At 40.6% G+C, this 72,089-nt stretch overlaps 1 protein-coding gene across 1 annotated transcript; it reads left to right on the top strand.

Annotated features, from left to right (window-relative positions):
- The first annotated feature begins 35,491 nt into the window (after positions 1-35,491).
- LOC136119371 (aromatase-like) lies at positions 35,492-61,924 on the top strand. The gene is made up of 9 exons (XM_065872866.1): positions 35,492-35,863; positions 37,870-38,020; positions 43,796-43,950; positions 46,128-46,304; positions 49,258-49,372; positions 52,985-53,099; positions 53,536-53,698; positions 60,215-60,456; positions 61,676-61,924. Exons 1-9 carry the CDS (start codon positions 35,719-35,721, stop codon positions 61,922-61,924), a joined length of 1,512 nt encoding a protein of 503 aa, XP_065728938.1. The 5' UTR covers positions 35,492-35,718.
- The last annotated feature ends 10,165 nt before the right edge of the window (positions 61,925-72,089 follow it).

The raw sequence follows: 72,089 nt of genomic DNA, 5'->3' as shown, positions 1-72,089 counted from the left end.
GAATACTCCCAAATTCATCTATAAAGCCACCATCACCCTAATATGAAAACAAGAAAGAAAGAGAGAAAGAAAGAAAGAAAGAAAGAAAGAAAGGAAGGAAGGAAGGAAGGAAGGGAGAAAGGGAGAAAGAGAGAAAGGGAGAAAGGAAGGAAGGAAGAAAGGAATAAAGGAAGGAAGGGAGGAAGAAAGAAAGAAAGGAAGGGAGAAAGGAAGGGAGAAGGAAAGAAAGAAAATTACAGGCCAATATCTTTGATGAATACAGATGTAAAAATCCTCAACGAAATATTAGCAAACTGAATCCAACAATACATAAAAAGGATCACAGACCATGATCAAGTTGGATTCATTTTAGTGTTGCAATTATGGTTCAACATATAAAAATCAGTGTGACACATCACGTTAACAAAAGAAAAGGCAAAAACCACATGATCACCTCAATAGATGCAGAAAAAGCATTTGACAAAATTCAACACTCATTCATGATTAAAACTCTCACCAGTGTGGGAACAGAGGAAACATGCCTCAACATAATAAAAGCTATTTATGACAAACCCACAGCCAACATAACACTCAACAGTAAAAAGCTGAAAGCATTCCTACTAAAAGCTGAAAGCATTCCTACTAAATTCAGGAACTAGACAAGTACGCCCACTCTCACCAGTCCTATTTAACATAGTGTTACATGTCCCAGCCACAGCAATCAGACAAGAAAAAGAAATAAAATGTACACAAATTGGAAGGGAAAATGTAAAACTGTCACCATATGCAGATGACATGACACTGTACAGAGAGAACTAAAGTCTTCACACAAAAACAATTAGAACTAATGAATGAATTCAGCAAGGTAGTAGGATACAAGGTTATATACAGAAATCTGTTACATTTTTTTACACTTATGATGAAATGTCAGAAAGAGAGAGTAAAAAAGAAATCCTATTTAAAATCACACCCCCCCCCAAAATACTTAGGAATAAACTTAACCAAGGAGATGAATGACAAATAAGCTGAAACCAATAAAACATTGATAAAGGAAACTAAAGATGATTAAAAGAAATGGAAAGATATCCCTTGCTGTTGGATTGAAAGAATTAATACCGTTAAAATGGCCATACCATCCAAAGCAATCTACAGATTTAATGCGATCCCTATCAAAATATCTATGATATTTTTCACAGAATTAGAACAAATGATTCTCAAATTTATACAGAATCACCAAGGGCCAATAATTGCCAAAGCAATCCTGAGGAAAAAGAACAAAGCTGGAGGCATAACCCCTCCAGATTTCAGATTATATTACAAAGCTACAGTATTCAAAACAGTGTGCTATTTGCACAGAAACAGACATATAGAGATCAGTGGAACAGATAGAGAGCCCAGAAGTAAACCCATGCACCTAAGGTCAATTAATCTATGACAAAGGAGGCATGAATATACAAGGCAGAAAAAACAGTCTCTTCAACAAGTGGTGTTAGGAAAGATGGACAGCTACTTGTAAATCAATGAAATTAGAACATTCTCTCACACCTTATACAAAAATAAACTCAAAATGGCTTAAAGACCTAAATATAAGACATTAAAACTCTAAATATAAACCATAAAAGTCCTAGAAGAGAATAGAGGCAAAACATTCTCTGACATAAATTGTAGCAGTATTTTCTTAGACAAGTCTAATCAAACTAAAAAAGCCTCTGCACAGCAAAAGAAACCATGAACAAAATGAAAAGGCAACATATAGAATGGAAGAAAATATTTGCAAATGATGCAAATAAAAAAAGGGGTTAATATCCAAAACATACAAACAGCTTATACAACTCAGTATCAAAATAACAAACAACCCAATCAAAAAAATGGGCAGAAGACCCAAACAGACATTTTTCCAAAGAAGACATACAGATGGCCAACAGACACATGAAAAGATACTCAACATCAGTAATTATTAGATAAATGCAAAAATCAAAACCACAATGTGGTGTCACCTCACACTGCTCAGAATGGCCACCATCAAAAAGTCTACAAGGGCTTCCTTGGTAGCGCAGTGGTTGAGAGTCCGCCTGCCGATGCAGGGTACACAGGTTCGTGCCCCGGTTCGGGAAGATCCCACATGCCATGGAGTGGCTGGGCCCGTGAGCCATGGCCGCTGGGCCTGCATGTCTGGAGGCTGTGATCCACAATGGGAGAGGCTGCAACAGTGAGAGGCCTGCATACAGCGAAAAAAAAAAAGTCTACAAATAATAAATGCTCAAGAGGGTGTGGAGAAAAGGGAACCCTCCTGCACTGTTGCTGAGAATGTAAAGTGGTGCAGCCACTATGGAGGACACTACAAGGTTCCTTTAAAAACTAAAAATAGAGCTTCCATATGATCCAGCAATCCCACTCCTGGGTATACATCTGGAAAAACGAAAACTCTAATTCAAAAAGATATATGCACTCCATAGTTCATAGCAGCACTATTTATAATAGCCAAAACATTGCAACAAACAAGTGCCCATCAACAGATGATTGGCTTAAGAAAATATGGAATACACAATGGAATATTACTCAGCCATTAAAAAAGAATGAAATATTGACATTTATAGTAACATGAGTGGACCTAGAGAATATTATATTTAGTGAAGTAAGTCAGACAGAGAAAGACAAATACTATATGATATCACTTATATGTAGATTCTAAAAAATAATACAAATGAATGTATATACAAAACAGAAACAGACTCACAGACATAGAAAACAAATATAGGGTTACCAAAGGAGAGAGGGGGGAAGGAGGGACAAATTAGGAGTATGGGATTAACAGATACAAACTATTAGACATAAAATAGATAAGCAACAAGAATTTACTGTATAGCACGGGTAAATATATTCAATACCTTGTAATAACCTATAAAGGGATTTAATCTGAAAACATATATGTAACTGAAACACTTTGCTATACATCTGAAACTAACACAATATTATAAATCAACTATACTTAAATAAAAAATGACCATTAATGTTAGGCTTCTCAATTGAGACCCTCAAATGAATCGGAACCTCAAAGACCCTCAGAGAGTCAGGGCCTTCAAGAGCATATGGCTCAAGCCTTGTCTCCACCCCCAACTCTACTCAATGTAGAAACTGAGGCCTAAAGAAGCTTAACGGCTTCCCCATGATAGATAGATGGGTAGGGAAAGAGCATAAGGGACACTGGCTCCTTGTCCAGTGTTGTTTCTGCTACATGGAAAGGCTGAGAGACACCGAATGCAGAAATCTGTCCTGCCATTCTTACTGCAGGTGAGACCAATAATAAATGACAATGGCAGGAAACTTTTACAAACTGAAAATTAATAAAAAATTGTAACTTAGGACAATCATTGCTTACTCCTACCCTGGAGAGCACTAAGATTGAACTTTGGCTGCATCTTTTGTATAGATCAGCCCTTGCCCTGCTCCTCTTAGCCTCGTTTGCCTTCTTGGATGAATCATCTGTGACTTGGTCTACATGACCAGAGCTGGGACATTTCCAAGAGAATTGCTGGATGCAGGTACCTACAAACAGGATCATTTTAATCCTTTTGAGTCCAATGCTGCCCCAGCTTTTACATTCCCTTCATCACAACCTGTTAAGTCATTTTCAGTTTTCCAGTTGGCTACTCATGATATGCATTCTGATCGGCACTCTCTGAGACCTTTATGAGTATGTTCCCTGTCAGGCCACTTGGGTTAAAAGCATTTAACAACAGCAGGGGTAGAAACAGCTCTTATAAAACAACCTGCTTTTTACTCAGTCTCAGGAAGATGTACCCTCAATGCTGATACTTTCTCAAAGCTTCTAGCTGTTAACGATATGAATGCAGGTAATTTAAAAGTGGCCATAAAGGCAGTCAAAGAAGCTTCCCTCTGTTAATCACAAGAAAACAAAGGAAATAAAAAAAGAGTTAATCAACCCACCCCTTTCAAAAGACCTTGCAATTATAGACCATGGAAATAAAGGTAACTTAAGTTCATTAGGATGAAACAATTGCATGTTTTCTTGTTAGGAATTAATCATATCTCAGGGATTCAGGAGAAATTCTTTACATGATTTTTACTGTTTTCATGGACTTAAGGAATGTTATTGCTGGAGCAAAAAGATCTACCATCTACAAACCCTAAAGGCTTAGAGGTTAAGAATTCTGCCTAAGGCCACACAACTCATGGACACCAAGACAAGGAAGGAACTCAGTCTCCTGGTTCTCAGCCCAGTACATGCTCACTCAACCGTCATTTTCCTCTCCAGAAGGCTCAGGCTACACTCTGCACAGCATGTTGCACTGTTCGCTGGTGGTACTACCAGCCCAGGGATGGGGGTCTAAATTTCAGTTCAGCACTGCATCTACTTCCTGGAGTCATCTGCCTGTCCTCAGTTCCTAGCCTGACCCCAGTGCTCTGGTCCTAAAGCGTAAAGCAAGACAGTGTCTCAGAAAGGCTGTGCTAAGTGAGGCAGAAATGGCAAAGGACATTCTGCCCACTGACGAATGCAGCTGACTGCTTCAACACTTCACTCCAAAAACATCTGGATGTGGGCCAGACTTGGTCTACTTGGCCTATATTCTAGTTATTCTTTTCCCCATGAACTATGGTTCTATTAATTACAGGGGAAATTGGAGGAAATAAATTGGCACATGAAGTTTTCAAGTCTTCCTTGTGTTATTAAGGAACTGGAATCAAGCTAGTGGTACTAATACACTGATGAGATGCACAGATGTGGAGACACAAGCTTAAACCTCCCTTTTTTTCTTTTCCTTTAAAAATTCTTTTTACTCTGGTAAATACACTTAACACAAAATTTACCTTCTTAATTATCTTTAACTGTACAGTTCAGTGATATTAAATATTAATTACATTCACATTGTAGTGCAATCATCACTAATATCTCCTGAACTCTTTTCATCTAACAAACCTGAAATTCTATACTCAATTAACAATGACTTCCCATTTCCTCCACCACCCCCAGCCTCTGACAGCCATTACTTTACTTTCTTTTTTTCTTTTGTTTAAAATTTTATTTTTTTATACAGCAGGTTATTAGTTAACCATTTTATACATATTACTGTATATGTGTCAGTCCCAATCTCCCAATTCATCACACCACCACCACCTCCTGCCACTTTACCCACGTGGTGTCCATACGTTTGTTCTCTACATCTGTGTCTCTATTTCTGCCCTGCAAACCAGTTCATCTGTACCATTTTTCTAGGTTCCACATATATGCATTAATATACGATATTTTTCTGTTTCTGACTTACTTCACTGTATGACAGTCTCTAGATTCATCCACATCTCTACAAATGAGCCAATTTCATTCCTTTTTATGGCTAAGTACTACTCTATTGTATATATGTACCACATCTTCTTTATCCATTCGTCTGTCAATGGGCATTTAGATTGTTTCCATGACCTGGCTATTGTAAACAGTGCTGCAATGAACACTGGGGTGCATGTGTCTTTTTGAATTATGGTTTTCTCTGGGTATATGCCCAGTAGTGGGATTGCTGGGTCACATGGTAATTCTATTTTTAGTTTTTTAAGGAACTTCCACACTGTCCTCCATAGTAGCTGTATCAATTTACATTCCCACAACAATGCAAGAGGGTTCCCTTTTCTCCACACACTCTCCAGCATTTGTTGTTTGTAGATTTTCTGATGATGGCCATTCTGACTGGTGTCAGGTGATACCTCAATGTAGTTTTGATTTGCATTTCTGTAATAATTAGTGATGTTGAGCATCTTTCCGTGTGCTTCTTGGCCATCTGTATGTCTTCTTTGGAGAAATGTCTATTTAGGTCTTCTGCCCATTTTTTGATTGGGTACTTTACTTTCTGTCTCTGTGATTTTGGTACCTGTGAATCTAATACCTCATATTAGTGGAATCTTACAGTATTTGTCCTTTTATGACTGGCTTATTTCAGTTGGCATGATGTCTTCAATGTTCATCCATTTTGCAGCATGTGTCAGCATTTCCTTCTTTTTTAAGGTTCAATAAGATTTCATTGTAATATACCATATTTTGTTTATCCATTTATCTGTTGATGGGCCCCTGGGTTGCTTCCACCTTTTGGCTACTGTGAATATGCTGCTATAAACGTGGATGTAATAGAACAGGGAGATCAGCTCAGTGCTTTGTGACCACCTAGAGGGTCGATAGGGAGGGTGGAAGGGATATGCAAGAGGGAGGAGATATGGGGATATATGTATATGTATAGCTGATTCACTTTGTTATAAAGCAGAAACTAAGACACCATTATAAAGCAATTATACTCCAATAAAGATGTTTATTTTAAAAAGTGGGTGTATAAATATATCTTCACGTCCCTACTTACAATTTTTTTGGCTATATATACAGAAGAGAAATAGCTGGATTATATGGTAATTCTATTTTTAATTTTTGGAGGGACAGCCATACTGTTTTCCATAGTGGCTGCACTATTTTACATTCCCACCAGCAGTGCACCAGTTTCCAATTTCTACACGTCCTCATCAACAATTTTTAATTTCCATTTTTTGATAGTAGCCATTCTAATTAGTTGAGGTGGTCGAAACCTCACTTTTAATCCATAATCTTCTACTGGATTCCTTCTTCTGCCTCTGCTCAGAGACTTGGCCTTCTAGAGAAGGGACTCAAGTTGGGAATTCTCTCAGTGCTGGTATCTGGTCTACAGAGTTCAAGAAAAACCAACACAAACATCAGCTTTTCTTTCTTAGTAAGGGCTTTACCTGTCTGATTTAAATACTTGCCTCAGGGCAGATGTTGAAGGACCACGGTGGAGAAAGTAGCCTATGAAGATGGAGAGTGTGGGATGAAGAACCTAGAAAACACACTGAGTACGGGGAGGCTGGTGAGAGGACCAGGGTGGGTCATGGGATGGGAAAGAGGAAGGACCAGGAGGTGCTGGCTGAAGGTGGTTATCCCGGACCCTCAGAAGCAGAGTGTGCTGAGACCTGGTGCTGGCCAGACTTTTGCAGGACACAGACAAGCACAGGGAAGTTAAACCATAAACCACAGGACTGTCCGAGTATAAAACAGTAAATGGAATTATTTGGGAACCCAGTTATCCTCAGAAGCCTTGGACAGACTTTGAACATTTATATATTTTTCCAACTATTTGCTCCATATAATTTTCAAGTAATTCTCTTACTTTTGCTTGAACTGACATAGCTTGAGGGTGACCCTAAAATTATATTGTCAGTTAATGCTCTCCTAGAAGATTCCATTTGAATTATTTCCCTATACCTCAAGTTATTAGACAATATAATGAAAACATTTATTAATGTCTATCAAGACCAAGGGTTCTCACTAGCTACCTGGTCTTCCATCCTTCAGGAGGCTGATTACTTCCTCCCAGGGTGCTGGATGTCGCACCTAGATTATATCTCTATTGTGGTTAGTCTTTTAAAACTTGGCTGGTATCTGTGAATTTGGTGCTTTATGATGAAGAAATAGGTGCCCCTAATGCTGTGCTGAGGAAGGTTCCTGTCTGAGGCTCATCTACGGATGCTGGGGCCAGTGCTGCTCCATCCTATGCTGCAGCCTCAAATCCCTCACCACGGAGCAGTCGCATTTGTGTGAAATGTCTTTGCTGCATGTAATTTCAGTGATCCTGCCAGACAGAATGCTGAGCTGAGTAGGAGTGTGATTCAGTGTAGCCCAAGGGGCTATCACTTCTGGGAGGAAGAGACGGGAACGCCGGGCAACTGTGTCCAGGACACACAAGGGATGTGTGGAAACTTCCTCTTTGACAAAAATCAACCCCATCAGGGCATCAACAATTCTTTTCAAATGTTTCCCAGGTGACTAAGTGAACAAAGCCACAACCTTGCATGACTTTACAACTCCCCTGAAACATCGTCACCATGGAGTTGTAATTACAGTGCACTACACTACTTCCCCCTTATCCTGGGGAAACAATCCACCACCCCTAGTGGATGCCTGAAAACTCAAGACAGTGCTGAACCCTGTATGTGCAATGCTTTTTTCCTAGGTATACATACGTGTGGTAAAGATTAATTTATAAATTAGGCACAGTAAGAAATTAATAGTAACTAATAATAAAATAGAACAAATATGATAATATCCTGTAATAAGAGTTATGTGAATGTGGCCTTTTTCTCTCTCTCAAAATATCTTGTACTTATTTTATGACTTTTCCAATTTAATAAGCATTTACCACACATTGTGGCCGTAACTTTTTGTTTGCTTCTTTATTTTTGGCTGCGTTGCGTCTTTGTTGCTGCTCACAGGCTTTCTCTAGTTGCAGTGAGCGGGGGCTACTCTTCATTGTGGTGCACGGGCTTCTCATCGCGGTGGCTTCTCGTTGCGGAGCATGGGCTCTAGGCACACGGGCTTTAGTAGTTGTGGCACACGGGCTCAGTAGTTGTGGCGCACAGGCTTAGTTGCTCCACAGCATGTGGGATCTTCCCGGACCAGGGCTCGAACCCGTATCCCCTGCACTGGCAGGTGGATTCTTAACCACTGCCCCAACAGGGAAGCCAAGTGGCCAAAACTTTTGCAGTTTGAGATCAGACAGCAACACTAGCATGAATTTCTTTTTCCTTCTTCACAATTTCACAGACAGAAGATTCTTTCTTACCATAGATCTTAGAAACCTCAGCATACATTTTTTTTCTTTACTTAGTAATCTGAAAACTTTCATATGAAGGGAGCACTTTACATCTTTTCTTTGGTATATCCGATTTGCTAGCATTGCTACTCTTGCACTTGGGGACTTTATTGAGGGTGATTTTAAACCCTTTTAAAATAAGGGTGATTTTAACACAAGTATCATGATAACATGATAGTGGATGGAAACTGAGGCAGCTGTGAAGTGATCAATGGGCCAGGATATGCTGGACAAAGGGGTGATTCATGTGCTGGGAGGGATCAAGCCAGACAACCCGAGATCTCATCAAGCAATCAGAATGACACTCAAGTTAAAACTTATGAATTGTTTGCTTCTGGAATTGTCCATTTAATATTTTCAGACCCTGGTTGACAGCAGGTACCTGAACCTACAGAAAGCAAAACCTCTGATAAGGTTAAGACTGCTGTACCTTGTAATTTTATTGTAACAATCTTAAGCAGTGTTTAAATCCTTAGTGGTGTTCAGAGTCTTTGATTATTTTAGATGGGCCATCGAAAGCATTAACAGTTCAAAGTGTGCCATGAACACAGAAAGTTGGACAATTTTTCTGATATTGTAACTATGTTCTACTTTAAGTAGGAAAACAATACTTCTTGTGATGCTGAGAGCTGAATACCATTCCTCAGAGCTCCCTGGCTGTCAGCATAAACAAACATATTTATTGTGACTGTGTTTTGGTAAACGTGATGTTGACAAATAAAGTGCTAATAATTTTCTTCTTTTGTACCTTGTAGAAACTCCTTAAAAAGCCCAATCTCTATTGTAACTATGAACATTAGTTTTATCTCCATAGAATCCAGAAGTAAGAATTTACAAGCTGGAGTTCACGATGAGATAAACACAGATATGGGGAGTCAGCTTTTAAACATTTTACAGCAATGTGACACAGCCACATTATTTAAGTACATGACCAGAGGACTTGTCTCAGTGAAGAGACAGAGACTGATTTAAGCATTTTTCATTTCATTTTTGAATTTATTTTTGTTGTATTTTTCAAGTATCAGACCATCATGGGTTGAAATTAAGAAAAATAATTTGTCCTTCACCACAGGTGCCCTACCTTAGGCTCTATCTGGGGATGAATAAATGTGTACGCTGTATATGTGCTCAGTAAAAAACAATTTTTGGATGTTCCTGTTTTCCCAGATAATGGCAGTAGTAACTCTGTGAGCCAAAAGGTGTATGCTGGAACCATAAATTGGAAACTACCAAACTGTCTATCATTCATAGACTGGAAAATAAATTACATTTTCATATAGCAGTGAGATGAGCAAACTACAGCTACATTCAATATGAATCTCAAACAGCATGTTAAATGAAAGAAGCCAGACACAAAAGAATGCAGATGATGTGGTTGCCTTTACATAAGGATCAAAGACAAGTGGCACTACGGTGTTAGCAGTTAGGGTGGTGGTCACCCTTGGGGTCGTGACTGGCAGACAGCACAAGCTGGTTTCTGGGGTGCCAGTCAAGTTCTGTTTCTTGATCTGCTGCTTAAATGCATATGCATTCACTTTGTGAAAATTCACTGAGCTGTGCCTTTATCTACAAGTTTTATATTACATTTCAATAAAAAAAATAAAAACAAACAACAACACAAGCAGATCTTGGAATCTTGACACAGCAGGTTTCACGGAGAGCACTGAGACACATGGCACCCACCCCAGTGCCAAACAGGGGTAGAGTGACCAGGGAGTGAGGTGTGACCACCAACTCCATAGCTGACTTCCTAGGGTAATCAGCCAAGTCACTCATGTCAAGATGTGGTTGGATTAAAGAAACTAAGCAGGGATTTCTCTGGGGGCGCAGTGGTTAAGAATCCGCCTGCCAATGCAGGGGACACAAGTTCGATCCCTGTTCTGGGAAGATCCCACATGCTGTGGAGCAACTAAGCCCATGTGCCACAACTACTGAGCCCACACAACACAACTACTGAAGCCTGTGCGCCTAGAGCCTATGCTCCACAACAAGAGAAGTCACTGCAGTGAGTAGCCTGCGCACCGCAACGAAGACCCAACGCAGCCAAAAATAAATAAATAAATAAATAAATAATTTTTAAAAAGAAACTAAGCAGTGCCATGGCACCTTCATTTCCTGAGTGCAGGCTGAGTGTTGCAGCAGAACCAGCTGGCCTGGGTTTGAATTTCGGCTCCACCACATGACTGAACAGCATAACCCTGGGTCAGTGCCTTAAACACCCAGTGCCTCAGTTTCCACATCTCTAAAATAGGGGTAGTGATAAGTCTGACTACATTAAATTTGGATCCACATCCCACACAGAGTTAGCAAGTAAGGGTTTGGTTCTATCTATGTACCAGGCACTTTAATCCTTACATCCATTGTAAGAAGTGGACTCAGTGAAGGAGGGATTTCAATGAGGCCACATGCCTAGTAAATGCAGAATTGAGGTCTGAACCCCAGGCTTGCCTGGTTCCCAGCCCACAGTCTAAGGCTTCCTGACAAAGACGGAAAACTCTCTCTTAGAAACCAGGAAATGGAAAAGATGACCAAGAAAATCATTCAAGTGTGAGGAAACATGTAAGATTTTGGAATAAGTAAAGGAAATTATTGGATAGCCTTTCAATGGGATGTTAGAGCCTTCTCAAATTATTCGATTCTATGAGGGCTTCATGCCTTTTTTTGCCTTTAGTTACTTTACAACTCTGAAAATTATAAATAAAGGATAGCAATACAAAGAATTCTTGACTAAAGACATGAAAATAAATTCTGGACCCCCCAAGAAAATAATACAGCAAGTTTCAAGTCCATATACAAAGTTACTTCAACATTTCTTTACCCCATACAAACCTGTGGTCTTTTGAATTCTTCTTTGAACCAGTTACAATATCTTATAAGTGCCCTCATTCAATCAGTGAATTTGATAAAATCTTTCACGTGTGTTTGTTTTATGTTTGCATGAGAATCATGATTTTAATTTTTTTAATCCTCTAACACACAGAGGAGGACAGGTTCAGGTTTGTGCCCCAGCGTCTTCTGAGGAAGGTACACTGTTTGCCATAAATACAGTATTTTAATGGACACCCAAGTAGCCTATCTTTATTTATTTAATTTTTGTCCTTGCAGTGCAGCTTGTGGGATCTTAGCTCCCCAATCAGGGATTAAACCCAGGCCCTCAGCAGTGAAAGTGCCAAGTCCTGACCACTGGACCTCCAGGGAATTCCTATAAGTAGCCTATTTTTAGATTCGGCCATGAATGCTTCTATTTTATGAAAGTCTGTATTTTTTTAACTGACATAAGTTTCAGCCTAAAGCCACATCTCTTTGAAATATTTTCTAGATTTTTGTCCTTACAAATTAATACTTTGTCTCTCATGCTATAATTCCAGTCAAAGATGTCCACAGTCTGAGAAACATCTACACTGGACAAGTATATTATTAGACATATCAGTGTTCAGGTTGAGGTTTTCCTTTGGAAAATAACTTGTATATTGCAGCTGGAGGATGTTTCCTGAGCTATTATGCCACTAAAACCTCCTAATGAAGAACAAGAAATGAAATAGTTGGATAAGGGTGTGGGCACTATAATGTGGACCAAGGTGAAGGACCTAGAAATATGGATGGAGGCTGCCTTGAAATGACTGAAATTCTCTGTCCAGAGAGTCAGGAATGGGGAGGTGAAGAATTTATTGACCATGCATCCAGGAGTAGAGCGTAGGCTCAGCCCTCTTGGATGTTCCAATCCAGACGCTGACCATCCTAACAGAGATTCCTGAGTCCTTGGAATACACCGGGGCCTCTCTCAGCTCCCCATCATGGAAGGAGGGCCAGAGAGTGCAGGTCACAGTGCCACTCCCCACCTATGCTCAACTGAAGATGCATCCCTCTCTAGGAGAAACCAGCTGAGACATCTGCCTCTGCCTGAAAGTTCTGGGGTCTACCACCCCCGCCCTCATCCGAATTTAGATATTCCCTGGTCCTGGCTGTGTACGGCCCCTGAGATGTTCCATGGTGCTGTTTGAAACAAAGGAACAAGAAGTTTTTAGGGCTAAGGAACACATTGTGCTCACCAGGAGGCCCCAGCAGCTCCTAATGGAATCAGTATGGGCCATGACACAGACTCCTTCATTTTAATTCCTGATCTGCTACCAACTGTGATATCGTAAGCAAGTTGCTTCACCTCTCTCATGAGGCCCACATTTCTTCATCTATAAAGTGCAGATAATACCGTATACGGGTGTGGTGGCCATACTGAAAGTATGCACAAAGGAAAGTACTATGAAAACACCCAGTACAATTATTGGTCTGGCAATATGTTGATGCTAGCCTTGAACAGTCTAAAAATAACTTTCTAAAAATAAAAAAAGATGCTAGGAAAATTTTTTGAAAATTCATCTTTCCACTTGTATGATTTTCATAAAAACTCTGGAAGTGTTAACATGTAAACAATGCCAGATACTCATTTTCTTTATAAATATATCAGCTTTACAAAACAGAACAAACCCAAGTAAATTATATGCACATGATTAATTATAAACCTTTTGTCTCACTGATAAAAGCTCATCGAAATGTGAATTAGGAATGTAAGGAGCATCCTTGAACTTTCTGATCCATTTCTTCAAGCTTAATTTCAAAAATCTTAAGAACCATACATTCTCCCTCCCTGAACTAAATTCAAAGGAAGAGAGAGAATGGAGAATGAGCCAAACCCCAAGACCTGGGGATGTCTATGGTTAAAAAGTTGGGGAAGAATGCTCCAAGTCATTGCCATTCAAAAAAATAAAAATTAAAACTACTAGAATAGCTAAAATTAAAAGGACTGAAAATACTAAATGTTGACGAGGATGTGAAGCAACTGAAACTCTCGTAAACTGCTGGTGGGAGTTTAAAATGGTACAACTTTGGAAAGGTTATTTTCTTATATAGTTAAGGATGTACCTATTGCACATCTGCATCAAAGTGTTTGCTCAAAAGAAATGAAAATGTATATCCACAAAAAGACTTGCGTAAGAATATTCATAGCAGTTTATTCATATGGTCAAAAAAGAACACAACCCAAACTAATACCCCCAGGAAAACAGATAAATGAACTGTGGATAAGATACATACTACTCAGCAATAATCATGAACAAACTACTGACAGATGATGTATGAATTTCATAGACATTATGCTGAGTGAAATAAGCCAGTCATAAAAGAGTAGACAATGTATGAATTTATTTACATCAAGTTTTACAAAAGACAAAACTATCTATAGTGAAAAAAAATCAGAAAAGTGGTTTACTCCGGAGAGGCATGAGGGGACTTTCTGGGGTGATGGGATGTTCTATGCCTCAGTAGGAGGAGTATGTGTGTGTGTTCCTGTGCCAAAATATATCAGATTGTACACTTATGTGCATTTTACCCTATATAGATTTTACCTAAAAAATGACTGAAAACAAATGCTGAACTACAGTTAGTAGACTTCATTTCTCAGTTCATGGGTTAGTAACTCTGAAACTACTTTCTGTGTATCCTACTTTTGAACAGATGAGTAAATTTTTTAAGAGGACTCAGGGTCAGATTTCTTACTATCAGAGAAGAGTTACAAACATGGATAAAGGAAACATTAGCATGTTCCCTGAGGTTATAGATTGAAATTGGAGGTATCCGTATGAACTCAAGCTTTTTAACAGATAAATAGGTATATTAACAATTTTCTAGCTCAGCCCACTGAGAGCACTTAAAGCAATGACACCCCAATAGCAATGAACACATCTAGCACTTATGTCTTGTTTTCTAGCTACCATTCTTCACTAAAATGACCAGGGCTCCTTGGAGAAAAGCCTTGTATTCCAGAACTGGATCATGAAAAGCACAAGATGAGCCTGGGACAACTTTTTGTACCAGAAACTAAGGAGATGCTCAATGAGTACTTGGGAAAATGACCCAGGATTAGCTCAAAGGATCTTCTACAGGACAAATCTGCAACAACTTGAGCATCAGTAATAAAAGTGTGTTATATTCAAATGTATAAAATAAGAATCCATGAAAGCACACTGTTATGAACAGATACATACATATATACGTAGGGGAACAGAAAAGCTCTTCCTTATGGAAAAATGCTAATTCAGAAATACAGAAGGAATGGTAGAATTAAAAAATCATCAAAGGACACTAAAACTAGTTTGATAAGGGTGAAAACTTAATGAGAAACAGATATTTATCTAGTCTCAAAGTACTTCCTTACAAATTATTTACTTCTTACAAAGGGAAAAATGGTAACTTTATGGTGGAGAAATTTGGCAGACGCCACCTGTTCCAGTTACTAGGGCTACATAATAAATTATCCCCAAACTCACCACCATTAATCAGCCATTTATTATGCTCGTGGATTCTGGGGTTTAGGAATTTGGACAAGGTACATCAGGAATGGCTTGTCTCTGCTCCATGATGTTGGAGTTCTCAGCTGGAAAACGTGAAATCTAAAGGCTGGGATCATTCAAAGGCTCCTTTACTCACATACATCACGTACTTGATGTCTGTCACTGGGAGCTTCAGATCTTCTACGTGTGGCAAGTTGGGCTTCCTCACAGGATGGTGGCTGCCTGGATTCACTACTGTACAGTTACTACTTCTCACTTTGTTATTAATAAGTAGCTTATAGGGAGAGAGTTTGAAACTGTATAAATACTCTGTATCTCAGTCATGACTTTTCCACTCTTTAGCATCTACTGATGATTTTTGCCTGCAACAATTATAGTTGTAGTATTGTTGCAAACTCTGTTTTTTTAATAAATTTATTTTTGTCTGTGTTGGATCTTTGTTCCTGCGTGCGGGCTGTCTCTAGTTGCGGTGAACAGGGGCTACTCTTCATTGCAATATGCCGGCTTCTCATTGTGGTGTCTTCTCTTGTTGTGGAGCACAGGCTGTAGGCACATGGGATTCAGTAGTTGCAGCACACGGGCTCAGCAGTTGTGGCTCTCGGGCTCTAGAGTGCAGGCTCAGTAGTTGTGGCACATGGGCTTAGCTGCTCCATGGCATGTGGGATCTTCCCAGACCAGGACTCGAACCTGTGTCTCCTGCATTGGCAGGCAGATTATTAACCACTGCAACACCAGGAAAGCCTGCAAACTCTATTTTTAAATGCCAGTTTACTTCACAGACATCTACATTTCTTCAAGAAGTCCAAAATCCAAACAGAGTATAGGTTGAATCTTGGAAGCATAGAACTCATTTGTTTGGCTCACTAGACTTCATCTTTGATAAAGCCCCTAGTTTTTCTAGTTGGACAATCTCTGTTAATCAAAAGGCAACCAAAAAAGACATCTCATACATTTAATTGCATTTCTATTATTAAACACTGAAGTTGAGCATCTTTTCATATTTAAATCATTTATATTTCCTTTTTTAATAACTATTTGTTCTTATCATTTATCCATTTCATTTTTACTTGCAGGATTTTTTTTATATATGAAGAAGTAATTATGGAACAAAGAATTATATTATGGAAGATAGCTCTTTATCAGTTAAACAGGTTGCATTTTTCTCAGTTCTGTTTGTCCTTTCTCCTTTAATTTTGTTTGAGTATTCTTTCTTTTTGGGGAGGGGGGACCACAGCAGAGTTTTAATAGGTACCACTTTGGACATTTTTTTTCTTGAATTTTTGAATTTTATTTTATTTTTTTATACAGCAGGTCCTTATTAGTCATCAATTTTATACACATCAGTGTATACATGTCAATCCCAATCTCGCAATTCATCACACCACCCCCACTCCACCCCTCCGCCGCTTTCCGCACTTGGTGTCCATACGTTTGTTCTCTACATCTGTGTCTCAATTTCTGCCCTGCAAACCAGCTGATGTGTACCATTTTTCTAGGTTCCACATATATGCGTTAATATGCGATATTTGTTTTTCTCCTTCTGACTTACTTCACTCTGTATGACAGTATCTAGATCCATCCATGTCTCTACAAATAACCCAATTTTGTTCCTTTTTATGGCTGAGTAATATTCCATTGTATATATGTACCACATCTTCTTTCTCTATTCATCTGTCGATGGGCAATTAGGTTGCTTCCATAACCTGGCTCTTGTAAACAGTCCTGCAATTAACACTGGCGTGCATGTGCCTTATTAAATTATGGTTTTCTCTGGGTATATGCCTAGTAGTGGGATTGCTGGGTCATATGGTAATTCTATTTTTAGCTTTTTAAGGAACCTCCATACTGTTCTCCATAGTGGCTGTATCAATTTACATTCCCACCAACAAAGCAAGAGGGTTCCCTTTTCTCCACACCTTCTCCAGCATTTGTTGTTTGTAGATTTTCTGATGATGCCCATTCTAACTGGTGTGAGGCGATACCTCATTGTAGTTTTGATTTGCATTTCTCTAATAATTAGTGATCTTGAGCAGCTTTTCATGTGCTTCTTGGCCAGCAGTATGTCCTCTTTGAGAAATGTTTATTTAAGTCTTCTGCCCATTTTTGGATTGGATTGTTTATTTTTTTGATATTGAGCTGCATGAGCTGTTCATATATTTTGGAGATTAATCCTTTGTCCATTGATTCATTTGCAAATATTTTTTTCCATGTTGAGGGTTGTCTTTTCGTATTGTTTGTGGTTTCCTTTGCTTTGCAAAAGCTTTTAAGTTTCATTAGGTCCCATTTGTTTATTTCTGTTTTTATTTCCATTACTCTAGGAGGTGGATAAAAAAATATCTTGCTGTGATTTATGTCAAAGAGTGTTCTTCCTATGCTTTCCTCTAAGAGTTTTATAGTGTCTGGTCTTACATTTAGGTCTGTAATCCATTTTCAGTTTATTTTTGTGTATGGCGTTTGGGAGTGTTCTAATTTCATTCTTTTACATGTAGCTGTCCAGTTGTCCCAGCACCACTTATTGAAGAGACTGTCTTTTCTCCATTGTATATCCTTGCCTCCTTTGTTATAGATTAGTTGACCACAGGTGCATGGGTTTATCTCTGGGCTTTCTATCTTGTTCCACTGATCATTTTTCTGTTTTTCTGCCAGTACCGTTTTTATCATAAAATAAAATGTTTGTCTTGATTACTGTAGCTTTGCAGTATAGTCTGAAGTCAGGGAGTCTGATTCCTCCAGCTCTGTTTTTTTCTCTCGAGACTGTTTTGGCTATTCAGGGTCTTTTGTGTCTCCATACAAATTTTAAGATTTTTTGTTCTAGTTCCATAAAAGATGCCATTGGTAATTTAATAGGGATTGCACTGAATCTGTAGATTGCTTTGGGTAGTAGAGTCATTTTCACAATACTGATTCTTCCAATCTAAGAACATGGTATATCACTCCATCTGTTGGTATCATCTTTAATTTCTTTCAACATTGTCTTATAGTTTTCTGCATACAGGTCTTTTGTCTCCCTAGGTAGGTTGATTCCTAGGTATTTTATTCTTTTTGTTGCAATGGTAAATGGGCGTGTTTCCTTAATTTCTCTTTCAGATTTTTCAACATTAGTGTACAGAAATGCAAGAGATTTCTGTGCATTAATTTTGCATCCTGCAACTTTACGAAATTCATTGGTTAGCTCTAGAAGTTTTCTGGTGGCATCTTTAGGATTCTCTATGTATAGTATCATGTCATCTGAAAACAGTGACAGTTTTACTTCTCCTTTTCCAATTTGTATTCCTTTTATTTCTTTTTCTTCTCTGACTGCCATGGCTAGGACTTCCAAAACTATGCTGAATGATAGTGGCGAGAGTGGACATCCTTGTCTTTTTCCTGATCTGAGAGAAAATGCTTTCAGTTTTTCACCATTGAGAAAGATGTTTGCTGTGGGTTTGTCATATATGGCCTTTATTATGTTGAGGTGGGTTCCCTCTATGCCCACGTTCTGGAGAGTTTTTATCATAAATGGGTGTTGAATTTTGTCCAATGATTTTTCTGCATCTATTGAGATGATCATATGGTTTTTATTCTTCAATTTGTTAATATGGTGTATCACCTTGATTCATTTGCGTATACTGAAGAATCCTTGCATCTCTGGGATAAATCCCACTTGATCATGGTGTATGATCCTTTTAATGTGTTGTTGGATTCTGTTTGCTAGTATTTTGTTGAGGATTTTTGCATCTATATTCATCACTGACATTGGTCTGTAAGTTTCTTTTTTTGTAGTATCTTTGTCTGGTTTTGGTATCAGGGTGATGGTGGCCTCATAGAATGAGTTTGGGAGTGTTCCTTCCTCTGCAATTTTTTGGAAGAGTTTGAGAGGATGGGTGTTAGCTCTTCTCTAAATGTTCGATAGAATTCACCTGTGAAGCCATCTGGTCCTGGACTTTTGTTTGTTGGAATATTTTTAATTACAGTTTCAATTTCATTACTTGTGATTGGTCTGTTCATATTTTCTATTTCTTCCTGGTCCAATCTTGGAAGGCTATACCTTTATAAAAATTTGTCCATTTCTTCCAGGTTGTCCATTTTATTGGCATACAGTTGCTTGTAGCAGTCTCTTAGGATGCTTTCTATTTCTGCAGTGTCTGTTGTAACTTCTCCTTTTTCATTTCTAATTTTATTGATTTGAGTCCTCTCCTTCTTTTTCTTGATGAGTCTGGCTAATGGTTTATCAATTTTGCTTCTCTTCTCAAAGAACCACCTTTTAGTTTTATTGGTCTTTGATACTGTTTTCTTTGTTTCTATTTCATTTATTTCTGCTCTGATCTTTATGATTTCTTTCTTTCTGCTAACTTTGGGTTTTGTTTGTTCTTCTTTCTCTAGTTCCTTTAGATGTAAGGTTATATTGTTTGAGATTTTTCTTGTTTCTTGAGGTAGACTTGTATAGCTATAAACTTCCCTCTTAGATCTGCTTTTGTTGCATCCCGTAGGTTTTGGATCATCATGTTTTCATTGTCATTTGTCTCTAGGTATTTTTTGATTTCCTCTTTGACTTCTTCAGTGATGTCTTGATTATTTAGTAACATATTGTTTAGCCTCCATGTGTTTGTGTTTTTTACATTTTTTCCCCTGTAATTGATTTCTAATCTCATTGCGTTGTGGTCACAAAAGATGCTTGATATGATTTCAATTTTCTTAAATTTACTGAGGCCTGATTTGTGACCCAAGATGTGATCTACCCTGGAGAATGTTCCATGCGCACTTGAGAAGGAAGTGTAATCTGCTGTTTTTGGATGGAATGTCCTATAAATATCAATTAAATCTATCTGGCTTATTGTGTCATTTAAAGCTTGTGTTTCCTTAATAATTTTCTGTTTGGATGATCTTTCAACTGGTGTAAGTGAGGTGTTAAAGTCCCCCGCTCTTACTGTGTTACTGTCGATTTCCTCTTTTAGAACTGTAAGCAGTTGCCTTATGTATTGAGATGCTCTTATGTTGGGTGCATACATATTTATAATTGTCATACTTTTTCTTGGATTGTTTCCTAGATAATTATGTAGTGTCCTTCCTTGTCTCTTGTAACATTCTTTATTTTAAAGTGTATTTTATCTGATATGAGTATTGCTCCTGCAGCTTTATTTCATTTCCATTTGCATGGAATATCTTTTTCCATCCCCTCACTTTCAGTCTGACTGTGTCCCTAGGTCTGAAATGGGACTTTTTAGACAGCACATATATGCGGCTTGCTTTTCTATCCATTCAGCAACCCTGTTTGTTTCGGGTGGAGCATTTAATCCATTCACGTTTAAGGTAATTATTGATATGTATGTTCCTATGACTATTTTCTTAATTGTTTTGGGTTTGTTTTTGTAGGTCCTTTTCTTCTCTTGTGTTTCCCACTTAGAGAAGTTCCTTTAGCATTTTTTCTAGAGCTGGTTTGGTGGTGCTGAATTCTCTTAGCTTTTGCTTGTCTGGAAAGCTTTTGATTTCTCCATTGAATCTGAATGAGATCCTTTGTGGGTCGAGTAATCTTGGTTGTAGGTTCTTCCCTCTCATCATTTTAAGTATATCATGCCACTCCCTTCTGGCTTGTACAGTTTCTGCTGAGAAATCAGCTGTTAACCTTATGGGGGTTCCCTTGTAGCTTATTTGTCAATTTTCCCTTGCTGCTTTCAATAATTTTTCTTTGTCTTTAATTTTTGCCAGTTTGATTACTATATGACTCGGCGTGCTTCTCCTTGGGTGCATCCTGTATGGGACTCTCTGCACTTACTGGACTTCGGTGGCTATTTCCTTTCCCATGTTAGGGAAGTTTTCAACTATAGTCTCTTCAAATATTTTCTCGGGTCCTTTCTCTCTCTCTTCTCCTTCTGGGACCCCTATAATGCAAACGTTGTTGTGTTTAATGTTGTCCCAGAGGTCTCTTAGGCTGTCTTCATTTCTTTTCATTCTTTTTTCTTTATTCTGTTCCACAGCAGTGAATTCCACCATTCTGTTTTCCAAGTCACTTATTCATTCTTCTGCCTCAGTTATTCTGCTATTGCTTCCTTCTAGTGTAGTTTTCATTTGTTATTGTGTTGTTCATCTCTGTTTATTTGTTCTTTAATTCTCTAGATCTTTGTTAAACATTTCTTGCATCTTCTCGATCTTTGCCTCCATTCTTTCCCCAAGGTCCTGGATCATCTTCACTATCATTATTCTGAATTCTTTTTCTGGAAGGTTGCCCATCTCCACTTCATTTAGTTGTTTTTCTGGGGTTTTATTTTGTTCCTTCATCTGGTATATAGCCCTCTACCTTTTCATCTTTTCTATCTTTCTGTGAATGTGGTTTTTGTTCCACAGGCTGCAGGACTGTAGTTCTTCTTCCCTCTGCTCTCTTCCCTCTGAGTATTCTTCTTATGCACACTTTTTTGTTATATCTATGTAGTAGAATTTACCAATTTGTATGTGTGTGTGTGTGGTTTATTAAAAGATCCTTTCACATTCGGCTATTATGAGTCAAATCACTCATACTTTCACATACTATATTTATTATTTTATTCTTCTTGGAATTTCTTGGTCTATCTGGAATTTAATTTGGTGTTACAAGTGATTTAGAGATCCAACTTGTTTTTCATATAATGATCTAGTTGTCTGAACACTGTTAAATGAGTAAGTTATATTTTCCTTAACTGATGCAACTTTAATAATGTAATAAATTCCCAATATGTATATGCCTTCCTTTCTATTCTATATTAATGATCTAGTCATGTAATTTTACCATGTTGTTTTAATTATTATAGATTTATAACATAATATTTGGTATGACCAGTACCTTTTCATTTACAGTTTTCTACAATTTTTCTCTCCAAGAATATGTTTCTTTCTCATGTGACCTTAGATTCAATTTATATGCATAAAAAGGCCAATTTTGTCATGAAAGTAATTAAGTTTCGATTAATTTTGGGAGACTTTACATCTTTTGATATGGATATATCAGTATGAAAGTCTTCTCAAATATACAGAATCTCAAACATAGCAGACCTTTTTGATGCTCAAGGCTTCTTCTGTATCCTCCTTTTTGGTGTGCCTAATTTAGCGTTTTAAATGTGCTTTTGGTGTATATCCATTTATATGATTACATTTATTTAGGGAGGTATTTTACCTGTTTTGTCACTATTGCAAGTGAATTCTTTTCTTCCATCCTGTCTTCTAACTGATTGCTGCATCTTTATGGTTAAATGTTTATAAATAGTTAAAAGAGTTCATAAATTCCCTAATGATATAAATTCATAAATTTATATCACTTAATAGAAGGAAGAGAATTTAATTTCTTTCTATACAAATCACCAACACACTTAGTAGAAAATGAATCTAGGTCTACATACAAAAACAAAAGACCATTTTGTGTCCTCTTCTTTTTTTTTTTTTTTTTTTCTGCAGTACGCGGGCCTCTCACTGCTGTGGCCTCTCCCGTTGCAGAGCACAGGCTCTGGACGTGCAGGCTCAGCGGCCATGGCTCACGGGCCCAACCGCTCCACAGCATGTGGGATCTTCCCAGACCGGGGCATGAACCCATGTCCCCTGCATCAGGAGGCGGACTCTCAACCACTGCGCCACCAGGGAAGCCCTGTGTCCTCTTCTCATCCAATCTTAAAACATCTTCATGAGGGAGATGTTATGATAATCCTCATTTTACAAGAAATATGAGACCAGTGCAGTTTGATGGCTCACCACAGCTCCACAAAATCAATGATTCTGTTCAGGCAGCTTACACAACCTTCTAGGTCTTCAACTGGTTCAAGAAGTCACCCCTACCACAAGGCTTTCATCCTTGTGTTTTGTGTGAAAATCTATGTAGGAAGAAAGAGGAAAACAGTGCAGTTTCTTTCAAACCTCAGAAAAGGCAGAAATAAACTTCACAAAATCCTGGACCAGAAGCTGAGGCAGATGGACAGAACTCAGAAAGAGAGCCAGCTAGAACTCCTGGAGGGATGAGCTTCTCAGGAAGTCAGGCAGGACAGTGCCTGGTTAGAGAAAAAAACAGTCGCTACATTTGTTTGTATGTTTATTCTGAATGCTTTTTCCACTCCATATATATATATATATATATATCTTTGGCAAATTTTCAACTGTTTTATATAATGAAGTTTTGTGTGGTGTTTTACAAAGAGAAATCTATTTTTATGGAGCTAGAATATGGTGAGGCTGATTTTGTAGCTTATCAAAAAGCAGGTGCTCTGCAGGGAGGCAAGTGAGCCTCTGTGGACACTTAGTGAACATTTCTAAATGGGAAACAGCAAAGGAAGGTTCCAAGTGACAGCCACTGAGAGGCCAGGGCAGTCTGAGCAGGAAACCCATAGTCGTCATTTCTGAATAGAAGCACATGGTATTTGAAAGATCTTGAAAAATTGCTTGCAGTATTTAAGGTGAAGCAACACAAATAGAACAGGAGCTCTCACCTGATCTATGTGCCATGCGTCTCTTCTGCTCTGCAATATGATTTCCACATTTTCTCCTAACTAGAGTGCTGCTTTGTCGACCTATATATCCGTATTCAGTGTACGGACCCTGTGAGCTGACCATACTCTTTTCAAACCTGATTTACTTGATTCTTCCACCTTCAAACCTGCCTTCGCCTGTGACACGTGCCCTCCTTGTTCTCCAGCTACTACAGCCTGTCATCCAAGACTATCATTTTTGCTTTCAAAATAAATTAAACCTTTCTCCTCCAGCTAGATCCCTATCCTGGCTTTTATCCCTGAATTCTGGATTCTCTCACTTATTAAACACATTTTGACTGGGCACTACTGCTGATATATTCAGCCACAGCACTGGGCACAGGGTAGATAAATGAGGGCGGTAGCACCTGTGGACACGGGAAAGGGCGTACTGACAGAAGGTTTCAGGTGAAACTGTGCAGCTCAGGTCAAGAAGGATGAGGAGCTTCCCTGCTGGGCTTCCTGACATGAACTCTTTCTAGTTCAATCCACCATGCCTTCTCTTCAGCCTGACTGCTCTCCTTCATTCCTGACTCAAAGCTTTCAAGTTCCTTCCTTCATCCATTCAGCTCATGCACCGAGTCCATATGGCTCTGTGCTCAGAGATACATATGGGGTGAGATCCAGTCCCTGGCCTTAAGGAGCTCAGCAGAAGAAAGACCAGCAGACCCACAATTATGGAGAGAGCAGCCTGAAGCAGGAATAACTGGTGTTCTGGGGTCTCAGAGAGGGCATGAGAAACTCTGCTAGGCAATGGAAAGAGCTGGTCTGAAAGATGACCCTGAAGAAGTTTATCGGCTAGAGGTGGGCTAAGGTTAGGCAGAGAGCATCCCAGGCACAGGGAGCTGCAGGTGGAAAAACACAGAAGAATGAACAGAGGGCTCAGGGATAGTAGTCCCTCTGCATGGTGGGAAAGGAGGTATATGGTTAGTGTGGTAATGACCCAGATTCCAACCACACCACTGGATGTGATGGCCATATGTTCCCTCCGCCATGTGGATTTATCATCCCTGAGGATGCCTGAGGCCATAACAACTAATAATAAGTTTTCAAATGAATGAAATCCCATGCAGCCACTTCTGACTCTCATCTCACATGCCGCTGCACGGACATGGTTGGACTTGTACGGGGCTCAACAGTCACTGTGAGTCAGGCTCTGGGATCAGGGCTCATATTCACAAGTCACAGTGTGGAATGAAGGAGTATAAGTTGTAGAACTGAGGCACCTATTGCCCTAGCTGCAGGAGTGCTGGCATCTTATGGCTCAGATTAATTTTTCTCTAGGACTTGCTCTCATTTGAAGAGAGTGAACTCACCCAAAGCCATGACCCCTTCCCATAACTCACATCTAGTGATAACCCACATCCAGTGATAGATGCAAGGAACAAAGCCTGGGTCCCTTACCTTGATACAGAACAACTCTAAGGGACCACTCCAGCTCCAGGGCCTCCCATGGGACTGGCTGACCTTGTCACTCTGCATGGCAGCTCAGCTCCCTCTTCCTAATCCTGCTTCCTTCACTCCACCATAGGTGTTCATGCCAAGAGCACTCCCAACGCACACAAATCTCTGTCTCAGAGTCTACTCTCCAGAGAACCTGATCCACAACAGATACCCTAGGCAGCCTGGTTCCCATTCAAACAAGAGCAGATAGTATTAACATAGTTTCAGAAAGACTGTATCAATCTGAAGGAAGTTGGTCAGCCATGGAAACCAGGTAAGGTAGTTGCTGGCAGTGCTCACTCATGCACATGCTGGAAGAAGGGGCCTTGTCAGGGCCTCATAAGTTGTGTTCCACCTGGAAAAACATTTCTCTCCTGGGGAGCTGGATGTGTAGGGATACTGCATCTGGTGCCATTAGATGAACCCACATCCTATAACCAAATCCTCTTTCCCGTTTCTCATGCTCATCAAGAAGCAGTGTGATTCTCATCTGCCCTTCTGTGTACCTGCAGACAGAGAGTGCCTGGATGCATGGTCCATCTGGCAGTTACACTTTCTTATTTTCAATTATCACATTGATATTCAGGCTTGGAGTCCACCACTTGAAAATTCCATCAGCCTGAGTGGACTGACGGGTGCTGAGAGAGTGGGGAAGATATATGTGGAAGCCCACAAGGCAGAGCCTAAAACTTGGATGACAGTCAATCCACCATGGTAATGCCCTTCTGGGGATCTCTTGGTACACAGTCAACTTCTTCTTATGATATTTTAGCCTAGACTTTCAAATGTCCATAGACTTAACTCAGAGGGAACACAGAAACAGTTCTGCTTTCCCAGTGCAGCCCCTTCTCAGACCAAACTCACTAGGAAACAAACGTCTTTTCCTTCAGATATCAGGGGAGATGGCTGTTGGGAGGTTAAAGAGCTTTTTCACAAGCAAAGGAAAGGAATTGAGAGCTTCCCCTGGAGTGAGCAAGGACCAAGGCCCTCCTGTGAGGAGATACGGTTGGTATATTAAAGCAAGATTTCTGTAAGTAGAGATGATTTTGCTGGTAACTGCTTTCTGAGTTCACTTTAAACCTCAACAGTAAATTGATTGATGTTGGTGAATAAAAATTCACATTTTAAGGCAAGACTAGATAAATTTCAACATAAAGCTTTTTCTCTGCCCTTTGGCCCCTTTTCTCCTCTGCAGTGTTCACTGTACATCTGCATTATGCATTAACCAGACCTCCCCAATGGCAAAAATACCTGCTTAACCATAAAGATCACTTTTTCTTCTTCTGACATCAACCAGGTAACTCCTTAGAAGATAACATTCTTTCCTCAACGCTGTAAGGTGTCACAATGACCCACTACTCACTTTTTACCTGTGGATATCTTGGTAATTTTTATGTACAATGACATTATATCATTTCCCTTAAAGATAGCAGTTGATGATCACACTGGTCAGATGACCTGGGGAGACACTGGGTCATACCTAACAGAAGTTCTTAGCTTAAATACTTACTTGTGACTCTATTAATATTATTAGCTATATTACTTGTACTCTGCCTCTTTTAGAAGATGATTATTTCTTGCATTACCAAATGTGTGATTGAGCCTCAGATACTATTATTGATGATTAGATGACTTGAATCTATTGACCAGTCCTATAAGATCAATGATTTTAATAGTGTAACTCCAGATATGAGAAGAAGCAACAAGACAGAACCATTTCTTGGACCATAATGGACTAGTAAGACAGGCAGTCCAGAGGCTTTTGGCTACTGTTAACAGGGCCTAGTCCAGTAATAAGTGGCCTATCAATGAAATCCTCACCTGACATGGGCATAAACATTCCTAGCCCCTTGGGACAAATTGGTCATGAAATGCCTCCAAACCTTGGTTGAAATTAAAACCTAAATAAACGGAAGGGACTGTAGAAGAATGTTACCCACCATCCAGTTCTACAAGAATTAAATTATTAGCCACTGCCATCACTGACATGCAATGTACCCTGAAAGGAATTCAGGGTGAGGATCAGGGTGAGGCACCCTATGCTAAGGGAAAACTGACAGAACAAGACTTTAGATAGTTGGATATTTTCAACAGAAAATTTTTATGAACCCAGTTTCTTATATCTTCCCATAGTTAGAAAAGCACTGAAGCCATTAACTGTTTCTTCCTCATGAATAGTAGCAATCTTCTACTGAGATGACTGCTTCATTTCATGTACACCTTTGCCAAAATCCCAAGTACACTGACCTCTCCCTGTACCTCTTTTAAACAGTTCTCAGAGTTCTTGGAGCGACTGTCTACTGGGTTATTATCCTCAGGATTATTGGCTCGAATAAAATTTTCCATCTCTTTCTTAGATCGACTATCGATTAACTGTTTTCACTGACAAAACTCTAAGTAAATAAGGAGTCAAAATTGTGTCTGCCCAGCTGCTTGATGCCTAAAGAACATCCACTTAGCTTCCAGTCCCTGAGAGCAGGAGACCAGGCTAATACCTTCCAGATACTGTCTTTGAAAAATGGAATTCTGGATGGACATTTCCTGTCTCTCACAATCTGGTGTTTCTTTGTGGGGAGAGGGGTATTCTCCAAGTCTCTGCTTTTGAAAACTGACCTCAAAATGGAATTTAGGAAATCACTCTCATCTCTACACCACCTCTATCTCCTCCCTAATCTCTCTCCTCAACACCACATTACATCCTGCTCCTATATGGCGTGTGGGGTCCCCAGAGGTCTACTGGAGGAGAACATGTACCACCTCTCGTCATTTGGTCCGTTGAGGTGACTTTCTCCTGGACAGGTGTCTTGTGTCAGCTGGACCTGGTGACATGATGGTAGAGATGCCGGCAAGGCCTGTCTCAGAGTGGCAGTGCTGGTGGATAGCTCCTACTATCTCCCCAAGGCCCTCTCTTGCTACTTAGGCAAAGGAGGCTCAGGGAGTGTTGTGAGCAGAGCCCAGAACTGATTCCTAGACCAGGGCCCCTTCCACCAGGACATTTGCTGGGCTGTTTCACTCATGCACTAATCAATCACACATTTAGACAACTACTTAATCCACAAATGTTCACTAAGCCCCTACCATGGGAAAGCACAGAGCCTGGGTCACTAAAAGGAGCAGGAAGAAGTATGGGTGCTGGTGGGGGGAGCCATAGATGGGCACATGCAGAAGGACACGATGTAGACCCTGCAGTAGTAGCCCGTGCCTGCAGGAGGCTTTAGCTCCTGTGTGACAGAAGAGGATTCAAAAGGTCATATGAAGGGCCAGGGGAAACATCCCCACCTCACAACTTGGTAGAGGGCTCCAGGCCCTTGGAACAGAGGACAGGCATTGCCAGCCAGGACCAGCTTCACAATCTGTGGGACCCAGAGCAAAATGAAAATCTGAGGCCCTTTGCTCAAAAAAAAAAAAAAAAAAAAAAAGTATTAAGATCAAGACAGTAAGAGCAGAACATTAATCCAAGCATGGGGCTCTTCTAAGTACAGGACTCCATGTGACTTCACACGCCCATGGAGCTGGCCCTCATGCTACTCATATTTACCATTTCATTCACAAAGCCAAGGAATGTCAGACCACCCAGTACCTAATCCAGGCAACTCCTGAGCAAAAAAGGAAGCAGAGGCCCAGAGAAATGAAGTGACTTGTCCATGGTCTCACAGCTGGTTACTGGCAGCCAAGTCTCCTTGGAAAACAGCTACACCCTGCTTTGCCAATCAGAATTATATCCCATAGATTTGTCTACCTGCTTGTTTACTTCCTACTGTAATGCTGGCTAGGTATAGGATAAAAAGAAGAAAATATGCTCGTTTGTACATAAAATAAGGCCCCCCCAAACCTGAAGGCAGAACCCTTTATCTGCCCCAGATTCTCTAGCCACCACTGCTGGCTCCTCTTTCTGGGGAAGCAGCCCAGGTCCACCCAGGAAGTCTCTCCACTGTCCAGATGCTCAGGCATGGCGCATGGCACTCCACCACATGACTGGCATCTTTCGAGGGTCTCCTGACCATCCTTGATGAGGGTGAGGGGAGACAGAGCACAAATCACGACCTGTCACCGCTGAAAGGACCACGGAGATGAGCAGAATAACACTTCCATTCTGTAGATCAGAGACCTGAGGCCCAGAGAAGGGCTGTGGAGAGCTGGGAGAAGAACAAAGGTCTGCTGGTAGAGAGCTCCCCAAATGCCAGTCTTGGCTCAGAAACTGTGTGTGACCATATTGCTAGCTGTACTTCCTTCTCTACAACATTGCGAGGTAAGCAGAGAAGAAAGACAAGAAGGTGTGATGAAAGTGGCTTCTGAGCCAGACAGACCTGGACAGTTCTGCTGCTTTCCAGCTGTACAAGTTTTGCTATCATGGAAATACTAAGTCTCAGTTTCCCCATCTAAAAAATGAGCATAGAATGTACCCCACACATTGGATGCAATGAGATGGCCTAAGAGGCCCTGATCCTGCCATTATGGTATGTGCTCAACCAAGGTTGTGTCCTGCCCACCCTCCCTCTCTTCCTCTGCATCAGGAGTTCCAGCTGGGGCCACATTGGAAACCTTTCATGGGTGGTGTGAGGTGAAGCATCCCAGCATCTAGTTGCATCTCCTGAAAGATATGGACCTGAAGACCTTATGAGAAAAGACTTTAACCATGTATACAACTGGGGTTCTGACTCACTGGCAAACTAGGGTTCAGTGGGAAGCGACAGGGAGAAGCAGAGGGCTCCTCATTATGGATCAGCAAAGGCCTGGCATAACATCAGACACACCCAGAATGCCCAGAAATCTTTGAGGGAAGAGGGAACCTTGAAATAGCTGCTAAGACCCTGTGCACCAGCAGGGGAAGTTAATAAGTAGTAAAATCCATGAGTTCCCATTAAGGGGGGTCTCCTGGTTACTCAGGCTGCTGAGGCCTGCAACTGCCTCCACCCCACACAATGCCATGAAGAAGCCTACAGGGGCCCCTATGGGTGGGGGACTCCAAGGATTGCCCATTGGCCATTTCTATCACCAAAGCTGCTCCTTTCCAGCTCACTACTCATGCGCCCTCCTCCATGTAACTTTCATCCCCTCCTGCCTTCACTCCTGCTGACTCTCATCTTAAAAGCCCCTTTGTACCCAAAGAAGTCTTCTCCTGTCTCAGCGCCTCTCCTTGGGGAAGCTCTTCTCACCCCATCAGCAGGAACCTCGTACACATTTGTGGTCCTTCACACTGGCCTGGATCTCTCTCCCGTGGCAGCCTCTCCCTGGGGCTGGGACCCAGGCCTTTGTCCCCAGACACTGTGAACCTCCTGGGGCAAGAAACTTTAAATTGGTCACCTCTGTACACTCCTCAGTGCCTGACACAGTGCTGGTGAATGTCTTTGGTTCAATAAAATGGGATAATTGGGTCACTAATTATTCCACACATGTGCAAGTCTCTGCCCTCTACATTTCAGTCCCAGCATTTGAGAAAAACAGAAAAGCAGGGCAAGAGGCCCAGAAGCATCCCTCCCTGTGCTGAGAGCAGCATTGGGGGAGTAAGCAGAAGCCCACGGTACCCTTCCCCACCTCCTGCACCACACACACCAACCAGCATATGCACACTGCAGAGCCTTCACTGGTTTCTGGGCATTTCATTATCTTTGTCATGTTTCCCATGGCCTATGGGTCACAGAAAGGGGTCACACATGAGGTCACTGGGAGGGTTTACACCACAATCTCTCTGCAATTCACTGGGGAAATCCACCCTGGCAGACCCACCACCTACAGGTTTTCCACAGCCCTGGTCTCCCAAGTGCCAGCCCTCAAGGTTCCTTGCTTCCACATGTCCTCAGACACTTGGAGTTCCCCAAGGCTTCCATGTCCTGAGCAACCCCTCCTACCCAGAAACACCTGTCTCTGAACCTGTGTATCCAGCCTTGGCTCTCTCTGCAGTGCCATGGACTCTGATTACAGACACTCTCATCAGAGTTCCTGCAGGGGATGGGGGCACATTTAAAACCATGCACACGGGCTTCCCTGGTGGCGCAGTGGTTGGGAGTCCGCCTGCCGACGGAGGGAACACGGGTTTGTGCCCCAGTCTGGGAAGATCCCACGTGCCGCGGAGCGGCTGGGCCTGTGAGCTATGGCCGCTGAACCTGCGCGTCCAGAGCCTGTGCTCCGCAACGGGAGAGGCCACAGCAGTGAGAGGCCCCAGCAGTGAGAGGCCCGCGTACCGCAGAAAAACAAAACAAAAAAACATGCACACGAGGATGGAGGACTGAGTTCTGGAGCATAGGCACTTCTGCAGAGAAAAGAGGGGGTGAGGGCTTGGACTTAGTTGTACAGTTCTAGTTCTCTAAAGCGACGGGCAGGGGTTCTAAAGCCAATGTGGCAAATAGGAGGGGTGTTCATGGTTGGCAAAATACTCTGTGTGTGTGTGTGTGTGTGCACGCATATTTCATAATTTAAAATTTTTATAAAGAACAAAAGCACTTGAGGATTTAAGTACAACATACTTCAGAAACATATGACAGCAGTAGGACTCTCCTAGACCTTCTGTTCATTCTTAGGCATTGGAATAATTTTGGCCTCAGTCTGCTCCCCAAATCAGCTCCCCAAGGGACCTTCCTCCCCTCCTCTTCCCTAGCCAACCCTGGGCCCCTGCTCCTTCTTCCCTCCTGCCTGTGGCTGGCCTGCACCCCTTTCTTCCTGGGGCCCAATCATCTCTGCTTCCAAGACCAAGCCTGGCCCAACCAGCCCCCAAATTCTCCCCCATCCTGCACATTCTTACCTTCTTCCCAGTGGCCCTCAGGCTGCTTAGGGCTGCCAGCCACAGAGGCCACATTGAAATTAACAGAAGGAATGCCTACAGAATCCTCACACATTCCTTCAATCTCATAGGAAGGAGGGTGTGGCCAAGAAGATCCTGAACTCCTTTCCTCCCAGGGTCACACCAAAATTACAACTATTTACAGAGCAACTACCGATGAGAAAGGTCTGAAGACTAGCAGAAAGGATCTTCTACAACTAAAGATATAAAGAAGGAACCACAACGAGACAGGTAGGAGGGACGAGAGACATGGTTAAGATCCCTACACCCCGGGTGGGCAACTCACTAATGAGAGGATAATTATGACTACAGATGTCTTCCCCAATGAGTCAGGCATATGAACCCCACATTGGGCTCCCCAGCTGGATGTTCTACACCAAGAAGATGAGCACCCCCCAGAACTTCTGTGTTTTTGTAATGGCTAAAATCAAATTTATTTATTTTTTTCTTTAGTTTTTATTGAAATATAGTTGATTTATATGCATATACTTTCTTAGATTCTTTTCCATTAGCGGTTATTACATGATATTGAGTATAGTTCCCTGGGCTATACAGTAGGTCCTTGTTGGCTATCTATTTTATATATAGTAGTGTATATATTTTAATCCCAAACTCCCCTTTGGGATTGATCCCTCCCCCAACCTAGCCGCTTTGGTAACCATAAGCTTGTTTTCTATGTCTGTCAGTCTGTTCCTGTTTTGTAAATAAGTTCATTTGTATCTTTTTCTTAGAGTCCACATATGAAAGCAATATCATATGATATTTGTCTTTGATACTAACTTCACTTAGTATGTTAATTTCTAGGTCCGTCCATGTTGCTGCAAATGACATTATTTTTTTTTTTTTTTTTTTTTTACAGCTGAGTAAGATTCCATTGGTATATTCCATGTAGTATATTCCATATACCACATCTTCTTTATCCATTCATCTGTCAATGGACACTTAGGATGCTTCCATGTCTTGGTTATTGTAATAAATAGTGCTGCTGTGAACACTGGGGTACATGTATCTTTCCGAATTACAGTTTTCTCTGGACATATGCCCAGAAGTGGGATTGCTGGATCATATGTTAGCTCTATTTTTAGTTTTTTAAGGAACCTCCATACTGTTTTCCATAGTGGCTGCACCAATTTACACTCCCAACAGTGGTGTAGGAGGGTTCCTTTTTACCCACAACCTCTTTAGCATTTATTATTTGTAGACTTTTTCATGATGGCTATTCTGACCCATGTGAAGTGATACCTTACTATAGTTTTGATTTGCATTTCTCTAATAATTAGTGATATTGGGCATCTTTTCATGTCTGTTGGCCATCTGTGTGTCTTCTCTGGAGAAATGTCTATTTAGATCTTCTGCCCATTTTTTTGATTGGGTTGTTTGGTTTTTTTTATATTGAGCTGCATGAGCTGTTTGTATATTATGGAAATTAATCCCTTGTGGGTCACGTCGTTTGCAAATATTTTTTCCCATTCCTTAAGTGGGCTTTTTGCTTTGTTTATCGTTTCCTTTCCTGTGCAAAAGCTTTTAAGTTAAGTTAGGTTCCATTTGTTTATTTTTGTTTGTATTTTCATTACTCTAGGAGACAGATCCAAAACGATATTGCTGCGATTTATGTCAAAGAGTGTTCTGCCTATGTTTCCCTATAGGAGTTTTACAGTATCCGATCTTACATTTAGGTCTTTAATCCATTTTTAGTTTATTTTTGTATATGGTGTTAGAGAATGTTCTAATTTCATTCTTTCACATGTAGCTGTCCAGTTTTCCCAGCACCACTTTTGGAAGAGACTGTCTTTTCTCAATTGTATTTTCTTGCTTCCTTTGTTGTAGATTAATTGGCCACAAGTGCACTGTCAATGCACTTTATTTCTGGGCTCTCTATCCTGCAGAACATTTGGCTTTAAGGCCAGTAGGGCTACTTCTGGGAGAGCCAGAGGTCTGTGGAGAATAGAAAATCCAGTCCTAAAAGGTGCATATAAAATTTCACATGCTCTAAGTCCAAGGGCAGAAGAAGTAATCTGAAAGAAGCCTGGGTCAAACCCACTTGTTGATCTTAGAGAGCCTCCCAGAGAGGCAAGAGGCAACTGAAACTCAGCCTAAGAACTTAGATACTGGCAGCAGTCACTAATGAGAGCACATCCCACTAAGAGAACACTGGTGCTGGTAATCACCATTGTGGAATTCTCTGTCTAGATTATTAGTGCAGTGCAGTGACTTGCCCTTGTCCACTTGCGAGTCTGCCTCAGTCCCGGGAAGCCCCAGTCCAGGCAATTAGTTGGGCAGGGATACTGCCCCACTCACCAACAGGCCTGCTGCTGAAGGACACCCTGCGTACCCAGTAGCTCCAGGACTGGCCCTACCCACCAATAGGCCAGTAAAGCCCCAGGACCTCCACGACCCTGACACTAGCCATCAGACCCAGGCCCACACACCAGAAGGCCTACATTAGCCCTAAATCCAGCCTCACCAACCATAGGTAGGCCCCAGCACTGGTCCCAACCACCCTCAGGTTGACGCCCACTCCTGAAACCCAGGGCACTGCAGCCAGAGACCCTGGGACCCAGCTCTGCCCACCAGAGGGTCAGCACTAGCCCTGAGGCCCCTCCTCAGCCCTGCCACTGCCCACCAGCCAGCTAACATCTACAACAGAAACTCAGGACCTTGAAGCCAGACACAGAGCCACCCACCAGTGAGTCACCCCTAGGCCTGGGACTGTCCTCACCCATCACTGGGTGGACAATAGCCCTGGGAAAACCATGGCACTACAGCCAGTTGTGTCGGGGTCTGGTGCACTCACCAGTGGGCTATCACTAGCTCTGGGTCAGCCCGGAGCCCACGGCCACACAAGTCAGGAATTGGCTCTGCCCACCAGTGGGCGTACACCAGGCCCAGATACCCCTAAGCCATGGCCCCCCTCCCCCATCAACAGGCTGATCCAACTCTGGAAGCCCTGAACCTACTGCTGGCCACCCTGAGACGAAGCTTTGCCCACCACTAGACCAGCATTAGCCCAAGAACCCCCTTTCCCAGGGCTCTGTAGCCAATCATTTCATGACACAGCCCTGCCCACCTACAGGGGGTAGCCTATGCCCAAGGCAGGGCCTGGCAACCCACCTGACACAGGTGCAGCTACACCAACCACCACGCCTACAGTAGTCAGCCTGCCACAACAGACAGACCCACACAGTTCACACCGAGGGCACCACTAAAGCTTATTGCTTGGGTGACCAGAGGGGAGTGCACTGATGGGCCCCATAGGACATTTGCTCATAAGGCCACTTTTCCAAGATTGAAAACAAAACCAACCTACCAAATATACAGGAATAAAAATGGTGAATTAGGCAAAATGAGGCACCAGAGAAATACGTTCCAAATGAAGGAATAAGATAAAACCCCAAAAGAAGAACTAAGTGAAGTGGAGATAAGCAACCTACATGATAAAGAGTTTAAGGTTATGGTCATAGAGATGGTCAAAAAGTCAGAAGAAGAATGGATGAAGACAGTGAGAAGTTAGAAGTTTTCCTTCTTACTGGAAAACCTTACTCTTTGGGGGAAGTAATTTTGAACAGGAAGGGGGTGAGGGATTGCTTTTTAAAAAAAAAAAAAAAAATTGATTTGGCCTCCAGACGAAAAGATTGCCTAAACCAGGTGCTGATGAAGTCACAGAATGACTCCAACTCTGGAATGAGCTTCATTTTCATGTATTTTGGTAAGAAATTTGGCTCTCAGTTGAGAATTCAGTCACTCTACCTGTTCAAGGGCAAGATGATAAGGTTCTATCAGACCAAGTGTCTAAACAAAACTGAGACTCTACCAAGGTCAAAAATGCTGCACTTCAAGCCAAAAGATCTCTCTTGAGCTTGCTTGTTTTGACTTGTAACTACAAATCTGTCTTGTCTAAATGTCCAATCATATTATAAAACAAAGCACCCATCTCTACAGTACAGCATCCTCTGAAGCAACAGGAGTCCTAGATGTACCTTTGGGCATTCTCTAATTTTTCTGCCACTCTGATTTCCACAGGACTTTAAATTGCTTCCCCTGAGATCAAGCAACACAAGATGGTTTTGGAAGTGCTGAACTCAGTGCATTATAACATCACCAGCATGGTGACCGAAGTTGCGCCTGTTGCCAGCATTGCAATCCTGCTGCTCACTGGCTTTCTTCTCTTGGTTTGGAATAATAAAAACACATCCTCAATACCAGGTAACACAGTCATTTAGTTCTGTATCTAAGGAGAGTGTTTCCTTGGGCTTTTTGACCATGAGGGTAAAGGAAATTTGCAAAACAGCGAAGAGTAAACCTGAGGCGATGGCTGAAGCCCAAGGCATATTAGCAAATGAATTCAGGTGAACATTTTTCTACCAATTATCTGCATATGTTAAATGAAAGCATTAAAAAAATCTTAGATAATCCCTTCCAGTCTGCATTTTGTTTCGGTAAAATAGACTTGGCAAAAGTATCCTTTAAAGTAAATTTAAGATGGGGTGGAACAAGGTAATATTCCAGGTTTTGGATTTTTTTAATTTAAATTCATTCCAATTTTGGTATAAAGGTGAAAATGTCTCTGGAATGCTTTCTGTACTCCTTTCTGTCTCCCTCCCACTTTGCCTCATCCATGTCCTCTGCCCTCTCCCTTTCTTGAACCTATTCCTTCTCTTTATCTCATTCTTTATTTTTTTTTATTTTTGGGCATGGTGGTGATGTTGGTGCCACCACAAGGGGTAGATGGGACCTGGACAGTGGATGAAAAATGGGGATCACTATAGTTCCCTTGAAAATCTAAAAAAATCTTCCACAAGCTCTGTGGATCAATCAAAAGCAGAGTATAATATAATTATCCAGATAATCCCAGTAGAAACAACACCACTCTACACTATCAGATTAACTCAGAACTCCCAGAAATATCAGACGGCTTTGTAGTTTCTTGGAAAATTCCTCACGGCAGGCATGTGTCCCCAGTCCCATAAAAAATTCTGTAAGTCAATCATGTACATATAATGTTATTAGAACAATCCTAAGATTAAGACCCCTTGACCCCAAGACTCCCAAATTTGTTTTGGTTATATAGACATTAACAAAGACTTTCCACTAAGGGCAAAAAGAATACCCTGATAATCCTTTCCACATTAACCCAGCTACTTCAAAGTTAAGGAATAAACCTTGTTTGCCAGATTTGGGTTTAAACATCCAATTTAAATGATTCACCCCAAAACTTAGATTATCTAAATTATCAGCACTGTACTGTCTCAGACAGTTGTGTGAGTTTTGGCTCCAGGACTATTTCACTGACAGAATGGAATTAAAGGAGTAAGATACAGAAATGGTATAACTTTACAATAAAACTCGTAAAACCACTCCAAACAAGCTTCTGACGAACTTTTCACCACCACCACTAAAATCAAGCTACCAAGTTTGTTCTCTGATACAAGCAACAGCAACTCCCCTGGCTGCTCACCAGATTCACACTCCTCACAATTCTGTCATTGCCTACGTCAGCAAAGGTGTAAGGGCCATGGCTCTTCACTAAAACCACATCACTGGACTCAGACTCTGGTCTAGACACAGATCAGACACACTGCCTCATTCCTCAGTGCTTAGCTTTATTTCGGCTAATGAGATTTAGCTTAAGATTCTCTTCTTAAACCAAATCCTTTTTGAAGGAAATAAAAAAGAAATGCATGCTCTTTGTTGGGGCATTGTCTTTGCAGACCGTGTTTCTCACAGTTAAAAAGATGACACCCAAACCACAGACTAATCCAAACCCACCCATTCCATTGACTGGTGCTTTCAAACCCAAAGTTTTCAGACAAAACTAGGCAGCCAGACAGACCTGTCAGCTTGTCACTTGTCCTGATTTTCGTGCCTGTTACGAGAGGGACAGATTGACTTATATTTGAAACTCATTGACACCATTTAACACAGCAAGAATAGAGTAGACACCTATTTCAGTCCGTTCAGACTGAAATGCTTGAGACCAAATGGAACGGGAGTGGTGTAGACTCTGGACTACTTTTTACTCATGGAGCTGTGAAGAGCATCATGTTAACTTGTGTTGTTGTTTTAATCATTTTGTCTGTGTGATTCACCTATATACATCAGAAGATACAAAAGGACATCCAGATCAAAAGAACAAGAATAGCAGTTAATTTAAAGCAATTGCTCTTTTTGGTGTTGCAGAAATACTGACTGTGATCTGATGACTTTCCTAGGTCCTGGCTACTTTCTGGGAATTGGACCCCTCATTTCCTACTGCAGGTTCCTCTGGATGGGGAATGGCAGTGCCTGCAATTACTACAACAAGACGTATGGTGAATTCGTGAGAGTCTGGATATATGGAGAGGAAACCCTCATTATTAGCAAGTAAGTCTGTTAATAATCGGGGACATATTTAAAAATCAAGGCTGGAATTTTCATATTAAAAACTAAACAAACTTATTTCGATATCTTGATGTCTGTTGCTAAAGATGTGTTTTTACTACTTTTTAAATGAAGGATGATGCCTGCAGCTCAGGATCTAGGACAGTGCTTCTCACCCTGGCTGCATATTAAAGTAACCTAGGAGCTGTTCAAAACCCCACTGCCCAGGCCACAAACCCAACTTTTACAGTCTCCTGGGAAGGAGGGACCTGGGCATCCGTAGTGTTTAGAGGCCCCCAAATGATTGCAACGTGCTACAGAGCTTGAGGAGGAAAAAAGGTAAGAAGCTTCCAGAGTAGAGGGGCTTTCCCTGGGGAAACACCTAAGCAGGTTGGAGGGGTTCTGTCTAATTTTCTTACCCTTAAGTGTAGTTCAGGTACTGGGAGTGAAAGACTAGACATGGAGGGAAGAATGAAGCACATGAGAAAGGACCAGAGGACCAGGACAGAAATTGCTCTTAGACACTAGGTACTTAGATCACCAGATAAATTCCCAGGAATCCTGACCAGTTGCTGGAATAGGATCCTTGTTACAGTACAGGTAGCATCTGGCAACTGCTGTTTTAATTAGGAAAGTGACCTTAGCGACCCTGACAGGGTCAGGTGCTGATTCATGCTGAGAACATGACAAAACTCACTCTGCCCTTCCCCCAGTTTGCCCAGTTCTTTCCCTTTCCTGTCCTCACAGGCTTTTCTCTGGTTGGAGTCTCTGTGTTCTCCTTAATTGCCTCCCAGCCGCTCAATTTTCTTAAGGGATGAGCTCCCCACAGGAATAGGACATGTTTGTCCCCATCTTCCCTTGCCTGCTCTTCAGGTCCTTCCAGAACTACCCATACCTCTTAAAAAGACCCCACTGGATGTCAGAAAGCTCTTTTTCTTTGAATAATATGCCAGGTATTTTCTCTTCTGAAAATTTTGACGTCTGTAGTTATTACACCTGTGTAGAGATTATGGGCCAACTTTTCCTAGCAGCTTAGTTCTGAAGTGGGGGGCTGCAGAACTTTGGAGCACGATGGGGTGGGGATTCAGGCACCAGTGCTGCCACGACTCTGCCTGAGCAACTGGGGGCTATGGGGAGAGATCCATCTGATCACCTGTAGATAAAGTATGCATGATTCCCCAGGCAGAGATGCGCTAAATTATTGAGGTTCTACAGAAGTTATGCATGACACTATATGTCATGTGTATATGTTAGTATTTGCCAGCAATATCAAAAATAGAATGTGAATAGCATCCATAAAGAGGAACTGACATTTAACATGATAGTTAGGATGATATTTGGCCATATGTTAGCAATTAACAAACAATTAAGGTTATAGAATTTGTATACCTGTTTTAGTCATTTCTGAATTTATAGGAAATTCATTCTTTTGTTCTGTAAACGTACATTTATTTATTAGAATTTACTCTATACTAAGCACTGGATGACCCTAAACTATCATAGAAATTATTGGCTCTCCATTCATTCATTAAATAAATATTTATTGAGAACTTATTATGTACAACAGGTATCATGAACAAATCACTCCCAAATCCCTACCCTTGTAGAGGAATATATTGTTGCAGTATTAATATACCAACAATAAAAGGCTAAAACATAGTATTATCAGTAGGGTGAACAACTGTCTTGGTTTACTTGGAACCAGAGGATTTCCCACGTTGTGGGATTTTTAAGCTGGGAAACCCAGGATGGTTGTCCACACCATTATCAGGTAGATATGGGCTATATAGAAGATGAGGTGGGTGGAGCAACTTCGGGATGGGGAGAAATCAGGATTCCATTTCAGATATTTTGACTTGACTTGCCTAGTACTGCTGAATAGGATATTAAGAAGGAAGTTCTAACCATTCAGACCTTCGACTGTAGTCAGAAACTAGCAAAGGAAGCTGAGAAGGACAACCACATAGAGAAGGGAAAACCAGGAGAGTGTGGAGGTCTGAAAGCCAGGCGAGAATCCGTGTCAGGGAGGATGGAATTGTCAACTCTCCAGATAGTGCCACATGACTGGACAGAGATGTGAGCATTGCATTTAGCACCAGGGAGGTCATGAGTGACCTTGATAAGGGCAGTTTCTATGGAGTGCTGGGAGCAAAAGTCTGACCACTGTAGAGAATGGGGAGAGAATTGGAGGCAGCAGGTACAGACACTCTTTCCAGGAGTTTGCCATAAAGGAGGCAGAGAAATGGAACAGAGCTGAAAGGGATGTTTGGTCCAAGGAGCTTTTATTTGTTAAGATACAAGATATTATGACATGTGTGTTTTGATGGAAATGATGAGTTACAGCGAAAGTGTTGATGCAGCACACAAAAGGAGTGTGCCAGGTGAGATGACAAGGGGGCCCAGGTAACAAGTGGACGTGGCCTTGAAAAGGGACACGCAAGTTCATCCACAGTAACAGGAGGGAAGGCTGAATATATGGGCACTGATCCTGGTGGTTGAACTTGCAGAGGTTCCAGTTGCTTCTGTTTTCTCAACAAAATAGGAAATGAAGTCTGTAGTTGAAATAAAGGTGAGAAGTACAACACTGGGGGACAGAGGAGACAGGATATAACAGTCATCCAGGAAAGCGAGAGAGTGACTGGACTTGGGAAATGTAGTAGAATTGCCAGCTGCACTAAGGGCTCACTTGAATTGAACTGAGACCTGCCTGTGTGTGTGTGTGTGTGTGTGTGTGTGTGTCCATGTGCATGTATGGTTTTTTCCCTGGCCCCATTCAACTGCCAGGTGCAAGCACAGAGTAAGCTAAACTGAGAGTCGGATTTAGCCAGGGTTGAGGTTTTACCAGGCAACTAGGACAAAGTAAGCAGAGGGTCAAGGGACTTGAGGATGCATGGAAGGGAGAGACTCTAATGATCGACAAGAAAATAGTTTTCCAACTTTCTAGTATGAAAAGTTCAAATGAACAGGAAAGTTAGAAGAGCAGTCCTCCCCACTTTTTCCCCAAGACCTTGACCTTCTGAAAAGACCACATCAGTTGTCTTACAGGATGTCCCACATTCCAAATCTCTCTCAGTATCTCATTATGGTGTCATTGAACATATTCTTCTATTCCCAGTATTGCTTATAAACTGAACACTAGGTCTATAGGCTCTATTCGATTCAGGTTAATTGTTGTGTAATAATACGTTCCTGTTAGTCCTACACACTTCACATTGCATCACATCAAGAGACCAGGGAAGGTGTTCCCATATTAGAGATACTAAATTTGGTCAGCTTAGGGTGGTTACACTCAGACCTCTCTGTTACAAAGATTCTTTTTCTCTTGCAGTGACCTCAGTATCAAACCTGGGTAAGGATATTAGAGGCCAAAGGACAGGGAAAATGTGGTAGGATTGATGGAGTACAAGTCACAGGCACAGAACAGGTCTACACAAGGCACGTGTTTTTAAATGTTTGGTACCAAATATTCCATTGATTGTCTCCCCCCTATTTCTAGTACTCATCAATCTTGAACCTGACCACAGGTGTGTGAGTTCTTTAAACTCAGAACGGGAGGGTGGCTTTTTCTTTACTACCTAAGGGCTTACTTCCTGGCTACTTTTCATTTTGAAGAGACGTTAGGTTTGCCATCTTTGGGGATGTCTTTTGACTTCAGTCATGTTTCAAGAAGAATAATTACCCCAGGGATCAGGCATCTTATACTACCCACTGTCCCTTCTGAGGTTGGGGACCCACACTGTCTCTCCTCGGTGGTAAGAAGTCCTCACTCTCCCAGCCAGTCAGTCAGTCAGTCAGTCAATGTAACATCTCCCTCACCTGGTGTTACAGGCCAGCCTGCATTGTGGGAAGGAGATCTCTAGTGTTCTCCTGAATATCAGGGGAGCTCTGGGCTGGCATCCCTAGTTCATCACCAACCTTCCCTTCTTCATTTTCCTGATTTACTCCAGTTAGATAAAGCCAGCCTACTTTTGATAAGTGACCTTATTTTAAACTGCTCATCCTTGGTGACACTTTGCTTGCTGTGTGTATCACTTCTGTCTTCCCTACTTTGTTTTTTGCCAAGTCAGAGCCTCTGTCTCAGGATAACTGAGATGTTGGCGCCCCCTAAAGGACAACTGACTTAATCGTTCGCTCTTTATTAACTAACATTTGGGTTGAAGTTTTTAATTGACCAGTAATTCCTCAAAACATATGGACAGACCAATGTGTTTTATGATATACCCAAAAGCTCTACAGGTCAGAGCAGAAAAATAGTATTCTGTTTGTCAACTAATCACTTAAAATTTGTAGATCTGAGTTTGTGAGTAAAGAGTATACAAATTACTTGCTGCTTTGATTATAGAGTGATTTAGGGGATGGTACGAATAGCTAGAATTCTGCAGTCTATTAGTTAATAAGAATTTCAGTCCCTTCTATAGCATGATGTCATATACAGGACAAAATTTTATCTATGTATCAGTCAAATTAATTCCCTGGAATACAAACTGAAATATCTGGATTTGCGTATTGAAAATACAAGAGAAGACATAAAGCCACCCCACCTTTTATCCTGAAGAGACTAACTATCCATTTACCCTTTATGCTCTCAAATGTTATTTAAATGATCAATTTATACTTCCAATGCCATAGCCTAATTTATAATCAATCTTAATAAAACATCTTCTCAACAAAGTGAGTCTCTCTGCAGAAGAATTCTGTACCACTGTCCTAAGAAGACAATATTCTCCTCACACATGGAGGCCCCATGACGTCTTCAGCTAGGATTTTACAACATGTTATAATGCTCATTGCCTTATCGTGCCCCAATCAGAGTAGGATTTGGGGCAGGAAGCAAGACCTGAAGGAGGACATGGGTGGGGAGGGACTGCCTGCTCCTTCCTAGTTGCTCTGAAGACCCAGCTCAGGCCTTAAGAGCCAGGCCTGGGGGTGGGAATAGAGGGCAGAGCAGTGGAAAAGGAACCAGGAAGTTCAAGGAAGCCTGGGTTCCTGGCAAGGTCCCAGGGTTGCCACAGCAAGGGCTATCTAATGGCTCAGCGTGTCCTATGTCCTGGGAGAACTCTGCGACCCTGGAGACCTTGATGAATCATGATGGACGCAGAGCCCCAAGACAGCTGCTGTCACCACCACAGAGAGCCTTCCAGGCCAGCCCAGCCAGCCAAGCCCAGGGCCAGAGATGCCCAGGAGATGTCCTTCAGTCCTATAATGATACTCCCCTGGAGGGGCCAGGCCTGATTAGGGCCTCTGGGGGACGGGTGGTACAAGGCAGAACTGCTGCTTCCAAACTAAAGAGATAAGACTTCAGGTATTCCAGCAACTTCCGATTATGAGGCTCACTTCTGCATGGGGAGCACTGTCTAGAGAGGGACTGCTTGGAGGCTGGAGGCTCTCAGGAATATGGTGGTGTGGAGGGTTCAGTTTCTTACAGCCTTGTAGCTCTGACAACAGTAATGGGGAGTATTTTAGTGACTTGGAGTTAGATAAGGGGAAATAACGAATAACTCTGTGTGTGTGTGTGTGTGTGTGTGTGTGTGTGTGTGTGTGCGCGTGTGTGTGTTGATCTTTAGTGATGCTCAAACAGAGAGCTAGCAGTAGAAATGTTTCAACTGGAGAAGGAAGTTCTTGTGCTAACACAAGTGCTTATTTAATCTGAATACTAGAAATTATGCATTGCATTTAGATCACCAGGCATTTGGTATGAGAGCCACCTGGTAGGCAAACTCATCACACTGAGTTCTCCTGACCCTCAACAAGTAACCCCAAGGTTTGCTTTCTCTGCAGGTCCTCAAGCGTGTTCCACGTAATGAAGCACAGTCACTACACAGCCCGATTCGGCAGCAAACTTGGGTTGCAGAGCATTGGCATGCATGAGAAAGGCGTCATATTTAATAATAATCCAGTCCTCTGGAAAGCTGTTAGAACTTACTTTATGAAAGGTATTCAGATGTCTGGCTATATTCTGCTCTTTTGTCTATGAATATGCCTTCTTGAAATCATTTTTAACTTCTGCTGCTTCACAGTTTTGAAGCAGTAAGAGCTATCATTCATTATACATGTATTATGTAGTAGGCACTGTTTAAGCCCTTGATAACTTTAATCCCACAGCAACCCCATGTGTTAAATACCCTTATCACCTCCATTTTACAACTGAGAAAACTGAGGCATAAAGAGTTTAAATAGCTTGCCCAAGTTTCCACCAACAGCAAATGGTAGCACAGGATACAATTCCAGAGCCTACATATTCACCCAACACAAACTCTGTCCTTCTTGTTGACCCACAAACAATTTCATGAATGTGAAGGAGAATTGGCACCCTATATACTTAAGATCACTTCAGTTAAGAATTTAGTATGTCAGCCATATAGTTGATTTAGCGTAACCAACATGTTTGCTGAATCATTGGCTGACATCCCAGATATCTTAAAATAGCAATTTGCAAATAAATTACAGAATTTTAGAATTGAGAAGAGTTGTATATGTCATTTCATCCAGACTCTGAGTTTTATACTTAAGGAGTACATTTCTAGAGAGCTTGTGATTTTTCCTCCAGGCAACATAGCCAGGTATGGAGGAGCAGAGACTGGATTACAAACCTCCTTATCTGGTGGTTTCCCCCTTTACTATATATGCTGCTGGAATGGAAGCCTTTGGCTTCCATTCATTATCTTACAGTTTTATGGGTCAAAAGTCTGACATGGGTCTCACGGGGCTAAAATCAAGGCACTGGCAAGGCTGTGTTCCTTTCTGGAGCCTCTAGGGAGAAAGTGTTTCCTTGCCTTTTCCAAGTTCTAAAGGCTCCCCACTCCTTTTATACATTTGAAATGTGGTTTCAAGCTCTTGAACGTAGAGGCAAATCATACATCAGTCTGGGAGTGATAAACAAAGCCAACCCTTCCATGCAAAGGACTGATTCATTGAGGAATCATTTATCTCACTTGTGATTGTGACAGTCACCCAGGAAACAGCATCCTGGCCTTTCATACCTCCAGGTCCCTCCAAAAGTCAGAACGTATGCTGCCAACCCAAACCTCCTTTTTATACATGGGTGGAAATGCTTAGACTCTAGGACCACTCACCAAGTTTCCTTTCTTATTTGCAAAGTGTGCCTTCAGGGGCTTCTGCAGCACAGCTGATTTACTTTGTTTGAGGGCTCTGACTTTAACAGCAAGTCTGAATAAAAAAGACATAAAAAAGAGAGACTACTCCTAAAGAAAGCTTAGAGCAACCTTGAACAAACAGAGAAAGGAGGACTTTAAGAGTTAAACTCATGTTAGACCACCTACCATTAGGACCACTAGATGCTCAGATGGTCAGGAGCCAAGAAAGAGAGAGATCAGAGCCAGTTCACTCTACCTGGTTTCATTCATTCATTCATCTATTCATTCATTCATTCTTCCTTTTGACAAATATGTATCGAGGGCCACCCTGTACTATGGACTTGAAGTACAATGCTAATAGGTTATCACTGTCCCCAGTGTTCCCAGTCCTGTGAAGAAGACTGTTCAACCAACAAAGTTTTGTTTTGTTGTTATGACATTGATTGAGTACAATTAATCTGGATGTAGTTTGAAGAGAAACCAAAATTAAGGGTACATTTGGTAATTTATAAGACTAGGACTTTACACATATGAACTACAATTAAACAGGAAGCACCTTAGATCTAAAAAGTAAGATCCAATTTGAATACTTCTGTAGCAATATTCTGCCACTCATTGAAACATAAAATATCACCCAAGTGAAATCCAAACCTTCTTTAGAGAGAAATGTACATAATATAGAAAATTACTGATTTGTAATTTATGATCACAAATACTAAATGTTTCATTTGCAATCTCACAAATGATTTGTCATAGGTAGAATAAAAGTTTAATTGTGAATCATTTGTTTTAAAAAGATTTGTCATTCATTCATTCATTCATTTTTAATCATAAAAGTGATACTTTCTAGTAGACAATAGTAGAATATAGAAAAATGAAAAGAATATGAAAATTTCCACCCATTTATTGAATAAAAATTTGTCATCAGTTAAGCTCCAAACATAAAAAGCCAAAATTGCCTGATAGTTTGTGTGCCCTGGAGTTAGAGGCGGCTCACTCTGACGTGTACCCTTCAGCTTTGTCTGGCCCCGGCCTGGTGCGCACGGTGACCGTCTGTGCTGATTCCATCACCAAGCATCTGGACAGGCTGGAGGAGGTCCGCAACGAGTCGGGCTATGTGGATGTGTTGACCCTCGTGCAGTGCATCATGCTGGACACCTCTAACAAGCTCTTCCTGGGGATCCCCTTGGACGGTACTGAAATTTTCACTTCTTTAAAAAATATATTTACTTTTTTTTTTTTTTTGGCTGTGTTGGGTCTTCGTTGCTGTGCGCAGGCTTCCTCTAGCCGTGGCAAGCAGGGGCCACTCTTCATTGTGGTGTATGGGCTTCCCATTGCTGTGGCCTCTCCTGCTGCAGAGCACGGACCCCAGGCACGGAAGCCTCAGCAGCCGTGGCAGGCGGCCTTCAGCAGTTGTGGCCCGTGGAGTCCAGAGCGCAGGCTCAGCAGCTGCGGCGCACCTGCCCAGCCGCTCCGCGACATGTGGGATCCTCCCGGACCAGGGCTCAAACCCGCATCCCCTGCACTGGCAGGCGGACTCCCAACCATTGCGCCACCAGGGAAGCCCTGAAATTTTCATTCTTATGACTTGACATTCAGCCCTGTATTAAACAGGGCATGAGAAGAAGGATAACGGACTCAAGCAAAGATATGTTCTTTTGCATACTGCTCTTCTTTAAACCCTTCTAAGTATTCCCAAATATTTTTCCTGGTATGTCTGCCTTGTTCACTTATAAGGTCATAAATATCCACAGCAGGGGCCATCTTCTATTTCTTTTGTATCTCTCTTCATTGCTCTAGAAAATAGGATTCTACCCACAGCTGAAACTTAACAGATGTGATCATTTGATTTGGTCATAAATATATCCTACCACCAAACCTATGTATTTAACCATTACCAACCATTCTTTTGGGCATGATATAGACATATATATGTGTATATATGTATGTATAGTTATATATATACACACACAAACATATAGACACATTCCATATATCTACACACACACATAAATGTACATGCACACCTCTCCCTCAAAGCCACTAAGTATGAAAATTTTGATTCTATATGATGATAAGGGTACTGAAGCTGCTGGAAATGATGATGATAACTAACATAAATTTAGTATCTACTATGTGCCAAGCAGTATAAAAAGTTGCTTCACATAAACTTTGTCACTTAGCATTTATAACAATCCTGGCAAGATGTCTCACTTAAGAAACTGCTTTCCTCACTATATTACAGAAACAAATATTAAACACATACATGCAACTCTATCGCCAACAAAAGACCAAACATTAATCATGTGGATTCATTCCATTCTGCTGCTGTCAGCTTAACGTAATTTCTCCTGACTTGATTTCTAGCAATGCTCATTGATTCATACATTCATTCAACTAATATTTATTGATTGCCTATTTTATGCCAGACTTAGGTTCTGGGGATAGACCAGTTGGACAAGACGAAGTCCTTGCCTTCAAAGAGTTTACATCCTAGTGGGTATATGGACAGTAAACAACTAACTATCTAGTAATATATTACGCTATAATAAGTGCCTTAAAAAAACAGGGCTTCCCGGGTGGCGCAGTAGTTGAGAGTCCGCCTGCTGATGCACGGGACACGTGTTTGTGCCCCGGTCCGGGAGGATCCCACATTCCACGGAGTGGCTGGGCCCGTGAGCCATGGGCGCTGAGCCTGCGCATCTGGAGCCTGTGCTCCGCAATGGCAGAGGCCACAGCAGTGAGAGGCCCGCGTACCGCAAAAAAAAAAAAGGCAGAGCAAAGGGCTAGAAAGTGAAGGGGGAGGTCAGTGGGAGGCTGAAGCTCTTGTGGAGAGAAAGGGTGGTCAGGAAGGCCTCTGTGGAGAGGATGTCTGAAAATAGCCCAGATGAAGTGTGACGATGAGCCACGTGCAGATCTGAAGGAAGAACATCACAGGCACAAGAACAAGGCACGAGTTTCACACTTGCCCAAACCAGCTGAGCTATCACACCTGCTCCCTGATTGACCACATTTGGACAAGCAGACAAGCAATAAGCCCTCCCTTTCTCTGCTCCACTCTCCTCGCCTCATCTCCCCGGCTCTTTAATGATTCCTTACCAGAGTCATAGGAACCCCATCTGATTGACATTAGGATGGGAGCCCCATTCACTCTGAAAGTCACAGCCTCTTGCCTTATCCCCTTTCACACAGGGACTCTGAAAGTCCTGTTGGCCTGTTCCACGTACATCTCTCCTAAGATATGACAGGTACCTATCTCAGAAGTCCCTGCTCTTTGGTTCCCCACTAGCTTTGATTCTTAGGAGGGATCAAGTAAAGGGAATTGTACAGCTCTCTGTTAACTTATGGATGCAGATTGCGGTCTAAGAACCTTCATAACCCATACAGACTTATGTGTATTTCCCTCTGCTCACCGGGTTCTTGTTAAACTCTCATTTGGCCTGAGGGACTCAGTGCACCGAAGAGGAAAGGACATGGCCCTGAGGTCAGACAGAATCGAGCTCCAGCCTAGGGACTTCCTGCCACTCTGGCTGTATGATGTTGGGCAAGCTTCTTCATTTCTATGAACTGCAGTTTCTGCATCTTCATGTCTCTTCCCTTCTCTTGTGTATAATTTGAAAAAAACAGGGGTTTTCTTTTTTCTAGTATTCAATTTAATTCAAGAACATCCGTTAAGATCTGACTGTGCACAAGACTCAGGACAAGGCACTGAAGATTCCAAGATGGATTCCACCCTCTGAACCGAAATATAAACAACAGAGTGGGGAGGCTTTTTGCCTTTCCAGGCACCAGAATTGAGGCCATAACAGCATTAATTACTTCTCATTTCAAACGGTCAGGTAAACAGAAGGGAGTTGGAGGCTCAGCCATGGAGAAGCGTGTGAGATTCTAGGCTGTGTCTCTAGTACAAACTTGAAAACTGGCAAATCTCTGGTTAACGTGGCCAATTTAGATGCCAAGCAGAATAAATTAATGTTGATTTGTTTAGTGGCATTCCCCTGGCTGAAACACCCAGTGAAGGTGGAACCTTGATCTGCTTAGAGTCCCAGATGGTAGGAGAGTCTACAGGGGATTTTCTCTGAGCAGTGTACCATTATTGGGCTCACATTTTTGCTCATCTGTTCTGATCTTTTTCTGTTTTTCCAGAAAGGGCCATCGTGGTTAAAATCCAGGGTTATTTTGATGCATGGCAAGCTCTCCTTCTCAAACCAGACATCTTCTTTAAGATTTCTTGGCTACGCAGAAAGTATGAAAAGTCTGTGTAAGTAACATATTTTGGAATATTTATTGCTGAGATTGGATTGATCCGTGTTGTGTCTTAGTTACTGCTGGCCTCTTCAGCAAGCTTTCTCCTCTCCGGACCGCAAGGGAGCTGTTAAGTTGCCGGTGAAGCACTTCTTAACAGCAATTCGGCAGCATGTGGCCAGACCACAGAGGAAAGGAAGACTTAGGCCCAGGGCAGTTTTGAGGCTGAGAGCTCCATCTCTGTAACTAGGACACTGCTGTGTGTTTTGAGTTGAAGAGAAGGGTTGGCTGAACCTATCCTTATCATTAGTCAAAATTCTCTTTGCATGTCTGGAAAAATAAATCATTTTATTGTTGTGTTGCTTCTGAATGAATTTAACTTAATTCAATTTGTCAGAATTGACAGTAGTTACAAGAGAATTTTTTCATGATTAACTTTTATAAAATGTGTTGTTTGTTTAGTTATGCATCTTATATCTTGGGGGATCCTAAAACTGTCATTAAATGGCTTTGCTTTTATCTCAGACTAGTCTAGCAGAAGACTAGACAAATGCCCAATGACCTACTGGATAATCAATGGTTTTCAGAGTATAAGTAGCCAGCCAGTATACATGCCACCTCTAACCACCAGTGGAAAGCACAGGAGATCTAGAGGTAGACAGACCTGGTTTGTATCCTATCTCTACCACTTAGTAACCAAATGTCCTTGGGAAGTTCTTCAAAGTAAAATATAACATACCCTCCGTGGTGGCAATACAGGTTAATGAGATCCTCTGTGAAGGGCAATCAGCACAAAGCATGACACATAGTAGGCAATAAACATGTTAGTTTTCCCCACCCCTCTGTTCATATCTTTCCCAGATGTCCCTGACTATCTTAAATTCTCCATCCCTACAATTTCCCAAAGTTGTTTGAAGAGCTAACTTCATCCTGTTTGCGTGTTTTGAAATTCAGTAATATTAGTCTCCAGGGCGTCAGCTTGATGTTGCTTTATGTATTTCAAGCAGATGATGAGTATTAGGTGGATGATTTGGACACCTGGTCCTTTAAACATTTCTTATTGTGACTTGAATCAATAAGATAAATGGTTCATCTCTTCACTGCTGTCAGAATTTGTGGTCGTCTCAAGAGTCTTATTGGTCCGCAGTTAAACTTGGTCATTAGTTTAGCTTCAGTATGGTCAGCAGGCCCATAGAAACTTACTGCATGAGACTGTATAACAGTTTCTCTTTGGCTTCTTTAAAATTATCTCAACAACATTCCCTCTCTATATAAATTTACCAATGGTTAGTTCACTATGTACTATCTCCTCTGATCTAGAGCAGTAAAAACCTAAAGAAATCTTTTAATCTCCTTCCCCTGCATTCCTTTGCAATAATGCCCATACTTTTTTTGAGGCGTAACTGACATATAACATTATGTTAGTTTCAGGTGTACAGCCTGATTCAATATTTGAATATATTGAGAAATGTTCATCACAATTAATCTAGTTAACACCTTTTACCATACATAGTTACAAAACTTTTTCCTTGTGATGAGAACTTTTAAGATCTACTCTCTTAGCAACTTTTAAATATGCAATACTGTATATTAACTGTAGTCATCATGCTGTACATTACATCCCCATGATTTATTGATCATATAACTGGAAGGAAGTTTGTACCTTTGACCCCCTTCACCCATTTCACACCCAACCTACCCCTAGCACTCATGGCAATCACCAATCTCTTCCTGTAAAACTGAGGTTGGGATTTCTCCTTTTGTTATTGTTTTTTTAAGATCCCACATATAAGAGAGATCATATAGAATTTGTCTTTCATACCAATATTTAAAAAAATATATTTATGTAAAGGTTTCTGGGACATCTACTTCCATCCCTATTTATTCAATTTTATATTTTTCCCTCTTTGAATTCCCAATATTAGCACAGTACTGTTTTCTACTTTTTGTTTTGTCAAATGTAGGCTTTTCAGTCTCAGAATACATAAGTGTTTGTGGCCTAGACTAGGAACCTAGCCACCATTATTTTCGTACAAACAGAGGAATTCTTGCAATATAATTTGTAAGTCAGAGACTTATTTCCTGTAAACTGACATTTAACTCAATTCTCCTAGTTTTTAATGACATACAAATTCAAATACATACATTTAAGCAGAAGCAAATTTTAACCTGAATAGGAGGAATCCCAGTGGATATTCACAGGCCCTTGACTCTGGCCCAGGGAGGAAGGAGATGCTTAGAAGTGGATGCAGCTCCATCAAGAAATTCTCTAGGAATTCAAAGTCTAGGGGCATTTCAATACATCCCAGGCCATTTGGGAGCCACTGCTTAGGTAGGAATGCTATGAGCATTCTAGCCCACTATTGAATAAATGTAGGAGATACTCAACAAATATTTGCTGAACAAATGGATGGGTAGGTAAATGAATAAACGTGAATATATCCCTGCTGTATGTCTGGAATGGTGAGTGTGTGTGTATGTTTGTGCGCGCACCTATAAAGCATACTTACAGAGATAAACAATAGTAGGCATCCTTATTTAGAATGACACAATGAAAATACTACCCTGAAGAATATCTCTCAGAATGTTTAAATATCTTCCTTGAGATGCCCCCCCAAAAAACTTCTGAAGATAGGAGGTATCTTAAAGAATCCTCTGTTACTTTTCCTGTTGAACTGAAGTAAACATAGAGGCTATTTAGGTCAACAGAGTATTTAAGCGTGTAGGCAACTGTGTCAACAAGAATTTGAAAGAAAGATTTACTGTACATTTAACATAATACAGGATGCTGTTCCCTGAGATTGGGGAACAATACAATTATATGTGAATGCATACACTTAAAGACAAAGTCAAAGATAACAGAATTGAGATCTCAAGGTGGCCTTATTGTTCATCTAGCGTGATCCCTTCACTTTAAAAGAGACATTAAGACTCAGAGACTTAAACTAGGTTACGTGGGACGACAACAACCTGGACCAGAACCTGACCCTTTGTCGAAGGTGTTTTTCCCTCCTGCACACTGTCAAAAGGCGTATGTATATTGATGCAGACAGTCATTCGTTCAACAAATATTTACTTAGTGTTACTATGAGGCAGAAACTGCAAGGTATGAGATAAATATCAGGAAAAATACTTCCTGCCTGTGTAGAAGAGGAACCTCAAACTCAATTGTCTTCGAGACTATGCAGATAAAAGTGGGCTGGGTGGATGTAAGACACAGGAAATGGAGGTGCCCGTGGGAGACTGGAGAGTACATGCTCCCACTAAAGGCATTCACTGGCTTTGGTTTTTGATGTTTAACTTAAGCACTGTGCTGGCCCAATCAAATAGCAGAAAACATAATTGGATTTAGCCATTTGGTACCAGTTTTCAACCCTTAACTACAGTTACAGCCTTGATTTTGCTACCACTGCCGAGATACATGGGCTAACTCTGGTTCCTTAACATGATATAATGTGTATGTAATTTAAGAATATTTGTGAAGAATTAAGTATAAATTCAGTTATTCATGAGCACTAATGGCTTCCACTAAAGCAGATCATTTTATTTTTAAACATGGCAAACAAATCCATTTATCTAGATATCGTATCTGTGTACAAGTAGATAATATTTACACTGTTTTTTCCAGCGAGGAGCTGAAAGAAGAAATGGAAATTCTGGTAGAAAAAAAAAGACACAGGATTTCTGTAGCAGAGAAACTGGAAGACTCACTGGATTTCACCACTGAGTTGATTTTGGCTGAGGTACAGACCTGAACTGACCCTAATTCCCACACAACATACATGTATGACTGTATCAGTGTCTAAAAATTCTCTCCTGTTAATTGTTGCATGTTTCTGCTTTGACTATATGCTCCAGTATCTCTATAATGCCCAATCCAATAGCCCCCTATTAGACAGTCAGGTAAGTTTGAACTTTAAGACTGAAACTTCTGTGTTTCTGCACAATAAAAATAGGAAAACTGGGAAATCCAAAGACACTAAACACATAGATATTTCGTTCAGTCCTTCAGCTTTGAGATGAAGATCGTTAATGCAAATGTCCATCATCAGACCCAGAGACACATAATTTCTATGATTTCATTTTGTTGAGGTTATTAATCCTTGAGTGCCACCTCCCCTCCTGTTCTGAACCGTTCATTCACGTTGCCAATGTTTCTCCCCGCTTTCAACTGTTCAGAAACGTGGTGACCTGACAAGAGAGAATGTGAACCAGTGCGTATTGGAAATGCTGATCGCAGCACCGGACACCATGTCCGTCTCTGTGTTTTTCATGCTGTTTCTCATTGCAAAGCACCCCCTAGTTGAAGAGGCAATAATGAAGGAAATCCAGACTGTTGTTGGTAAGAATTTATCAAGCAAATAATAGAGATTAGAAAACAATTCCTTCTGAATATCAGCTTCTAGGTCCTAAGAATCTTATGTCCAAATCTTTATTAGAATCCACCCAGAGAACAACAGAGCAAGTCAATGTGTCGTATTTTCATTATGCCAAACAGGTTTCTGTGTTTTTCTAATATAAAAAAATATACATGCTGGCTGGAAAAAAAATCCAAATAATAGAGAGATGTATAAAGCAGAAAGTATTATTTCCGGATCCCTTCCACTCTCCTTCCCATTCCCCAGGGGGAATCACTGTTAATATTTTGATGTGTATTCTTCAAGGTCTTTTTTGATGGGCACATAAACACATATATGCGGTTCTATTTGTCTGTGTGTAAAAAAACATGGGATCATCCACAAGGATTTGCTACCTTATCAGTGACAAAAGGCTTTTGAGGGTCCACCCAGGGAAATGGCTATCATTTTCTGCAGTGTTTCTGGGTTTCAAGCAGCCCGTTCTTCCAGGTGGTGGCAGAGGGAGGAGGAAAGGGTGATGATAGCAGAGGCAGGGGAGCGATCAGTTTCCCTCCCCCACCCTCTCCTCCTCCTCTGCAGGAGAGCCTCCAGGTCCCTGCTCAGCTCTTCCCCTCTCTGTCCCCTCCCTGCTCTGCCATTGCTTCAGCATCACTCTGCCACTGCTTCGGATATCCCCACCCTTCCCTGGAGACACTGCCACGTTCAGAAGAAGTCAGAATTGCTTTCTGGAGAAAACAGAATGCCTTATTTGGAGTATGCTTCACATAAGTAATCTCTTTAGGAACACATTTCAGACATATGCGAAGAGGTATCAGTAATGATATAGATTTTTCTTTCTTGACTTTACAGGTCTCTGTGAAACAACCTATTTTGTTGTTAAAAGGCACCATGTATTTTTTAAGCTTTTTATCTTATTTATCTTTAAAACCATTTGAGTGTTGCTTGAAACAGATGACAAGGGGAAATTTCATACACGGATTAAATATGTGAAAGGGTTCTGCAGATGCGTTGCCATAGGAGGGCCACTGCCTGGGAAGGTAGATAGCAAGGAGCCAGAATGACATCCGGGTTTCAAATTCTGGAATGTTTTCTCAAGCACCCTTTTCAGGTTATGGGTTCTGTGCCAGGTGCAAGGGCACTGCGGTGAACAAGCCAGTGCCATCCCTGCAGACCTGGGCTCTCAGTCTCGTGAGAAAAAGAGAATTCAAGAAACAAGCTCAGTGGAGTGAGGGAGAGTCACAGAATGATGGGGGTACAGGCAACACAGGGGAAACTGCTCTTGAGATCATAAACCTTTAATACAATTTCCTTGAGACGTGAAAAGTTCTTGTGCCCCTTGATATCCCCCTGACACGACAGTCCTCTTGAAAGATAGAACTGGGACAACCACTAGTACATGTATACTTGTTCCCCCTAGACCCACAGGACTGGTATTTACTTCTAAAAGTATGCCTTTTGTTACCTTCTCCATCATCTGCCCTCTAACTCCCCACCACAGATAAATACACCCATTAGACTCTTACTGTGTTCGAAAAGCAGTATGTGAGGGGCTATGTTGCTAAAGTTCTCTAACCAAGTGAGACCACTCCTGAATAACCTAACTGTACAGGAGACAGAGCTGCCTCAGGACCCTGGGTTGACTTTCATTCTGCAAAAACAGTAGCCCATTTCAGGATGCTTTGAAGTTTTGCCAATTCTGAGAGTAATCCAAGCCTCTCTGACCAGTGTCGAGCCAAGCTGAGACATGGAGGTGTCCATCAAGCCCCAGCTCACCTGGAGCTGATGAGGCACCCCATTTGTTGTGGTGGAGAGAGGGCGTTCTTGCCACTTTACCACCCAGGTTGTCCTTGATGAGATGAGGAGGAGAGACTAACAGTGATATTTTTATCTTTTTAAAAAATTTTTCTTTACTTTTTTATACAGAAGGTTTTTATTAGTCATCCATTTCATACACATCAGTGTATACATGTCAATCCCAATCCATCACACCATGACCCGCACCCCCCACTGCTTTCCCCCCTTGGTGTCCATACGTTTCTTCTCTACATCTGTGTCTCAATTTCTGCCCTACAAACCAGTTCATCTGTAGCATTTTTCTAGGTTCCAAATATATGTGTTAATATACGACATTGGTTTTTCTCTTTTTGACTTACTTCACTCTGTATGACAGTCTCCAGATCCATCCACATCTCTACAAATGACCCAATTTCGTTCCTTTTCATGGCTGAGATATATTCCATTGTATATATGTACCACATCTTCTTTATCCATTCGTCTGTCGATGGGCATTTAGGTTGCTTCCATGACCTGGCTATTGTAAAGAGTGCTGCAATGAACATTGGGGTGCATGTGCCTATTTGAATTATGGTTTTCTCTGGGTATATGCCCAGTATTGGGATTGCTGGGTCATATGGTAATTCTGCTTATAGTTTTTTAAGGAACCTCCATACTGTTTCTCCATAGTGGCTGTATCAATTTACATTCCCACCAATAGTGGAAGAGGGTTCCATTTTCTCCAAACTCTCTCCAGCATTCGATGTTTGCAGATTCTCTGCTGATGCCCATTCTAACTGGTGTGAGGTGATACCTCATTGTAGTTTTGATTTGCATTTCTCTAATAATCAGTGATGTTGAGCAGCTTTTCATGTGCTTCTTAGCTATCTGTATGTCTTTGGAGAAATGTCTGTTTAGGTCTTCTGCCCATTTTTGGATTAGGTTCTTTGTTTTTTTAATATTGAGCTGCATCAACTGTTTATATATTTTGGAGATTAATTCTTTGTCCGTTGATTCATTTGCAAATATTTTCTCCCATTCTGAGGGTTGCCTTTTTGTCTTGTTTACGGCTTCCTTTGCTGTGCAAAAGCTTTTAAGTTTCATTAGGTCCCATTTGTTTATTTCTGTTTTTATTTCCGTTACCCAAGGAGGTGAATCAAAAAAGATCTTGCTGTGATTTATGTCAAACAGTGTTCTTCCTATGTTTTCCTCTAGGAGTTTTATAATGTCCGGTCTCACATTTAGGTCTTTAATATATTTTGAGTTTATTTTTTTGTATGGTGTTAAGGATTGTTCTAATTTCATTCATTTACATGTAACTGTCCAGTTGTCCCAGCACCACTTATTGAAGAGACTGTCTTTTCTCCATTGTATATCCTAGCCTCCTTTGTCATAGATTACTTGACCATAGGTGTATGGGTTTACCTCTGGGCTTTCTATCTTCTTCCACTGATCTATATTTCAGTTTCTGTGCCAGTACCATATTGACCAATTGATATTGGTCTATAATTTTTTTGTAGTATCTTTGTCTGGTTTTGGTATCAGGGTGATGGTGCCCTCATAGAATGAGTTTGGGAGTGTTCCTTCCTCTGCAATTTTTTGGAAGAGTTTGAGAAGGACGAGTGTTAGCTCTTCTCTAAATGTTTAATAGAATTCATCTGTGAAGCCATCTGGTCCTGGACTTTTGTTTGTTGGAAGATTTTTAATCACAGTTTCAATTTCATTACTTGTGATTGGTCTGTTCATATTTTCTATTGCTTCCTCGTCCAGTCTTGGAAGGTTATACCTTTCTAAGCATTTGCCCATTTCTTCCAGGTTGTCCATTTTATTGGCATAGAGTTGCTTGTAGTAGTCTCTTAGGATGCTTTGTATTTCTGCGGTGTCTGTTGTAACTTCTCCTTTTTCATTTCTAATTTTATTGGTTTGAGTCCTCTCCCTCCTTTTCTTGGTGAGTCTGGCTAATGGTTTATCAATTTTGTTTATCCTCTCAAGGAACCAGCTTTTAGTTTTATTCATCTTTGCTATTGTTTTCTTTGTTTCTATTTCACTTATTTCTGCTTTGATCTTTATGATTTCTTTCCTTCTGATAACTTTGGGTTTTGTTTGTTCTTCTTTCTCTAGTTCCTTTAGCTGTAAGGTTAGATTGTTTACTTGAGATTTTTCTTGTTTCTTGACGTAGGCTTATATTGCTATAAACTTTCCTCTAAAACTGCTTTGCTGCATCCCATAGGTTTTGGATCATCCTGTTTTCATTTTCATTTGTCTCTAGGTATTTTTTGATTTCCTGTTTGATTTCTTCAGTGATCTCTTGGTTATTTAGTAACGTACTGTTTAGCCTCCATGTGTTTCTGTTTTTTACCTTTTTTTCCCTGTAATTGATTTCTAATCACATAGCGTTGTGGTCAGAAAAGATGCCTGATATGATTTCAATTTTCTTAAATTTGCTGAGGCTTGATTTGTGACCCAAGATGTGACCTATCCTGGAGAATGTTCTGTGTGCACTTGAGGAGAAAGTGTAATCTGATGTTTTTGGATGGAATGTCCTATAAATATCAATTAAATCTATCTGGTCTATTATGTCAATTAACACTTGTGTTTCCTTATTAATTGTTTGTCTGGATGATCTGTCCATTGGTGTAAGTGAGGTGTTAAAGTCCCCCACTCTTATTGTGTTAATGTCGATTTCCTATTTTATAGCTGTTAGCAGTTGCCTTATGTATTGAGATGCTCCTATGTTGGGTGCATACATATTTATAATTGTCATACCTTCTTCTTGGATTGTTTCCTAGATAATTATGTAGTGTCCTTCCTTGTCTCTTGTAACATTCTTTATCTTAAAGTGTATTTTATCTGATATGAATATTGCTCCTGCAGCTTTATTTCATTTCCATTTGCATGGAATATCTTTTTCCATCCCCTCACTTTCAGTCTGACTGTGTCCCTAGGTCTGAAATGGGACTTTTTAGACAGCACATATATGCGGCTTGCTTTTCTATCCATTCAGCAACCCTGTTTGTTTCGGGTGGAGCATTTAATCAATTCACGTTTAAGGTAATTATTGATATGTATGTTCCTATGACTATTTTCTTAATTGTTTTGGGTTTGTTTTTGTACGTTTTTCTTCTCTTGTGTTTCCCACTTAGAGAAGTTCCTTCAGCATTTTTTCTAGAGCTGGTTTGGTGGTGCTGAATTCCCTTAGCTTTTGTTTGTCTGTGAAGCTTTTGATTTCTCCATCGAATCTGAATGAGATCCTTTGTGGGTCGAGTAATGTTGGTTGTAGGTTCTTCCCTCTCATCACTTTAAGTATATCATGCCACTCCCTTCTGGCTTGTAAAGTTTCTGCTGAGAAATCAGCTGTTAACCTTATGGGGGTTCCCTTGTAGCTTATTTGTCAATTTTCCCTTGCTGCTTTCAATAATTTTTCTTTGTCTTTAATTTTTGCCAGTTTGATTACTATATGACTCAGCGTGCTTCTCCTTGGGTGCATCCTGTATGGGACTCTCTGCACTTACTGGACTTCGGTGGCTATTTCCTTTCCCATGTTAGGGAAGTTTTCAACTATAGTCTCTTCAAATATTTTCTCGGGTACTTTCTCTCTCTCTTCTCCTTCTGGGACCCCTATAATGCGAATGTTGTTGTGTTTAATGTTGTCCCAGAGGTCTCTTAGGCTGTCTTCATTTCTTTTCATTCATTTTCTTTATTCTGTTCTGCAGCAGTGAATTCCACCATTTTGTCTTCCAGGTCACTTATCCGTTCTTCTGCCTCAGTTATTCTGCTATTGATTCCTTCTAGTGTACTTTTCATTTCAGTTATTGTATTGTTCATCTCTGTTTGTTTGTTCTTTAATTCTTCTAGATCTTTGTTAAATATTTCTTGCATCTTCTTGATCTTTGCCTCCATTCTTTTTCCAAGGTCCTGGATCATCTTCACTATCATTATTCTGAATTCTTTTTCTGGAAGGTTGCCTATCTCCACTTCATTTAGTTGTTTTTCTGGGGTTTTACCTTGTTCCTTCATCTGGTACATAGCCCTCTGCCTTTTCATCTTGTCTATCTTTCTGTGAATGTGGTTTTTGTTCCACAGGCTGCAGGATTGTAGGTCTTCTTGCTTCTGCTGTCTGCCCTGTGGTGGATGAGGCTATCTAAGAGGCTTGTGCAAGTTTCCTGATGGGAGAGACTGGTGGTGGGTAGCTATCAGTGATATTTTCTGACAGATGACTGCATTGGATACCAGAAGAGAAAATTTCTGTGAACATCATTAATCTCACCATCTCCCTTGACTAGAGGAGGAATGAATGTCTTCTAGAATTCAGAGTAGGGGATAAAACTCAAGAACCACACAGGTGGCAATAAATGTTTGAAGCAGATTAGGTAGGTCTACATGATGCTGCAGAGAGGAAGTTCCTCTAAAGGGCTCATCAGCCACCCACCCTCAGCTAACTATTGTCATGTGGGGATGTGAGTCCAATGTAACCTGTTTTTTAATTTCTATACAAATCCAGACATTTGTATGAAATCTCTCAGATGTTAAGATAATTAACTTCAAATCTGAATTTTCATAAGACACTCTGTGGACCAAACATAAAATATTTTACAATTATATATATAAATTTTTTCAACCAAGACCGAACTGACCTATAAATTTACAGTTCTGAAACTATGAGTTTTATGCCCATCACACGTTGAAACTAACATGACCTACTTTGTCCTTTTTATCTGATCCCACAGGTGAAAGAGACATAAGGATTGATGATATGCAGAAACTAAAAGTGGTAGAAAACTTTATTTATGAGAGCATGCGGTACCAGCCTGTCGTGGACCTGGTCATGCGCAAAGCCTTAGAGGATGATGTCATCGATGGCTACCCAGTGAAAAAGGGGACTAACATTATCCTGAATATTGGAAGAATGCATAGACTCGAGTTTTTCCCCAAGCCCAATGAATTTACTCTTGAAAACTTTGCCAGGAATGTAAGAGCCCTTCCTTAAAACTGAGTGTGCCACTCTTGAAAATGTCACCTCTTAAGTGCTCTCTGTTTCTGTGTTTGCACCATGTGTATTTCATTCTATTTACTCATTCTCTTCACACCTCACCAGGAAAACACATTTCCCCTAGCTTGGAACACGACCACCATGTCTGTCCTCAAGCCAAGGAGGCTGGCTCTCCAGCTCTCAGAAATGTCTTCATGGAGGCCACACAATAGGTCAAAAGATGAATAATTCAGGCCCTTAATTTGCTTAAAATGAGGCAAATTTTCTTTAACCAACCTATTTAAACTTAACTTTTCCATTTAAACATCACCTTGTCACCATGTAGATTCAGCCGTAGCATCATCTAAGTCAAGGAAATCCACTTCTGCTTCAGATGGAAATCAAGTGAGAAGAAAAGATTTGGTTTTTGCAGTGGGCCTTTGGTTTCTCAAATGGCCCCACAAACACTAGGCCTCATTCTATATACGACTTTGTACTTACAAGAGCCTCAGCTGCTTCTTTTTCTGTAACTGAGGTGTACTGGAGATTCTGCCTCCATTATGTCAATTCTAGGCAATGATTTTTTTAACCTGAATTATCCTGATAGTTCCCTCTGTGTCCCCTTTTTCCATTTGCATATGGAAATATGATCTTAGTTAAACCAGCTGTCTAATTCATTCCATTTCTATATAAGCAACCCACGCCATGTTGGCAATTGGTCAAAAATAACTTACTGAGCGTGTATTAAGTGTCAGGCACTATGTGAGTCCAAATGGGGAAGAGACAGGCAGAGTTGTCCCATTAAATATCTGTATAACTAAATATATTTAGATCCTTGCACTAATATACAGGGAATCCACACCTTTGCCTAAACTTGTCCTTGTCATCATGTTATATGCCCTGGCACAAAAACAATCTTTGCCTCGATGACTGGCAGAACAGCAGTAAAGCCATGGTCTTCCCACAGAGCTAGTTGAGTATCTACATGAAAAGCAAAACAGGGGATTGTTTGAAGTTGTGTCCGTATCACAAAGGGTGAATCAAACTGGAGGGAGAAAGAGGCTTATCTGAGTTACAGTCATTCCTCTCCGTGAAGGAGCAGTATGGCCAAGTCGCCGAAACCGAGCATTCTGACTCACAGTGTTTTCAGGGTGAATCAAACAGATATGCATGACTCTAGCCTTTACTTCTCGGGCTAATTGTCTGATCATTTTCCTAGGTTCCTTACAGGTACTTTCAGCCATTTGGCTTTGGGCCCCGGGCCTGTGCGGGAAAATACATTGCCATGGTGATGATGAAGGTCACCCTGGTCACACTTCTGAGACGCTTCCACGTGCAGACATTGCAAGGTCGATGTGTTGAAAAGATGCAGAAGAAAAATGACTTATCTTTGCACCCAGATGAGACCAGCGACCTGCTAGGAATGATTTTCATCCCAAGAAATTCAGACAAGTGCCTCGACCACTAAAAAAGTTTGGTCAGTCCCTGCCCTGGAGCACTTCTCAACAGTATTCCACATGGAAACCACCCACCTTTGCCAGGTAGTCCTCCTCCCGTGAACAACCGTGGCCTCTGGCCTTTTATACACTTACCTCCTGTGGGGTGTTAGCGAGCCGGGAGACGCCGGTCATCTGAGCGCATCCAAACCAGAAACCAGACTGCAGGAGAAAATACGGAGGCCAAGATTTGTGCAGGAAACTGCAGCCCTAAAGGCCTGTTCCACAAAACATGCTTTGGGAAAGACAAGCCATCAGCAAGACTCACACCCGACTCCTCACTGTCCTGCCCTGAGATGGGAGCTTTGTAATGACTGGGGCAGAAGCATTCAGTTCCATTACAAAGGCCAGGCCGACACTGGGTACCTAGAGCTAAACACACCCATTAGTATGAATAAAGGGCTTTTGATTTTGTTTTCGGTGGGTTGGGGACTGCAATATTCACACCTTTGGAGAAATGCTTACAAATTCAGCATTTGCCTTTTCCTGTGAATTATGTTAAATTAACTCTTGTTTAACCTCATGTGATTTAACTGTGGCAAAAGTTCAATGGAAGACTGTCGTTTCCCAGTCTCTCAATTTATGCCTCAACCAGATTATATATGTCTTCTAGGAAAGAAATTCATACAATGGGTTTGAAATTAAAATAAAATTCCTTTTTTCATGTCTGCATTGTTGTTTAGCTCCATGAGTGCCCTAAGAAGGAGAATACCCTAGGCAGTAGCACCTATTAACTCTTATCACAGGTCCATGATTTGGGGGAGGGGAAATCTCTGAATCTATATCTAAATCTACAACCCAGTGAGTTCAAACTTCTAAGGACTGCTCCTCATATACCATTATCCTTCTCCCTCAACATTTCTCCCCATCTTACTTTCCATGGCCCCCAAAGAAAAGAGCAACAGATCAGTAGAGAACATGGCCAGGGCAGATCCCCTACAATCACATTTTATCCTAGCTCAGATTTAACAATTACCTTAGAGATTTAACAGTTATCTAGTTTATCTAATCATTACATGTAGCCAGGGGTAAAAGGCAAACTTCGGAATTAGCTCTTGAGAGAGAATAAAATAGATGAGTGAATTTTCCAAATACCAGTTTCTTTCTGTTATATCACCAATATGGATATGTACACTGAAGGCCACTTAAAAACTGAAAAATTAAACTCATTTATACACTTGTAAATCTTGGCCATTGAGTCAACCTGAATATTCTTCTCATCCTGCTATTTGGCAGAGCTCTTTTCTTTTGGAATCCATGCTGGTACCCCATTCTTTTTTTTTTTTTTTTTGGCCATTCCTGGTGACACGCAGCTTCCTACTGTCCTCCATTCTTACTCTCAAGATCAGTACTGAATCAACACTCCTGCTCAGAGACATTCTAATTGACCCAGAATCCAGGTAAAATGGAGAGGTATTCAAAGTGGTCCGGGATGGGCATTAGTAAAGCAGGAAATATTTGCACTTTGCTGTACACTTGAATCTAACACAGTGTTGTAAATCAACTATACTTCAGTTTAAAAAAGTAGGAAATACTTGAACTTGGAATTATCTGGATCATCTACATGGCCTAAATGTATGTTGAAATAGGCCTGTGCACCTGGATATGTCTGTAGTCAAGTCTAGACAAGCATCCAAATAATCCAGATCTACAAAAAACAGTCCAGGATTTTAGACAATGTCTAAATTCCTTAATTCACATTAACTCACTAGATGATTGTAAACACACAGTTTACTGTGACTAGAGCTGTACAGTAGAGGAAAACAGATTTTGGACCACTGCACTTCAGCCATCCAATTCCCTTGAACATCTACTGTATTTAATGTGTACATATACATAGCCAAGGCCATCACCTATACAGTCAAAGTGAGATGGAGGTGGATATAGTTGTCTATAGATAATGCAGATAAAAAATATGCTAGGGGAAAACAGGACTAGGAGGTGGAGACCAGAGGAGGACAGGAAGAGGGGAACTGCTGGTTTGCATGATGAAAGCAAACTCTCCCAGAATCAAATTATCTGAGTAATTACTCAACTTGAAATTCTCTTTGTCCGGTATTGACAAACCCCATATGTCTGTACAGGCTTGGTCTAAGAATTTGGAGTATCATTGACTCTTCACTGGCCTGATGGGCATACATTTGAAAATCCTGTTTTCTCTTCAGAATTTTACCTCATTATTAAGTACTTAGAGCACTCTGAATGTGTTGTGGATTCTGTTTTTACTAACTCTCAGAAAACTGGGATGTACCAAAATGAAAATAAATAAGAAAACACAAGCTTTAAATGACACATTAAACAAGATGGACTTAATTGATATTTATAGGACATTCCATCCAAAAACGACAGAATACACTTTCTTCTCAAGTGCTCATGGAACGAACAATCTCTAGGATAGATCATATCTTGGGGTCACAAATCAAGCCTTGGTAAATTTAAGAAAATTGAAATCATATCAAATATCTTTTCTGACCACAATGCTATGAGACTAGATATCAATTACAGGAAAAAATCTGTGAAAAATACAGACACATGGAGGCTAAACAATAAATAACTAGTACTTAATAACCAGGAGATCACTTAAGAAGTCAAAGAGGAAATCAAAAAATACCTAGACGTAAGTCACAACGAAAAAAGGACCATCCAAAACCTATGGGATGCAGCAAAAGCAGTTGTAAGAGGGAAGTTTATAGCAATACAAGACTACCTCAAGAAACAAAAAAATCTCAAGTAAACAATCTAACCTTACAGCTAAAGGAACTAGAGAAAGACGAACAAACAAAACCCAAAGTTATCAGAAGGAAAGAAATCATAAAGATCAAAGCAGAAATAAATGAAATAGAAACAAAGAAAACAATAGCAAAGATGAATAAAACTAAAAGCTGGTTCCTTGAGAAGATAAACAAAATTGATAAACCATTAGCCAGACTCACCAAGAAAAAGAGGGAGAGGACTCAAACCAATAAAATTAGAAATGAAAAAGGAGAAGTTACAACAGACACCGCAGAAATACAAAGCATCCTAAGAGACTACTACAAGCAACTCTATGCCAATAAAATGGACAACCTGGAAGAAATGGACAAATGCTTAGAAAGGTATAACCTTCCAAGACTGGATGAGGAAGCAATGGAAAATATGAACAGACCAATCACAAGTAATGAAATTGAAACTGTGATTAAAAATCTTCCAACAAACAAAAGTCCAGGACCAGATGGCTTCACAGATGAATTCTATTAAACATTTAGAGAAGAGCTAACACTCATCCTTCTCAAACTCTTCCAAAAAATTGCAGAGGAAGGAACACTCCCAAACCCATTCTATGAGGCCACCATCACCCTGATACCAGAACCAGACAAAGATACTATAAAAAAAGAAAATTACAGACCAATATCACTGATGAACATAGATGCAAAAATCCTCAACAAAATACTAGCAAACAAAATCCAACAGCACATTAAAAGGATCATACACCATAATCAAGTGGGATTTATCCCAGGGATGCAAGGATTGTTCAATATACGCAAATCAATCAAGGTGATACACCATATTAACAAAATGAAGAATAAAAACCATATGATCATCTCAATAGATGCAGAAAAAGCCTTGTACAAAACTCAACACCCATTTATGATAAAAACTCGCCAGAAAGTGGGCATAGAGGGCACCTACCTCAACATAATAAACACAATATATGACAAACCCACAGCAAACATCATTCTCAATGGTGAAAAACTGAAAGCATTTCTTCTAAGATCAGGAACAAGACAGGATGTCCACTCTCACCACTATTATCCAACATAGTTTTGGAAGTCCCAGCCATGGAAATCAGAGAAGAAAAAGAAATACAAATTGGAAAAGAAGAAGTAAAACTGTCAGTTTGCAGATGACATGATACTATACATAGAGAATCCTAAAGATGCCACCATAAAACTACTAGGGCTAACCAATGAATTTCATACAGTTGCAGGATACAAACTTAATGCACAGAAATCTCTTATATTCCTATACACTTATGATGAAAAATCTGAAAGAGAAATTAAGGAAACACTCCCATTTACCACTGCAACAAAAAGAATAAAATACCTAGGAATAAACCTACCTAGTGAGTCAAAAGACCTGTAGGAAGAAAACTATAAGACACTGATGAAAGAAGTTAAAGATGATACCAACAGATGGAGACATATACTGTGTTCTTGGATTGGAAGAAACAATATTGTGAAAATGACTATACTACCCAAAGCAATCTACAGATTCAATGCAATCCCTCTCAAATTACCAATGGCATTTCTTACGGAACTAGAACAAAAAATCTTAAAATTTGTATGGAGACATAAAAGACCCCGAATGGCCAAAGCAGTCTTGAGGGAAAAAACGGAGCTGGAGGAATCAGGCTCCCTGACTTCAGACTATACTACACAGCTACAGTAATCAAGACAATATGGTACTGGCACAAAAACAGAAACGTAGATCAATGGGACAAGACAGAAAGCCCAGAGATAAACCCATGCACCTATGGTCAACTAATCTATGATAAAGGAGGCAAGGATATACAATGGAGAAAAGACAGTCTCTTCAATAAGTGGTGCTGGGACAACTGGACAACTACATGTAAAAGAATGAAATTAGAACACTCCCTAACACCATACACAGAAATAAACTCAAAATGGATCAGAGACCTAAATGTAACACTGGACATTATAAAACTCTTAGATCAAAACATAGGAAGAACACTCTTTGACATAAATCAAAGCAAAATATTTTTTGATCCACCTCCTAAAGTAATGGAAATACAAATAGAAATAAACAAATGGGACCTAATGAGACTTAAAAGCTTTTGCGCAGCAAAGGAAACCACAAACAAGATGAAAAGACAACCCTCGGAATTGGAGAAAATATTTGCAAATGAATCATCGGTCAAAGGATTAATCTCCAAAATATATACACGGCCCATGCAGCTCAATATTAAAACAAACAAACAACCCAATCCAAAAATGGGTAGAAGACCTAAATAGACATTTCTTCAAAGAACACATACAGTTCGCTAAGAAGCACATGAAAAGATGCTCAACATCACAAATGATTAGAGAAATGCAAATCCAAACTACAATGAGGTATCACCTCACACCAGTTAGAATGGGCATCATCAGAAAATCTATAAACAACAAATGCTGGAGAGGGTGTGGAGAAAAGGGAACCCTCTTGCACTATTGGTGGGAATGTAAATTGATACAACCGCTATGGAGAACAGTATGGAGGTTCCTTAAAAAACTAAAAAGAGAATTCCCGTATGACCCAGCAATCCCACTACTGGGCATATACCCAGAGAAAACCGTAATTCAAAAAGGCACATGCACCCCAATATTCATTGCACCACTATTTACAATACCCAGGTCATGGAAGCAACCTAATTGCCCATCAACCGACAAATGGATAAAAAAGATGTGGTACATGTATACAATAGAATATTACTCTGCCATAAAAAGGAACAAACTTGGGTCATCTGTAGAGACGTGGATGAATCTAGAGACTGTCATACAGAGTGTAATAAGTCAGAAAGAGAAAAACAAATATCGTATATTAACTCATATATATGAAACCTAGAAAATGGTACGGATGAACCGGTTTGCAGGGCAGAAATACAGACACAGATGTAGAGAACAAATGTATGGACACCAACGGGGAAAAGTGGAGGGGGGATGGTGGTGGTGTGATGAATTGTGAGATTGGGATTGACATATATATACTAATATGTATAAAATGGGTAACTAATAAGAACCTGCTGTAAAAAATAATAAATAAAATTCTAAAATTCAAAGAAAAAATTTGGTTATTCAATGTCAAAAAACAACAACAAAAAAACCCATGATGACTCAAAACCTATGGGATGGGCTTCCCTGGTGGCACAGTGGTTGAGAGTCGGCCCGCTGATGCAGGGGACAGGGGTTCGTGCCCCAGTCTGGGAAGATCCCACATGCCACAAAGCGGCTGGGCCCATGAGCCATGGCCACTGAGCCTGTGCGTCCAGAGCCTGTGCTCCGCAAGAGGAGAGGCCATAAGAGTGAGAGGCCCGCGTACCGCAAAAAAAAAAAAAAAAACACCTATGGGATGCAGCAAAAGCAGTTCAAACAGTGAAGTTTATAGCAATACAATCCTACCTGAAGAAACAAGAAACATCTCGAATAAACAACCTAACCTTACACCTAAAGCAACTGGAGACAGAAGAACAAAAAACCCCAAAGTTAGCAGAAGGAAAGAAATCATAAAGATCAGATCAGAAATAAATGAAAAAGAAATGAAGGAAATGATCACAAAGATCAATAAAACTAAAACCTGGTTCTGTGAGAAGATAAAATTGATAATCCATTAGCAAGACTCATCAAGAAAAAAAGGGAGAAGACTCAAATCAATAGAATTAGAAATGAAAAAGGAGAAGTAACAACTGACACTGCAGAAATACAAAGGATCATGAGGGATTATTGCAAGCAACTATATGCCAATAAAATGAACAACCTGGAAGAAACAGAAAAATTCTTAGAAAAGCACAACCTTCCTAGACTGAATCAGGAAGAAATAGAAAATGTGAACAGACCAATGACAAGCACTGAAACTGAAACTGTGATTAGAAACCTTCTAGCAAACAAAAGCCCAGGATCATATGGATTCACAGGTGAATCCTATCAAACATTTAGAGAAGAGCTAACACCTAACCTTCTCAAACTCTTCCAAAATATAGCAGAGGGAGGAACACTCCCAACCTCATTCTACAAAGCCACCATCACCCTGATACCAAAACTAGACAAAGATGTCACAAAAAAAGAAAACTACAGGCCACTATCACTGATAAACATAGATGCAAATATCCACAACACAATACTAGCAAACAGAATACAACAGAACATTAAAAGGTGATCAAGTAGGGTTTAGCCCAGGAATGCAAGGATTCTTCAATATATGCACATCAATCAATGTGATACACTATATTAACAAATTGAAGGAGAAAACCATATGATGATCTCAAGAGATGCAGAAAAATCTTTCGACAAAATTCAGTACCCATTTATGATAAAAACCCTCCAGAAAGTAGTCATAGAGGAAACTTACCTCAACATAATAAAGGCCATATATAACAAACCCACAGCCAACATCGTTGTCAATGATGAAAAACTGAAACCATTTCCACTAAGATCAGGAACAAGACAAGGTTGCCCACTCTCACCACTATTATTCAACATAATTTTGGAAGTTTTAGCTTCAGCAGAGAAGAAAAAGAAATAAAAGGAATCCAAATCAGAGAAGAAGAAGTAAAACTGCCACTGTATGCAGATGACATGATACTATACAAAGAGAATCCTAAATATGCTAACAGAAAACTACTAGAGCTAATCAATGAATTTGGTAAAGTAGCAGGATACAAAATTAATGCACAGAAATCTCTTGCATGCCTATACACTAATGATGAAAAATCTGAAAGAGAAATTAAGGAAACATTCCAATTTACCACTGCAACAGAAAGAATAAAATACCTAGGAATAAAGCTACCTAAGGACACAGAAGATTTGTATGCAGAAAACTATAAGACACTGATGAAAGAAATTAAACATAATACAAACAGATGGAGAGATATACCATGTTCTTGGATTGGAAGAATCAACATTGTGAAAATGACTATACTACCCAAAGCAATCTAGAGATTAAATGCCATCCCTATCAAATTACCAGTGGAATTTTTCACAGAACTAGCACAAAAAATTTCATAATTTGTATGGAAACACAAAGGCTCTGAATAGCCAAAGCAATATTGAGAAAGAAAAACAGAGCTGGAGGAATCAAGCTCCTGGATTTCAGACTATTCTACAAAGCTACAGTAATCAAGGCAGTCTGGTACTGGCACAAAAACAGAAATATAGATCAATGGAACAGGATAGAAAGCTCATAGATAAACACATGCACATACAGTCACCTTATCTTGGGTAAAGGAGGCAAGAATATACAATGGAGAAAAGACAGCCTCTTCAATAAATGGTGCAGGGAAAACTGGACAGCTACATGTAAAAGAATGAAATTAGGACACTCCCTAACACCATACACAAAAATCAACTCAAAATGGATTAACAACCTAAAGGTAAGGCCAGACAGTATAAAACTCTTAGAGGAAAACACAGGCAGAGCACTCTATGACATAAATCACAGAAAGATCCTTTTTACCCACCTCCTAGAGAAATGGAATTAAAAATAAATAAATGGGACCTAATGAAACTTAAAAGCTTTGCACAGCAAAGGAAACCATAAACAAGACGAAAAGACAACCCTCAGAATGGCAGAAAATATTTGCAAATGAAACAACAAAGGATTAAACTCCAAAATATACAAGCAGCTCATGCAGCTCAATATCAAAAAAATAAACAACCCAATCCAAAAATGGGCAGAAGACCTACATAGACATTTCTCCAACGACGATATACAGATTGCCAACAAACATATGAAAGGATGATTAACATCACTAATCTTTAGAGAAATGCAAATCAAAACTACAATGAGGTATCACCTCACACTGGTCAGAATGGCCATCATCAAAAAGTCTACAAACAATAAATGCTGGAGAGGGTGTGGAGAAAAGGGAACCCCCTTGCACTGTGGGTGGGAATGTAAATTGATACAGCCACTGTGGAGAACAGTATGGAGGTTCCTTAAAAAACTACAAATAGAACTACCAGATGACCCAGCAATCCCACTACTGGGCATATACCCTGAGAAAACCATAATTCAAAAAGAGTCATGTACCAAAATGTTCATTGCCTCTCTATTTACAATAGCCCAGAGATGGTAACAACCTAAGTGCCCATCATCAGATGAATGGATAAAGAAGATGTGGCACATATATACAATAGAATATTACTCAGCCATAAAAAGAAACGAAATTGAGCTATTTGTAATGAGGTGGATAGACCTAGCGTCTGTCATACAGAGTGAAGTAAGTCAGAAAGAGAAAGAAAAATACCATATGCTAACACATATATATGGAATTTAAGGAAAAAATGTCATGAAGAACCTAGGGGTAAGACAGGAATAAAGACACAGACCTACTAGAGAATGGACTTGAGGATATGGGGAGGGGGAAGGGTAAGCTGTGACAAAGCGAGAGAGAGGCATGGACATATATACACTACCAAACATAACGTAGATAGCTAGTGGGAAGCAGCCGCATAGCACAGGGAGATCAGCTCCATGCTCTGTGACCGCCTGGAGGGGTGGGACAGGGAGGGTGGAAGGGAGGGAGACGCAAGAGGGAAGAGATATGGGAACATATGTATATGTATAACTGATTCACTTTGTTATAAAGCAGAAAGTAACACACCATTGTAAAGCAATTATACTCCAATAAAGATGTAAAAAAAATAAAGAATATACTTCAATTAAAAAAAAAAAGATGTGGCACATATATACAGTGGAATACTACTCAGCCATAAAAAGAAAAGAAATTATTTGTAGTAAAGTGGATGGTCCTAGGATCTGTCATACAGAGTGAAGTAAGTCCAAAAGAGAAAAACAAATACCATATGCTAACACATATATATGGAATCTAAAAAAAAAAAGGTCTTAAGAACATAGGGGCAGGACAGGAATAAAGATGCAGACGTAGAGAATCGACTTGAGGACCCGGAGATGGGGAAGGGTAAGCTGGGATGAAGTGAGAGAGTGGCATGGACATATATACACTACCAAGTGTAAAATAGATAGCTAGTGGGAAGCAGCCACATAGCACAGGAAGATCACCTCGGTGATTTGTGTCCACCTAGAGGGGTGGGATAGGGAGGGTGGGAGGGAGACACAAGAGGGAGGAGATATGGGGATATGTGTATACATAAAGCTGATTCACTTTGTTATACAGCAGTAACTAACACAACATTGTAAAGCAATTATACTCCAGTAAAGATGTTAAAAAAAAACAAACTGGGATGTATAGACTATTAGTGAAATGCATGCATATAAGATTTCTATCATTTTCAAAATGTGAGGAAAACTGTAGTCTCCTGTCTTTGGATGTTCCAGACACCTGCCTCTGCCTTCATTGACATCTTACTCTTACCTCCCCCAAATGGAAAATCATCTCATTCAGAAAGGTTCCACGTATTCAGA

This window comes from Phocoena phocoena, chromosome 2 (genome assembly GCF_963924675.1).
Source record: "Phocoena phocoena chromosome 2, mPhoPho1.1, whole genome shotgun sequence".
Classification (NCBI taxonomy): Eukaryota; Metazoa; Chordata; class Mammalia; order Artiodactyla; family Phocoenidae; genus Phocoena; species Phocoena phocoena.
This window is presented reverse-complemented; position numbering and strand designations above follow the sequence as displayed.

Excerpts from the sequence above, each read along its gene's own strand:
- LOC136119371 (XM_065872866.1), top strand. The coding sequence starts at position 35,719 with ATGGTTTTGGAAGTGCTGAACTCAGTGCATTATAACATCACCAGCATG. Across the intron at positions 46,305-49,257 it reads CCTGGGGATCCCCTTGGACG|AAAGGGCCATCGTGGTTAAA; the intron begins GTACTGAAATTT and ends CTGTTTTTCCAG. Across the intron at positions 53,100-53,535 it reads CTGAGTTGATTTTGGCTGAG|AAACGTGGTGACCTGACAAG; the intron begins GTACAGACCTGA and ends TCAACTGTTCAG.